Raw genomic sequence first — 60461 nt, 5'->3', positions numbered from 1 at the left:
TTTTGTTCTCTTCAAACGTATGCTAACTGTGTATGTTGCAGAGGCACGACATTTTTATCTTCTGCTCCATCCATGGCGCAGCAACTTGAACGAGTGCGTTCAGTGTGTCTGTTCGTGCCGCTTTGGTTTGACCTTCCTGAGTGCTCCGCCGCTCTGATAGGAGGGACTTTCCTTAATAAGGTTAACTGTGATTGGATGTTTATATGGGCAAGATGGCGCCTGTGTTTGGCTTCGCCGCCTGTGCCGCTAATTATTATGTCTATTTTTATGCTTAAGGACAACAGATGGAAATTAGCCCTTGGCTATAATCTGGTATGTTTACATTCATGTAATTTTTTCTTTACATTTATGTTCATTAACATGCACTGTCCTAAATAAATAAATAAATAGTACGGCTCGCTGGTATAGTTTTATACTGGCCGCTATTGTCGCTTGCAATATTATTTTTACCGTTTTGTGTCTTGATTTTATCTCTGCCACCAATATTTATAATCGGGGCACGCTGTTGTATATTAAAGACTCAATGGAGAGCTACTTTGACAGCTGGGACAGATACAGGAAGTTTTTCTCTCCACCTTTTGTGTGTTCTTCACCTGAGTGCATGTTACCGTACATATTGGTGGGATTCAACACGAAGACAAAAAGGAGGGGAACCAGGGCCGGTGTCCAAGTGCGACTGAGGTACCGAAGATTAGCTTCTTGGATGTGGGAAGATTCCCGGTGCCTACGACTAATTCAGCTACTGTCACCTGGTGCTGATGCTACACTTCAGTTCCAAGCCCGGAATCAATGGTCTGATGGCTGCATGCTCACCTTGCGTCTGTCGTCCGACCACCGTTTTAATGGCAGAGGTGATGTACTACCAGTGTTGGGAAGGTTACTTTTAAAATGTATTCCATTACAGATTACAGATTACATGCCCCAAAATGTATTCTGTAACGTATTCCGTTACTCAATGAGAGTAACGTATTCTGAATACTTTGGATTACTTAATATATTATCATGCTGTTTACAACTACCTGAATGTACTATTGCTGTGATTTATTATTGTTACTGAAGGTCCGCGGCTCCGAACCGTAGTAAAGGGACCTCTGGCTAATACGTTGGGTTCGTGTAGGGCTCGTAGCTGAAAACTAGCTTTACTTTGTTGTCTGGGTCAACTCTGTTAGCGAGAGACAGAGAGAGGCGTTAAAAGGCTGCTCCAACGGAACTTATTGTTTCGGAGGAAAACACGAACACGGCGTACAGTCAAGTCATAACAGCTTACTTACCCCGCCGAGCAGACACTGGATGATCTAGATCGCACTAAGCAGACGGATTTAAACGCAAAGGTGAGTAGGGTTGCCAATTCTCTGAAAAATAAATAAGGGACACCTCGTGGCCAGGGCCGGGCGACCCAGTTGTCTTCACCCTTCCCAGTGTGGTAGCTCTTTTTTTTTGTGTGTGAAATTATTTTTTAACCATTTGACTTGAATTTGATTTAAGCAGATGCATATTCTTTGTGATATGACCATATGGGAAACAAATGATCATTTAGCCATTTATTTTTAGCTCAAAATGACAACATTAACACAGTAAAACACGTCTCTTTCTTAAACACAAGCCTGTCATGCTTAACTTTTGAGAATATAAGTAAATCTTTCTTTAAAAGAACTCTGTCCTGCTTAACTTAAAATTATATAAAATAATAGAAAGCAATAGAACAAAAAATATTCTTGTAACTGTGCACATAGAGTGCATTTAGTACAATTGGCTTCAGTTGAGTATTTCAGCTTTTCTAATGCTAATCAGCTGCTCCTGTTTGTAAACCCGCTTGTTCCCATGATTACGCATCTTAACTCATCATCATTATTCATCTATGTATTACTTTTATGTATTAGTGATCTATTTGTTGTAATCATCTATCCTTGCAGTTGTTTATTACACAAAATAAATTATATTATCACACTTCTGGCCACATAGCGCTGATATTCACTGCACATGCCCATATTAACCTTAACCAGAGGGTTTAAAAAAACAAACCAGTGTTTAGAATAGAATAGAATAGAATTCAACTTTATTGTCATTGCACATGCACAGGTACAGGGCAACGAAATGCAGTTTGCATCCATCCAGAAGTGCTTTAGTGATATAGATATATTACAATAAATATTAGCAATTCTGTAAATATATTACAGAAATGGGTCTATTATGGTATGTTATAATGTACACGGTATGAAGTATGTTGTGAATATTCTATAACTATAGGTATGTACAGGCTGTAGTGAGTACAAGCTATGTACAGGCTATGAACAGGATATAAATATGAAAAACTATACAGAATATGAAATAAATAACTTTACAGAATCTGAGATATACAGCTATACAGAAATGGGAACTATGCAAGTTGTAAACAGTTGTAGGATTAAAAATTATCGAATGTACAGAATGATTATTTACACAGAGCTATACAGTAGTGCGGTTAAGATAAGTGAGGGTGTGGATAATTCTACAGAGGCTATATAAAGTGCTAGTGGTTGTGAGTGGTGGTTCAGTCCATGTTTTTTTTTTTTTTTTTTTTTTTTTTTTTTTTTTTTTTTTAAATGACATCAGAAACAGCAGTATGCGACATTACGTGATGGCAGAGCTTCAGTTCATCCTTTGTCATTTTTTTTTTTTTTTTTTTTTTTTTTAAATAAATAGGACAGGGGGAATGAATGAGAGAAAGAGGGGGAGAGAAAGACGCCAAGGGTGAGGTATACACCCTGATGGTAATTTGGACTCCGTGTATCGTGCCCACCCCCAAGATCCTATATGTATGTGTAATGAGAGTGTGAGTAATGTGAGTGTCTAAGTTGTGGGATAAAATTGAGGCACAGGCAGCCAGATAGGGAACAGAGGGGGGGTAGCCTCCCCTGCACCCTGGTGACATACCCCTACTCCAAGGCCCTGCATGTGTGGGTGGTTGTGGTGGAGCGGGAAGAGGGAGGCAACTGGAGATGGGGAGGGAAGGAAGGGAGGGGCAGTTGACCCCTCCCTGGGGCCAGCTCCCCCGCTGACCCCAGTAGGCACTCCCATACTCCGCGACCCGCCAGGGAAAGGGGGCCCAGGCCCATCCAGACCGGGACCCAGCGCAGCAGCGCCCCCCGGCCCCACAGAGCCCGGGACAGTCCACCCAACCCCACCACAGAGAAAACTGCACCCACCCCACCATCCACTCATCTTCCAGACTACATGAGACAATAGACGCCCAAACACGTAAACGTCGGTGAAAAAGACGGAGCAGCACGGCTGTGCAGCGTGTGATCTGGACACAAGCGATGGAGGCACAACTTGTAGAACTTTGGAAAGCTCATCCGAGCCTTTTCGATGTGGCCTCACAAAATTATCACGACCACAACAACCGTGAAAATAGTTGGATTTACACTGCTGCTCAATCACAGCTGCCTGATCAATGTTTTTCATTAGCAATTTAGCAAAGTTGATGGTGGTGGTGTGTCTGTGTGAGTGAAAGACAGAGAGAGAGCGACAGATTTTCTGTTATAACCTTCATTTTATGGAGGCACAGTGTGAGCACTCAGGTCGCATCAGAGCATCGGGCGGTATAGTGTGAGACCTGCATCGTGATCTACCAACTTCTAACCCCTATGAGTCAATCGCGCAGTTTGAGCAGGAGCTGAATAACGTGACTGAAAAAATTGCACAGTGTCTGCCCAGCTTTAGGTTTACTGTCGTCCGAGACTTGCACCGCAGTGTCGGCGTTTGTTTCCCTGTTGGCCATGCTTCTTGTTGTGGTCATCTGTTGTGTGCTGTCAGCTCATTGGTCACAAAGCAGGAGAGGGGCTGGGAATTATGTTTTCAAACAAAGCGTTAATTCCATAAACATTTATAGACTACTTTTGATTCTCACTGTATTACGGGACAAAGTGCGTCCCTTATTGGCTCAATACAGGACGTGTATTTTGTTTCTAAATACAGGACGATTCCGTTTTTTAAGGGACGGTTGGCAACCCTAACGGTGAGTAATGCTATAATGCTAGCTACCAAGCTACCGAGTTATTTGGCTGCTAGCTACAGTGGCTTCCTAACATCAGGGAACACGTGAATGGCTCTAATACTATTGAATATTCCAAATATTGGATATAACTTAGTTTTATATTTTTAGTTTTTATCTTTTATGTGCATCATTAAATTTATATTAAGCAGCCCAGTAAGGCAGTACACACAAGGATTATTTGCCTTGTTTTAGAAATGTCAGAACCACCATAAGTGTACGTATCTGAACTTTTTTACAAAGTGGCTTTTTATGAATTCAGGTTTTCACCGTTTCTAATCAATAGTTTATTTAAGTTTCCCAAGTTTAGCTTAGAAATGATTTATTATTGTAATTTAATAATTGTTTGTTTTTAGGATTCTTCTTCTAATCTTGCCCGTACTGCAACTGCCCTTCTTAACAAGGAGCGACAGGAACTGACTTTTCTTAAGGAGAAATAGGAGTGGGAAAAGGTGAGAATTGAAGAACTGGAAGGAGAGAGATTTCCTCCAAAGTCAGCTGCCATCCCTTAGATATATGAAACTAGACTTGTTCCATGAGCATTATTTTTATTTTACAGTCTACAGATAAACATCAGATAATTTATAAATCCCAGTGAAGTTCCCTTATTGTCCCCAAAAGGCTGATTCTGTTCACCTGGACGTCGCGTTTTCAGTGGGAGAAACGTTTCGTCATCATCCAAGTGACTTCTTCAGTCTCAGCTGACTGCAGGTTTCCGACCTTATAAACAATGACTAAAACTAACACCACTGAATGAACAATGGCCTGTGAGCTCAGTTCATTATTCATTAATATGCAAATTCTCATGACCATTGATCAACAACCACTGATCGATGGCCATGAGCACCATTCAGGGAGAGTTGGGGAATGGCTGCAATCATAGCATTGTTCAATTCAATTCAATTCAATTTTATTTATATAGCGCTAAATCACAAAAAAAGTCGCCTCAAGGCGCTTCATAGATACAGAGAAAAACCCAACAATCATATGAGCCCCTATGAGCAGCACTTTGGTGACAGTGGGAAGGAAAAACTCCCTTTTAACAGGAAGAAACCTCCAACAGAACCAGGCTCAGGGAGGGGCGGGGCCATCTGCTGCGACTGGTTGGGGTGAGAGAAGGAAGACAGGATAAAGACATGCTGTGGAAGAGAGACAGAGGTTAATAACAGATATGATTCAATGCAGAGAGGTCTGTTAACACATACTGAGTGAGAAAGGTGACTGGAAAAGAAAAACTCAATGCATCATGGGAATCCCCGGCAGCCTACGTCTATTGCAGCATAACTAAGGGAAGATTCAGGGTCACCTGGTCCAGCCCTAACTATATGCTTTAGCAAAAAGGAAAGTTTGAAGCCTAATCTTAAAAGTAGAGATAGTGTCTGTCTCCTGAATCCAAACTGGAAGCTGGTTCCACAGAAGAGGGGCCTGAAAACTGAAGGCTCTGCCTCCCATTCTACTTTTAGAATAGAACAGAATAAACCTTTATTATGCCATGGATGAGAAATTTTGGTGTTACAGAGCTCTTACAGCAAGGGAAAATAAAATATAAAAGGAAGACACAGAGTGGTAAGCAACCAAAGTTAGTATATACTAGAGATGGCACAATACCACTTTTTAATGTCCGATTCATAAATTTGGATATCTGCGATACCGATATGAATCCAATATAGCGTATTTTGTAATCAATAAAACTGTTTTTTATAAATATCTTGCTGCATTTTGTAGAAGTTCACACTTAAGTTTAAAAAAACAAGAGACTGAAGCTATTCTGTTGTACCTGTATGCAAAAAATACACTGCACCCAAAACATCTTATAGTTCAGCAACACTGATCAATCTAATAAATTTAACTGATCATTGATCAGTTTCATGTTTGAAGTAATAAGAGGAGAGGGAGGGGGAGAGAATGAGAGAAGTAGATGCAACTGCCAGCAAAGACAGAATAACTCCAGCTTTGTGTCTATTTTTTAATTCTAGCTGAAGTCCAGGACAGTCCACAGTCCACCTCAGTATGGAGCTCCGATGGCCAGTCCAGCTGTGGCTCAATATCTCAGTTTTTAAGCTTAACGTGGAAATACTCTGCAAACATTCAGGGATGAACTTACACACTTGCTTTACTTCTCTGGGATAGTTTTCGCCGAGATGAAATGTCGCGAGGCTCCAAATGCTCCGACAGACGCCGACAGGTCTCGCAGACAACAGCCGCTCTATCACGTGACACATACTGCGCCGATGCGCCGAGCTGGGTTACGCCAAGTAGAGCGTTTTGTGAGGTGATTTTGTGATACTTCGGATCGGATTACATTTTTTATTTCTCTCTGATATCCGATCCAGTAATTTAGGTCAGTATCGGACCGATGACGATAAGTAATATCGGATCGGTCCATCTCTAGTTTCTAATAACATGATCAGACCGACTCTGTGGAAGAGTTAAAGATCTACGACATCAGTATGTGAAGTAAGTGTGACCTACACACACTTTCAGCAGCGAGCTTCCAGTACAAGTCTACGCTCAGAGGCCTGCTATTACTGTAGGTTAGTACTTGCAGTTACTGCTCTTGCAGTACTGTACACTATACTATAACGTTGCATAAATCTGGAGTGCATATGCTGCAAATACACTACACTCAAAAAAATAATTCATTGGATGAACTTAATTTCATCTTGCCACCTATATTCCATCTAAACAAATCATGTTATATCAATCCATCTTAATTGTGTTGTTTCAACACTAAATATGTTTGTAAGTGTTCAAGGTTCAAGGTTCAAGGTTCTTTATTTGTCACATGCATAGTTATACAAGTATAACACACAGTGAAATGTAGCCTGACACGCTCCTCGACATCTGCAAAAATTGGGGGGGGGGGGGGGGGGGGGTAGAGGAAGAACATTATATATATATATACAGACATATAGTATACACACTGGGTGAATGTGCAGTAGTAGCAGCAAGCAGGTGAATTCTGTACATTAATATGAATAGACATCTGACTATTTTACAGGATAGACAATATAAACATATTTAAAATTAAAGGAATTGAAATGTACATTGTGCCTTGGTTTAGTGTCTGGAAGAGTCCTGACTCAGTCAATTATAGATGATGTGAGAGGGCGGGTGTGTGTGTTTAGGGCACGGATGGCTTGGGGATAGAAGCTCCTCTTGAGTCTCTCTGTCCTTGCCCGGAAGATGCGGAACCTTCTACCAGATTGCAGAAGTTGGAACAGTTTGTTGCTAGGATGGGACGGGTCCTTCAGTATCTGCGCTGCTCTAGTCCGGCATCTCCTGGTGTAGGTGTCCTGAAGCGGGGGGAGAGCAATCCTGCAGCAGCGTTCTGCTGTACGGATCACTCTCTGGAGAGCTTTTTGGTCCTTCACACAGCTGTTCCCAAACCACGATGTCATGTTCTGTGTGAGGATGCTCTCCACAGCGCCTGTATAGAAAATCCTGAGGATCTTTGGAGAGACCCTGAACTTCCTCAGTTGTCGTAGGTGATACAGGCGCTGCCTAGCCTTTTTGGTCTGGACCTGAATGTGGGCAGCCCATGTCAGGTCTGAGGAGATGTGGACACCAAGATACTTGAAGGACTGCACCCTCTCCACTGGAGCTCCATTGATGATGATGGGCTTGTAGTCTCTGTGCTGACCCCTTCTGAAGTCCACCACCAGCTCCTTGGTCTTGCTGACGTTCAGCTGGAGGTGGTTGTCCTGGCACCACGATGCCAGATTCTTCACTTCATCCATGTAGGCCGCCTCATCGTTGTTGGAGATGGCACCCAACACCACTGTGTCGTCAGCAAACTTCACAATGGTGTTGGAGCCATGGGTGGCCACACAGTCTGAAGTGTAGAGGGAGTAGAGCAGTGGCGAGAGGACACATCCCTGAGGTGCTCCTGTGTTGATGGTGATGCTGTTGGAGAAGCACCTGCCCACCCTCACCACCTGAGTTCTGCCAGTGAGGAAGTCCAACACCCTCTCACACAGACGGCTGTTAAGTCCCAGATCCCTCAGCTTTGTGAACAGTCTGCAGGGCACTATTGTGTTAAACGCTGAACTGTAATCAACAAACAGCATTCGCACATAGTTACCCTGTTTCTTGTCCACGTGGCTGAGAGTGGTGTGTAGGACGTGGGCGATGGCATCCTCTGTGGATCTGTTGGATCTGTAGGCGAACTGCAGCGGATCTGTGGTGTCTGGGATGGAGGAGGAGATGATGTTCTTCAGCAGCCTCTCAAACACCTTCATTACTACCGAGGTCAGTGCAACTGGCCGGTAATCGTTCAGGGATGAGGGTTTGCTGTTCTTGGGCACAGGGATGATGGTGGATCTTTTGAAGCATGTGGGGACCACAGACTTCGCCAGGGACTCGTTGAAGATGTAAGTGAACACACCTGCTAGCTGGTCAGCACAGCAGCGCAGCAGAGTGTAACATAATTTAAACATTAACATTAACATTAACAAACATTAACAAACATTAACATTCAGTTAATTTGATTTTTATTCAGTTAACATGTTTGTAGCAAGTTAGTCTAATTAAATTAATTTAAATTCATGTTATATTGTTTAAACACTTTGGCACATCAAAAGTCAGTCTTGTTACATGAACTAGTAAAATATTTGTTTGTTACACCAATGTTAATCTTGTTGAATGAACAAATGTAATTTATGTCTGTAGTACTTACACCAATCATGTTTCAGTTAGTGTTTGTATTGCTTATGTAAACATTTAAATTAAATTAATGAAACATACATAAATGATAACTTGCAAAACCATCTCTTTTATTTTGCTTGAACATTCTTAAAATAGTTGGCAGGATCCCAGTTCAGCCTAGCTTTCTCCCCTTTAACCATCTCATACTAAGACCACAGAACTTCCAGATCAAGACATGCTGACTGAAAGAAAAAAAATACAATAAAATAACCCTAACCCTAATAATAAAAATGAAATAAGTCTGTTGAATAGTTTGCAGACAAAAAAATATTATCCCCAAAGCAACTTTGGTAAAATGTAGTAAAATATACATTGCAAACAACAATATGAATTTTAACACAATTTAAAGCTCAGACATAACATTCAACATTACTATGTTGCTTGCATACATTAGTCCATTTAATCAGGCTGTATCCATTAATAGTGACTTTATGCTATTTAACGTGTGGAGAAAACATTCAATTTTGAGTATAACTGCTCCACTCAAACAATTTGTGAAAACCAGTGTGCATTTGCCTTTGTAACAATTGCCATCTGGCAAAAATCAGTGTTTACACTTCAAGTGTATAAGACTTTAAGTTATGAACGAACAATCTTTGTATAATAGCCACAGAGCAAACCACATAGTTTATATGAACATTTTATAACTTACAATTTTAAACTTTAAAACAGTAAACACATATTTGCATTGCAGAAACCTTGAAAAAAATAAAAATATCTGGCTCATGCTTTTTATTTGTTTTGGTTTCTAATGTCTCTGTAAAGCACTTTGAATCACCTTGTTGTTGAATTGTGCTATACAAATAAATTTGCCTTGCCTTGCCTTGCCTTGCCTGAGTCTGTTTCAAGCTCATTCACCCCATTAGTTTGTTTTTTAGGAACTGTGCCTTGGATGACAACCTCTGTCCATCCAGCTTCATGATAATCTTTTGTAAGACTTCAAAAGTGCATTGGAGCTCCGGTGGGTAGCTTAGGTTCAGACAGTATATCAGTCCAAATAACAGAGCACAAGCAATTGCAATGCTCCTCAAACCAGTGAGAACCTCCACGCCTTCAATCAGGACACCGATGTTCTCTGGGTCATCTCCAGGCTCCGCACCCTCCTGATGTATGACATACACTCCCATCACAGTTTGTTCCATGGCTTCAGTGTTGGCCTCAGTGTTCTGTGACGTAAAATATAATAATACATTTGTTTGAGTCTAGATATGAAAAAAAAGGAATTCAACAAAACAAGGACCAATTGCAATATCTTTTATTCACACGTGGTGTCACATTTTACCATTTCATATATCGAAATTACCCATAACTCCTGGAGCAAATTACATAACACAGAACAACTTGTGAATGTAACTGACCTTATATTCCTTCACAAGTTTCTCATGGTCTTCATTCAGGTAGACACACAAGGACTTCAGGATGCATGCTCGTCTTGTATGTATTGTGTCATCCTAAGAAAAAACGGAATCCATAATGACAATATTTAGCTTTTAGGCAGCAGTTTGAAAAAGGAATACTTAGTTTGGAAGAGTCCAAAAGGCCACATGGTAAATAGACTGGTTCTTATATAGCGTTTTTCTACTCGGAGCACTCAAAGCTGCCTTTATACAACAATTCATTCACCCAATCACTTTTTCTAAACTGTTTAAATAGCCTGTATTTATATAGCACTTTACTGGTCCCTAAGGACCCCAAAGCACTTTACATATCCAGTCATCCACACATTCACACACTGGTGATGCTACATTGTAGCCACAGCCACCCTGGGGCGCACTGACAGAGGCGAGGCTGCCGGACACTGGCGCCACCGGGTTTAGTGCTTACTGTCTAACATTCATACACATTCACACTCCGATGAATGCATCGGTGAGCAACTTGGGGTTAGTATCTTGCCCAAGGATATTTGGCATGCAGACTGGAGGAGCTTGGGACCAAACCGCCAAGCTTCTGGTTAGTAGCTGACCTGCTCTACCACCTGAGCTACAGCCACCTCGAAACATCTGTCTAAACCAAATCAGACACAAAATGAAGCAACTAAACACTAATGTTTTTTTTTGTGTGTGTGTGTGTTTTTTTTTTCATTTTGATCAAAATTAACCATACGATTTTATCAATTACTTATTAATATAAGACTGATGCTTATATAATTTGTATAAAATATGAAAACCTCTTAGGACTTTTGCCTACCATATGTATAGATATCTTTGCTCATAAAATTGCCAGATTATGGGCATAAAAAGTTCTTAAGCACAGATCTAACCCACCTTGGAGATGGCCACCATGATGTGTCTCATTTTTCTGCCAGCCACCCCACCTTTGCCTCGAAAGAGCTCCATCATGCGTGGAGTGTACAAGTCTAGCTCATAAAAGAATCTAGATAGCAGCGGTACTGTCGATATGCGCAGGAATTCCTTGTCAATCTGAAAAACATGAACAATGCACTTACAATATGCACCAGAGGAAGGACATACCAGGAATTATTAGCTGTTTTATCACTATGTTATGTCAATATTAGTGAAGCAAGAAATAACTGGTCAACCATAAACACACTCTTGCGACATAAAGCTAGACATATAGGACATGCACCTCTTTCTCGGTGAACAGAGCTGGCCATCTGCTTTTAAAATCTGCAATGAAGGGCTGTCCTTGAATAACTTCTTGCCTTCTGTACGAAAAAGTCTTCTGCATTTTCATTGTCACTATATTGTCATTGTTTCTCTTCTGAACCTCTGAAAGCAGTGCAATTCTCTCTTTTTCCAGGCTGTCAGTGGTTTCTCCTTTTGGATACTGCGGACAGTAATTGACTTCTGCTCTTCTAGGCTTTTTCACATTCAATGCTGCCTGACTTTTGTCTTGGGCCTTGTTCTTTAGTGAATTTACCAACACCTTCGTGATGTATTTCTGGGGAGAGAAATTAATTAAAACAAAGTTATTACTCTGACAAATTTGTGTTAATATCTACATACTGTGAAATGTGAAGACTGTTATGGTGCGTACACACCGAACGCGATAGATGCGACCAGAGCTTCAGGTTTACATGTAAAGTCAATGGAGGAGCACGATGAAGCGCGACTGGGGGTCCAGCTAAACTTCGGAAGCAGATTTGCATTGAGAAAACGCTTTTCTGCCTAATTCACACGACTGACGCCTTTGAAGCGCGAAGTAAAATACGCGCTGCAGTTTGTGTGGTGCATTTTGTGCATTCGCGCTTATCACGTCTACCGCTCGAGCTGGTAAAATCTGCAGGACAGCAGCTCCTCAAACTCGGCAAGGGACAGAAGGTGGTACAGCTGAAAGCGGCCGTCATCCAGACGCAGCTTCTGGAGCAAGTGGTGAAACTCACCAAACTGCTCACGCTTGTGGAAGACCTGATGGACCCAGGTACCGTGAGGACGTCCTTTACGCACTGCTCTGCTCTCCACAGCAAATGGAGAAGGGAGACTCTTTCTTCAAACGCTAGATTGACAGCTGCCATTTTAATAACATACCGTCTGGCACTACTTCCTCCCAGATCTCTTCTTCATACGCGTGAAAATTGCATATCTTAAAGCTCGACCAGTTCATGCTGGACGCGCTTCGAGGTGCAAATGTGCACACGATCAGCTAGGGGCGTCTATCGCGTTCGGTGTGAACGCACCGTTAGTCAGCCTTAATGCAGAGCACCAGAGAAACTATAACCCGAACAATTATCCACCTTCTGAATTCGAAAACTAAGTGAATATATTACAAAAAAAGAAAATGCACATGCAATTCTTGTGACAGATTTTATCTTACTCCTTGTTATTAACTCCCCTAAACGCTGGTTTAGTTGAATTAAACCTTTCATCAATCCAGTTAATGCGGTTGCCCGCGACTAAACTCCACTGACAAAAACAGGAATTTTAGATAGAGCATCATAAAACACTCATAAAATCACCCAAACCATGTCGGTCAGTCTTACCACTACTACCAACAATAACCAACTCCGGTTAAGCAGAAAGTAACCTGTCATTCACGGAGCTATATGCGAAGACGTTACGGCTCTACGCGGCTTTCCCGCTCTTCAAAGTTAGCTAACTCCAGAGAAGAAAAACAGTCCTACCCACGCAGATAACCATGAAACACACCTCATTCAAAATTGACAGAAACAAAAAAAAAAACGAACTTACCAAAATAACCTCATCAGTTTTTGCTCTGTTGCAACAATTAGCGACTCCGGTTAAGTTTTTAAAAAAAAATCAAATTCACCGACTTACATTTGAAAAATGTTTGGGTCTACAACCTCCCTGCTATATATAAAACTCCTCTAAATCTCCACACTACACAGGTAAAAATTTTTAACTACTAGTATTTATCTCTCACACCACTAACCTAAATAAATATATCAAGAAATATTACTTACCTCACTATCAGGTATGCCAAAGAAGTAACTCCACGTGCACTCCTTAACTTCTCAACGGACCTTTCCGCATCCGGTGGGCGTGGAGCATGCGCAATACATGACGCTATCAGAGCCGTTGGTTTGATGGACCTCATTCTCATTGGATTGCCATGAACGAATTTAACTCATCAAAGTTTTCTTTGATTTATATTCAACAAAAAAGAATCATTTAATGAGCATAAAAATGATTTCTTCATGTGATGTAAACATATTACTACTTTGTTAATCAAACACATGCCCTAGTTGATTTTTTTGAGTGTACTGGACATTGTGGACGTCCACAGTCACACTTCAAGCATAATGCACTTTTTATATGTACAGACGTGTGCAGGTATATGTGTGTGTATATGTATAACAATGTATATTTAGTGTGTACGTGTCTGTACTTATAGATACTTAGATATTTGTTACTTACATAGTAATAGTGATGGTAGAATAGTTACATTTACGTCTTGCATATTTCCAAAACCCTCTGTCATAGTCACATGTGTGCTACTGTTGTATAAAGTGTATTAATTATTTGGTATTTGTTTGTATTTGTTTGTATTTTTCTTCTGCTATTGTTACGGGTCCCAGATGTGAAGACCACAATAACAAAAAGAATACAAATCTGTAAAAATAAAGGTAGAGTCTCAGAGAAAGAATCACAGGAGCACTCGTGTCTTTTCCCGAATTGCATCTCTTATTTCAGATCAACAAATATAATTTACATCCAGTGCTTTCACTTGTCAGATATGCTCAATAACTGTAAAAGGTAAATAAAAGGCATTTGGCAAATATATGCATCTATGGTCATTACATTTCTCCAGTTTACACTGTTAATCACACTATTCCTTCACTCATTTACATCAGCAGTGCAGATAGCATATAATGCCTTAAACGTCTTATTGCTCTTTCTCACATATAGGGCAAACTCAAAATAGCTTATCCACAAATCTGATATAAGTGCATAAATCTTACTAGATTAGACAAAACACACCTGGATGTATTACTTTGCAATGTAACAACATAAATGTACATTCATTCTTAGCTTACCGTATTTTCACGACCATAAGGCGCACTGTGCTAAAAGGCGCAGTCTCAGTTATGTGTGCCCTTACTGTATTTAACACACACATAAGGCGCACTGGACCATAGGGCGCATACAAGTACCGTATGCGTATTTAAAAATAAAGCGGGAGCAAACCTGAATTCGGTACCTTACTCACATTTCTATTGCCGGTAATCGTCATCATCAACAACACACAAGCATACAAGTGTGCGTATTTAAAAATAACGCAGGAGCAAAACTGAGTTTGGTACTCACATTTTTATTACCAATAATCGTCATCATCAACAACACACAAGCATACAAGTGTGCATATTTAAAAATAAAGCAGGAGCAAAACTGAGTTTGGTACTCACATTTTTATTACCAATAATCGTCATCATCAACAACACACAAGCATACAAGTGTGCGTATTTAAAAATAAAGCAGGAGCAAAACAAAGTTTGGTACTCACATTTTTATCATCAATCAAACCCATCGAAGTCCTCATCCTGTGTTTGAATTGAACAGCTGCGCTAAATCTCCATCAAACATGCCAGGTTCACTGTCTTCACCGTCAGAGTCACTTTCCGTGCCGTGCGGCTCCTCGGAAACGATGCCGGCTTTTGCGAAAGCTCGAACAACAGTGCCAGCAGACATGTTAGCCCAAGCATCTACAATCCATTGGCAAATTGTGGCGTAACTCGCCCGGCGCTGCCTTCCACTCTTGGTGAAACTGTGATCTCCACCGGTCATACATCGCTCCCAGGCCGCTCGCAGCCTTACTTTGAACGGGCGGTTCACACCGATGCCCAGCGGTTGGAGTTCCTTTGTCAGGCCTCCCGGAATGACAGCAAGCTCACAGTTCATTTGCTTCACAAGTTTTTTCACATCGGCTGTGAGATGGGCACGCATAGAGTCACAGATCAACAGTGATGGTGATGCGTGGAAAAAACCACCTGGTCTCCTTACATACACCTCCCTCAGCCAGTCTTTCATCATTTCCTCATCCATCCAGCCCTTTTCATTTGCCTTAATGATGATTTCTGCTGGAAACTTCTCTTTAGGCAAAGTCTTTCGCTTAAAAATCACCATAGGCGGCAGTTTCTGTCCATTAGCATGGCAGCCAAGCACAACAGTAAAAGAAGACTTTTCATACCCTGTTGTGCGTATCGCTACCGTGCTGGTCCCCTTCTTCTCCACAGTGTGACTCACCGGGATGTCAAAAGTGAGCGGGACCTCGTCCATGTTTGTGATGTGGCTGGGCTGGATGTTTTTGTCGCCGATGTGTTTGCTGCAGTAGGAGCGGAAGATGGCCAGCTTTTCCTTATAATCCGCTGGAAGTTGCTGCGCTACCGTAGTCCTGGTCCGGATGGAAAAATGGCACCGTTTCATAAAACGAAAGCACCAAGACGGACCTCCTTGGAAATGTTCAATGTTCATCTCTTCAGCTAGTGAAACTGCTTTTAGCCGAATGGTGACCGTCGAAACGCTTCTCCCGCTCGCTCTTTGCTCGATGATCCACCGCTCGAGTCTTTCCTCCAACTCGAGCCACCTTGCCTTATGTCCGCGGAAACTCAGCTGCGTTTTCTTGACCTGCCGGAGCTTGTTTTCCAGCTTCCTCCATTTGCGAACCATCGATTCGTTAATCTTAAATTCTCTCGCCGCTGCTCGATTTCCATGTTCCTCCGCGTAGCTGATGGCCTTCAGTTTAAACTGTGCTTCGTAAGCGTGTCTCTTTGCCATTTTCAGGGTTGTTAAAACAACGATGTCCTGCATAATGCACATACCTGTTCTTTAATACCATTATGTGCGATTGTCCCGGTATATACGATCAACGCCCACACTTCACCCTTTAACGTTCTCATGGTGTTCTCTACTACGTCCTCCTTACAACACATAGGGCGCACCGCGTTATAGGGCGCGCCGCACTTTTTGAAGAAAATCTAAGACTTTTAAGTGCGCCTTATGGTCGTGAAAATACGGTATTCTTAACATTTCCACATCACTTGAACCATAAAGTGTATATAAGATATTTTAATCTCGAATAATCTGATGTCAGGGTCTTTACAGTTAAATTGGAGCACCACACACACATATTTGCTTGTTAAATGGAGTTTACCAAGTTTAAATACATCCCGCGGGCTGGCGAACTCTTGCGGTAACTCTCGCGGTAACTCGCGGTAACTCTCGCGATACCTGGGGCTGCGCGGCTCGGCTTTACCACCGCTGCGGTGCCGCGCTTCAGTAATTTTCAACTAAACCCCACTTAAGGTTACATCGGCGGTGTCAACATAACTCTCAGTAAACACCGAAGTAGAACAAGGCACAAAACCCTCATACACTGTATTTTTAAGACGATACTGACCTGTAAAAATAAAGGTAGAGTCTCAGAGAAAGAATCACAGGAGCACTCGTGTCTTTTCCCGAATTGCATCTGAGAGGACAGGAAGTTGGTCCGCTCTAGGCAACCGTGGGCGAACGACTACAGTGTCAACAGTTCCGCTTATTATTTCTCACTTTTACTCTCCTCAATTGTTATGGACTACACGTAATGAATGTAAAATAATAATTGTCTTAATTGCTGACATATGTTTTTCTTAAAAATAATAAAATTTACCAAAATGTGGTAGCACATTTGTGTTCACCACACGCTCCCCAACAGCAAAAGTGGCTCCTGACACTTAACTTGAATTATAAAAAAAACCTTTAAACTAACAAAGTCTCTTTACAGAAGTCCCTGGAATATTCCTCTTGCCCAGGTGTCCTTAGACTTCAGGCATTCTTCTTCCTGAGATTTCTGTTAGATTCAATAGCAAGGAACAACATATGAAACAGGTAAGTAAGGGCTAAGGGTAAGGGGAGAGGGGTAGGGGGGTTGGGAGTAGAGAAGAGGGTAGTAGAGGGAAGGATATGGCGAAGGCTGGATGTTGATGGTGTTCACCGCAGGATGAGCCTGATAGGCTGGTTGACCCAAGGATGGGTAGGTGAAGAATGTGGTGGGACGTCTCTGCCTGCTGGACTGCCTAAGATGAGATGGTGGCTCTGGATGGATGTCATCCCCTGGCTCCACCCTGGGTTCCGGCTCTGGGTCAGGAACCTCTACTGGATCAGGACTGGACTCAGTGACGTCAACTTCTTCTTGAACCTGAGGCATCTCCTGATCGTCACTTAGTTGAGGTAGGTCTGGGTCTCTTAACACAATTAGATCCTCTTCCTGAACCATGGCACTTTTTTTTCTAGGTTGGACACAAGCCCTTAAGACTTGTCCTAGTTCACTTGGACCGGAGCTCCGTTGCGCTCCACTTGGAACTGGTGTGACTGGAGAATGGCCCCCTCGAGGGTATCTGGGTACACCAAGCCAGTACAATGGCTCACCCTCTTCCGAGTCAGTTGTGTCAGGGTTCGGCTCTGGTGTCATTGGTCTTCCGGTGGACTTCTTGTTTCTCTTGTGTGGTCTTGTAGCCTGACTTTGGATAATGTCCACTGGCAAGTCATTTACTTGTAACAACAAGTTCCTGTGCAAGGTGCGAACAGGACGGCCTCCCGCCTCTGGACTCACTTTGTAGACGGGGTTGTCGCCCACTTGCTCCCTCACAATGTAGACCGTTTGCTCCCAGTAGGGTCTCAGTTTGCCAGGGCCCCCCCTTTCACTCAGGTTTCGTACCAGTACTCTGTCTCCTGCCTGTAGCATTACTCCTTTGCATCTTTTGTCATAGTTTGCTTTGCCTTTGGAACTTGACTGTTGACTGTTTGCATTTGCAATGCGGTATGCTTCTGTCATCTTCCCTTTCCATCTTTCTGCATACCCATGTGGTGTCTCAGTGTTGTTTTCTGCCATGAGACCAAAGAGAAGGTCTACTGGAAGACGAGGGTGTCGACCATACAAGAGGTAGTACGGAGAGAAGCCAGTCGATTCATGCTTGGTACAGTTGTAAGCATGGATAACATGGGGTAGATGTTCCTTCCAATTTTGTTTCTCCTTTTCTCCCAGTGTACGCAGCATCTGTAACAGGGTGCGATTCAGTCTTTCAGTAGGGTTGCATTGGGGATGGTAGGGGGATGTCCTTGAGTGACCAACGCCTGCGAGTTCTCTTAGGGACTTGAATAACTGATTCTCGAACTCGCGACCCTGGTCGTGGTGGAGCTTGGAGGAGTAGCCGAATTTGGGAATGTAGTCATTGAAGAGGCGGTCTGCCGCGGTCTTTGCGGCCTTATTCTTGGTGGGATACACTTGTGCGAACCTGGTAAAATGGTCTACAACAACCAGTATATATTCAAACCCACCTTTACAAGACTCTAAGTGCAGGAAGTCAATGCAAACGAGCTCAAGAGGGGAGCTGGATGTTATGCTACCCATGGGTGCTCTCTCGTGTGTCGTTGGCTTCTTCTGCTTGATGCACTGACACTTCCTTGTGACGTACTCTTCAATTTCTCTCTTCATGAAAGGCCAATAGAACCGCTCTCGAGCCAGGTTCAAGACTTTCTCCACGCCGACATGGCCCATGTTGTTGTGGAGGTGTGTGAGAGCTACCTGTCTGTAGAGAGTAGGTAGGACCAGCTGCTTGCGTCCTGTAGTCTTTCTATAGAGAAGGTCATTCTCCATGTGCAGCCGACTCCACTCTCTCAACAGTCTCTTTGTGTTAGTGTCAGCCTTGTCATCTTCTGTTGGTCTTATGTCCTTCTCTACCATGTCAATGACTTTTCCGATTGCTGGATCTGCTCTCTGCGATTGTACAAGTTGGTCATGACTGATTGACTGTAGGGGTTCTTTGACAGGTAGGTTTGGTGCGGTGAGGTTAAGGGCTGCAATCCATGCTACGTCTCCTTGCTTCGCTCTTCTGCTCCCTTCCCAAACTGCACATACGGCTTCCTCCGACAGTTCCTCTGAGCACTCTCCCATGAACCTCTCAATGTCAAGTGGGCAACGTGACAGCACATCTGCATCAATGTTTACTTTTCCCGGCCGGTATTTGATGTCGAAGTGGAAATCTGCCAATTGTCCGACCCAACGGTGTCCAACTGCGTTGAGCTTTGCTGTGCTGAGGACATATGTCAAGGGATTGTTATCTGTAAAAATGGTGAAATGTGGAGCATAGTAGAGGTAATCCTTAAACTTGTCACAAACTGCCCACTTGAGGGCGAGAAACTCTAGTTTTCCGCTGTGCAAGTGGTAGTTTTGTTCAGCAGATGTGAGCGTGCGAGACCCGTACCCAATCACTCTCATCTTGTCTTGTTGGTTCTGATATAGGACGGCACCAAGGCCCCTCTGGGATGCGTCCGTGTGCAATATAAAAGGGCGGGTGAAGTCAGGGTACGCTAACACTGGTGGCTGAGTGAGCATGTCGATCAAGCGCTCGAGGATCTCTTGGTGTTCTTTGTTCCACTGTATCAGGGCTCGAGAAGGCTGCTGAGTGTGTTTTGCTCTGCCTCTAGTTGGCTTTGGTGGCAGTGTGTTGGACGGGACTTGGAGCAAGTCATACAACGGTTTGGCTATGCGGGAGAAGTCCTGCACATACGTCCGATAGTAGCTTAGGAATCCCAAAAGCTGCCTGACTTCTCCGACGGTCTGTGGCCTTTTGTGTTTGAGTGCCTGTACTGCCTCGGTATCTTTGGGGTCCACCTTTACTCCATCTGCAGATACCAATCGGCCGACATAGCGAACCTCTTTACGGAACAGCTCACACTTCTCGGGTTTTAGCTTTACACCATGCCGTTGTAGGGCTTGGAGGACTTTCTGTAGCACTTGGACATGTTCGTCAAACGACTTGGAAAAACAAAGCACGTCGTCAAGGTAAGGGATACAGCACTCGTCTCTGAGGGTGTCAAGCATTTCTTCCATGCTCCGTTGGAAGGCTGCTGGGGCATTAGACAGTCCAAAGGGTATCCTCACCCATTCATAGAGGCCCCACGGGGTAGTGAATGCCGTCAGGTACCTTGAGCCTTCTGCGATGAAACCTTGATGATAAGCTTTACCCTGATCCAGGATCGAGAACCAGCTGTAACCACCTAGCGAGTCTGTGAGATCCTGGATCCGGGGGAGTGGGTGTCTGTCTGGCACAGTCTTGTTGTTTAAGAGACGATAATCGATGCACAAACGTAAAGACCCATCCTTCTTCCTTACGCAAATGACTGGAGCAGCATACGGCGACTGTGACTTCACTACCCATCCCTTGACAATCAGCTCTTGAATATACTCCTTTACTTCCCTGTAGAGGGGTTTAGGGATAGAAGCATAGGCCCTCTGGACTGGTGTATCATCTTTGAGCCTGATTTCCATTTGTAGTGAAGGGATACAGCCTATGTCTGTGCTACTACGAGAGAACGCCTCACACTCTTCCCTTAACACCTTTTCAACTGACTTCTGTTGGTCCGGACCCAGGTGGCTAAGATCAACTGGGGGTAGCCATGACTCAGTGGACAGTTCAGAAACAGAGGTGGCTGCGCTTACCTCAGCTGTGGTGATGGGGCTCTGTGTGGGTTGAGTCAGCTCTGATGTGTTTGTGGGTCGGTCTGCCTCAATAACTTTAGCGACATGTTGAATAGTACCCAGGGCTGTTCTCTTCGGTAGAATTATTTCGTGTTTGGAGTGGTTAGAGATGGGAACCTTAACAAATGGCCTTTGAGGGTTGTTGATCTCAAGGAGCCCTTCCCCAACACTCAGGTGTCTCAAGCCAGTGTTCTCGTCGGGTTCGTACAGCACCAGGGGGTCACAAATGTCAAAACTTTGGGGTACTCTGCACCACACTTGGACTGCTTTTCCAGCAGGAATGGTCACATTGCTCTTCCCAATTCTGGGTCACATTCTGCTCTTTGTGGTACTTGTATGAAGTTTACCATAGCCATCACTTGCTCTTCGTCTGTACCAAAAGCTTTGCGTAGGAGACTATACAATAAAGCACTGGCCTCTCGGTCTGACTCTTGTGTTTGGATAATGGCGCCAAGCACGTTCGCTCCCAGGAGGGGCTGAGGGAGTGATAGCTTACTGACAAGGAAAGGGGCTTGCATAGTAAGATTGGGATCTTCGTGACCAGCGAGAGTGACTGTAAGTTCAACCCACCCATCATAAGGAACTGCTTGTCCGTTAACCGCATAAACTTCAAGTCCATCATTTAACAGCTCTTGGAGGGGTATCACCTGATAGTTAGGAATAAACCGCTGAACCCACTGTCTGTCCACTAAACTCACTTGTGAGCCAGAATCAAATAACACTGTCACTGGATAGCCACCAATCAAACACTTGAGGAGGCTTTTCTTTCCAACTAGGGGGACTTTACAGCTGTTTGGTGTTAAAATTTGGCAAGAGGTTACCTGTTGCTTTCTCTGGTCTCGCTTTGGCTGCTTTCTTTTTAGCTTACTGCGACGTCTTGCACACTCAGTAGTAAGCTGTGCAGAGGAGGACCTTACTGGCTGGGACTGTGACTCTGCGCCGGCCTCTGGCTGTCCCTCGACAGAGACCGATTCCAGTTTCCCTGAGTTTTGGTCCGCTTTAAACATCCCACCGCTCGGTGTCCTGACTCGCAGCATACAAAGCAATGACTACAGTCCTGCAAGTTCTGTTCAGTACACTTTGGACAAAGGAACGCTTTCTTTTGAGGAGGTCTGTTGGGGTTGGCTGGGGTTTGGAAAAGCGGGTTGGGAGGTGGTTGTGGGGACAGCTGGCAAGGTTTTGCCTCCTGTTGTTTAATTAGGCTGGCGACCATGTTAGTTAGAGTCTCTACTTGGGCGGCAAGTTGTTTGATTGTTGGTGAGGATTGTTCTTTGGCTATCTTGTCGTTTGCTTCGATCCCAGCACTTTGGGCTTGTGCACTCTTTTGGCGGGCGACTTGGCCTAACCTTCGCTGGTGTTCATTTTCATCACTGATAATCTTTGTGACCTCACTAAGAATCTCTTCGTCAGTGACATTGTTGTTTGAGGTGAGAGGTCTTAGTCTTTGTCGCAAGTCTGCGTACTTAGCCCCCAGGTCTTGATAGATTGTGTGGAGGAAAACTTCCTGGACGGTTCTTGGGTCATAGGAGATCTCAGTGTTGGCCTGCTTCGACTGAAAAATAAGCTTCTGTTTAAGTCCAATCATGCGATACAGAAACTGCTGGGGCGTCTCTTGTTCACTTTGTCTAGCACACATTAACTCCTGGAGCATTTCAGTTGTCGCTTTTTCTCCGAGATGAGACCTCAGAAAGCCCTGAAGTTCATGGAGAGACAGGCCATCTTTGAGCATTAACATGTCCCGGAAAGTGCCAGGCTTCACAATTCTCAACACACCTCGAACAATTTCAGCCTCCACAAATCCTTCTTTAACTCCTTCATTAATCTGCTTGGTGAGACTGTTGTAGCTGATTTCGGAACTGTTGTCTCCAATCTGTCCTCCAAACACTTTGAATTCTCTGCGTGGCAAGTACGAAAGGTCTCTTACAGTGACTGGCTGCTTAGGGCTAATCTGTATGATTGGTTGTGGTTGCAAATTGCCCTGCTGGCGTGCTACAGCAGGTGACTGGGCCCTTACAGTTCCACATAGTCTTAGCCTCTCACCCAGTGTCTCATACGCTTTCCTCAACTCCTCTAACTGTTGTATTTCTGCGTTTGCATAGGGGTTTGGTGATATATCTGGTGGATCTTCCGGCGGTTGTGGGTCTAGCACGGTATTGGATGGTTGTGGACTGGGCATGGCATGTACTTCATTCTCACCAGCTGTTTGCACGGCAGGATTACTTCCTTGGATGACTAGATTAATCAAATCATTCAGCGTCAACAAATGACTCATGCCCTCATCTTCAAGTTGCAATAGTGTATTTGACTGCATGTAGGAGGTGATATAGTCCATACAACCTTCTTTATCATCCTGACTGAGCTGTGTAGTGTCTTTGTTTTCTGATGCGAGGCTCTTAGCGAGTTCGAAGAGGTCTTGGCCTTGGAGTGAAAACAAGCGTCTCCTGATATTCCAGGCGAGTTCCTTTCTCTCGGTCGACATGTTGTATGTATTTCTGATTATCCTTCAGCTCGATAGTGACTAGGATGCGTCACACTCCCCTCACTGCAGTACGGTTCCACGTCGAGGCAAAGGTCCCCTTTTCATCTCACTACCTGGACACCTACTCGCTGGCTTGGCTGGAGTAACGGCCTTGTCACGATTGTGTCGTGGTTCTAGTATCACTGGATCTGCCCTCGACGACTGTAGAGGAGAGATCCCGGACGAGCCCCCACAGTTTGTTACGGGTCCCAGATGTGAAGACCACAATAACAAAAAGAATACAAATCTGTAAAAATAAAGGTAGAGTCTCAGAGAAAGAATCACAGGAGCACTCGTGCCTTTTCCCGAATTGCATCTCTTATTTCAGATCAACAAATATAATTTACATCCAGTGCTTTCACTTGTCAGATATGCTCAATAACTGTAAAAGGTAAATAAAAGGCATTTGGCAAATATATGCATCTATGGTCATTACATTTCTCCAGTTTACACTGTTAATCACACTATTCCTTCACTCATTTACATCAGCAGTGCAGATAGCATATAATGCCTTAAACGTCTTATTGCTCTTTCTCACATATAGGGCAAACTCAAAATAGCTTATCCACAAATCTGATATAAGTGCATAAATCTTACTAGATTAGACAAAACACACCTGGATGTATTACTTTGCAATGTAACAACATAAATGTACGTTCATTCTTAGCTTATTCTTAACATTTCCACATCACTTGAACCATAAAGTGTATATACGATATTTTAAACTCGAATAATCTGATGTCAGGGTCTTTACAGTTAAATTGGAGCACCACACACACATATTTGCTTGTTAAATGGAGTTTACCAAGTTTAAATACATCCCGCGGGCTGGCGAACTCTCGCGGTAACTCTCGCGGTAACTCGCGGTAACTCTCGCGATACCTGGGGCTGCGCGGCTCGGCTTTACCACCGCTGCGGTGCGGCGCTTCAGTAATTTTCAACTAAACCCCACTTAAGGTTACATCGGCGGTGTCAACATAACTCTCAGTAAACACCGAAGTAGAACAAGGCACAAAACCCTCATACACTGTATTTTTAAGACGATACTGACCTGTAAAAATAAAGGTAGAGTCTCAGAGAAAGAATCACAGGAGCACTCGTGTCTTTTCCCGAATTGCATCTGAGAGGACAGGAAGTTGGTCCGCTCTAGGCAACCGTGGGCGAACGACTACAGTGTCAACAGTTCCGCTTATTATTTCTCACTTTTACTCTCCTCAATTGTTATGGACTACACGTAATGAATGTAAAATAATAATTGTCTTAATTGCTGACATATGTTTTTCTTAAAAATAATAAAATTTACCAAAATGTGGTAGCACATTTGTGTTCACCACACTATCTGTTCCTGAGCTGAGGTAACGCACAGATTTCCCCGCCGTAGGATCAATACAGTCTTATCTTAATCTTACTTCATAAGTCTGTCTTTCTGAAAGACGCTGTGCAAAGTCCTACTGTTCTGTTGTAATGTGTTGTGGGGTCTTTCCCTCACAAAGCGCCTTGAGGCCATTGTTGTGTTTGCTGCTGTATAAATACAATTGAACTGAACAGAACTTCAAATTTCATGCAATGTGTGTTTTGGCAGCTGTGGCTACAACTGCAGCTGCCTCCACCAGTGTGTGAATGTGAGAGTGAATGAATAGTGGCATTGCACAGCGCTTTGAGGGCCCCGAAAAGCGCTGTACAAATGCAATCCATTATCATTATTATTATTTGTACTATCAAACTATGAGTACTGTTAGAGAAGTACCACAGAGTCAATGACCTTGGTGTCCTTAATGATAAAAAGCTCCTCTTCACATCCGACCGTTTCAACAGAGTCACGTCAGAAATTAGTCAGATCCCTGTCACATTTAACTCACACCATCCAGTTGATACGTTTCATTATTTTAATATTGAAGGCAAATTTAAGAGTGAAGCAGGCGTAAGAATACAAGGGAAAAAGAAGAAAACATTTAAGACAATCAGTGTTAAATCAGTTTTACATTTAGAATCATTTATTTTCTGAAACGTCTTAAAGGCCAAGTGTATATGGACACCACAGACCACAACTTAACAGGTCTGGAAAGAATCTGATATAAAATCAGTATCTTCGTATTTTTGACCAGACGTTGCACAGGATGTTGAATGATCTTTTTCTTTTTGATTCATAATTGATTCATCGCACATTTTCTTCAGAGAACATAGACGCTGATGCTATTTGGATGTCAGCGATTTCCTCCATTCAGTGATCTGGAAAACCAACTGAAAGAAAATTTATGTCAGAGAGTTTCATTACTGAACCCCAACGTTTTAGGAAACAGGATCAGTGCTGAACCACCTAAAAGCACAGTGTGTAAGGGCAGATTCACATTTCTCTCTAACTGTTACATGAGCTAAATTTTTTGTTGTTATAAATGCTCTAATTAAAGAGAAGTCTGAGGCACTTACAGTGACAGCTATAAGCCATCTCCAGGTACTTGTAGGTGCCAAAACACGGGTCTCCAAACACAGAGCTGCTCACTTTGACAGTACAGTTGCTTTTCCCGTTACAGCTGCAGATTCAGGTAAAGGTGAGTTGAAATATGTTGTGTGAGAAGACAAAAGGCTGAAGGAAGAGAGTCTGCATCTTTACCTGTCAGCTAAATTGCTTATGGGCTTTGAGCATTGGACATTTTGGAGCTGAGAGGCTGGAAGGTTCAAAGAGCATGTGGTCGAGTCACGGCGCCCGTAATCAGCTCCGTGGATGAGTAAAACCTGTCCTTCACCTGAAGAAGAGCAAACGTTAACCTCATTTGTATTTTTACCGCATGAATCCAAAGACTCACAAAGAAGGAGGAACTGTGCTCTCACCGCACTGAAGGTTTGCCAGCGAATCATCACAAGTTACACTGTGGACTGACAGAGAAATGAAGCACATTAGAAACATGCACATTCACAAATTTGAATACACTGAATATTAGTTTCTAATCACAGTTGTAATGTACTTGCTGGGAAGCAGGTGTAGGTGGTGTCCAAGTATTTGTAAATGCCGGAGCACGGATCAGAAGTACGGAAGGAGTTTGTACTTATTTCACACACCTTCTTGCCATCACACCTGCAGGGAGACAAAGAGGAGCTCTCGTCTTTTCAGGTGAGTTAAAGTGATCGATTCATCCATGATTCCTCAGACTTGTTTACCTGCTCTTGACGTCTTTCAGAGTGTCTATCTGGAAACACTGTGTATTTGCAAGCTGATCTGCAGGAATGCCATCACTGCAGATTTCTGCATCTGTCCGCCCGTACATAGCTGCCTGCACGATGATCACTCCATTATCTGTTACACAGAGAACGATGACGTTCAAACGGAGGGAATCACAAGGAATGCATAAGGTGTGCAGCACAAGAGAAACAAATAGAGGCTTTTTATGTTTTCAATAATCAGAAAATGTCCTCCTGTAGTTCTGTGGTGTTACAGGAAGTCTGAAAGGTCACATCAGTCACAAGCGTAAACTGTAGTTTCACTGAATAAAGCACAAAAAGAACCTAAACCTTAACAGGTTTTTTGCTCCTCGGGTGAGACTGAGCTCAGTTTCTCATAAACACAGCGTCAGACTTCTATTTACACCTGAGGAGTCGCCCCCTGCAGGACATTAGAAAGAATGCACATTACATCAGAACTTCACTTTTGAGTGAGAGCTAGGAGCTATAAAAAAAACATTTTTATGTTACCACAGCTCAGGCGTTGCACATTGTCAAGGCTGTCACAGGTGATCACCCTCGCTGTGGACATGAAGGTCGGCGGGAATGGGCCCATAGGTCCACCTGGGGCCATAGGTCCACTCTGGCCCATAGGTCCACCTGGGCCCATAGGACCACCTGGGCCCGTAGGTCCACCTGGGCCCGTAGGTCCACCTGGGGCCAAAAAGCCTGAAATGAAAAATGTAAAAAGTCCAAAATTAGTGAGTCTTGGATAAATTTATTATGCTACAGCAGGGTCATCATAAACAAATATGAATGGATTTGAAATATAGAAAACACAGGCCAAGTGGGAAATAATCCCAGTCGACTTAATGTCACCTTCATTATATGTATTTGTATTTTGTAACACTCCTCTGAACCGGCTGAGGAATGATTTCCTCCACATCAGTCGCTGATGGTCTGTCACCCAGCAATTTTGTGTTATTTTGTGTTGTAGTTATGCCCGTGCTTTCGTCTCCCCTCTCTGTTCCCACGTGTCTGTCCTTGCGTTCTGTCTCTCCCCAGTCTGGCATGTGTCTCATGTCTGTGTGCACACGTTGTCAAGTCCGTGTTGTCATGTCTACGTTCCATTATGTTTCCTGTTTTACTGTGAAGGGTTCGATGTTTCCATGTTCAGTTTTACTTCCCCTGTGGCGTCATGTTCATTTGTGTCAGCTGTGTCTCTCCAGGTGTTTCCACTTCCTTCATTGCCCTTCGGTCTTCTTCGGTTCAGTGTCGGATCATCTGTTTACCTTGTGTCACGTCGCATCATAGAGTTTTTCTTCAACTGCTCAGGTTCATGTTTGGTTTATTTCATGGGTGCGTTTTGCATGTCCCTGTTCAGCGTTGTGTTCTGGTTTTCTATCATTGTTGTCATAGTTTAGTTTTTCCCAGCTTAGGTTAGTTCCACCCTTGTTTCACTTTGCTTTGTTTTTCTGTCGTGTCTGCTTTTGGGTCCACACCACAAACATACCGGTCTCTCTGCCGCGACAGGTCTGACTGGTTTTCAGTCACTGAAGCCTCCTGCTGGGTGACTCATGCACAATAATGAAGTGATGCTATTCAGATAATGTAAGAATGTTGAACAGTGTCGTTCCTGGGGTCCGATATGTAACCTGACTGGCTGAGCATGATGGAAGCGAATCAGCTTTAAGTTCTGGTAGGGACAACGAAGGCCAGTCCCCATAATTCCGATTATCTAAAAGTGTTCCCACCACTAGTTTAACATCAGTTTCACAGGACACTGTTCTCTGTTACTGAACTGCTTTCAGTCAGTGCTTCAATGAGTCAGAGTTTCCAGTTTACCTGAGGGATTTTTCCTTAGTGGTGGTGGGACTGAAAACTTATCGGAGGCTCTTGTAGTGAGTAGTGTAGTAAAATCAAATAGCACTATAGTGTACAGGCATGAAGCAAAACTGCTATGCAAATCTAGGCTATCTCTTTGAGTATGAAGGCGTGTTAGAGCCAGAAAAATATTATTGTTTATTCTGAGAGAAAAGAAGAAACTGGATAGGCCGACGTAAGGAAGGCGATGGTTACAGGCTCGTGCAGTAAAGAGGACGGATGTCGTATCACAGACACAATCAGAGCCGATCGGGTTTCACTAACTCATCTACGTGCTAGAGTAAGCGGTTAAAAGGACGTTAGCATAAAACGTATCAAACATTCAGTGATTACCTGAAGTCATGAGTACACACGTTGCTGCGAGCACTGAAACATAAAAAGAGAAACCTGGGTGTTAGCCGGCGTGCGACCTACAGCTGATTTACTCGTTTGTCTTCTGTGTTACTGTAAGTTAACAGTGTTCCACATGGACTTTAACACATGAAATGAAAATGAATAACAAACAGGGAAAAACTGGATACACAACTTACTGGTAAAAGACAACAAAGTCATGTAAATGACACATTAAAGGAGCAACTTTTAGTGTGCAAAGCCTTTCCTGTACTCACACAGTGTGCTGCTGAGTCCGGAGCACTGCATGCTGTTAGAGCAGAGCTGATGGTGGAGCACAGGAACCTGGTCTATTTGTACTGTTTCTCTAAGACTCTATCTGCACACCAGGCAAGCAGCCAATCAGAAACTTTCCCTCATGATGTGCAACAAACTGAAACAGACAATAGAATTTGACCTTAGATAAAGCCCGCAGGGCACACACACACAGACACACACTGAGAGAAACATATCTGATGGAAAGGTGTGTATCCTCGAGAGAAACCAGAAGATAAAAACAGACCTGCAACTTGACCTGCTTGGAAGGTTTTGGATGTATGCTCAGCTTGATGTGGGGAATGTGTCACCTTGATGGCTCCATGCAGGCACCAACCACGCTGCAGCTGCAGCTCAGTGCTGGAGGTGCAGAGCATAGTCCAGCCTCTGAGTGGTGAAGCTCTGCTGGAGGTGGGAGATGAAGACCTCACAGACCGAAGCCTCTGTCAGGTCCTCACGCCACATTTAGGTGTGCCAGCTCTGCCTATCATCATCCTCTCTTCACCCTAATGCCGACTGTAGGATAACGTTTTTAGTTTAAAATGATCATTTATTATATGTGAATGTTGCTGTTTTGCACAGTCCAGACAAGATTTGTCTTTGATGCCATGATCTGAAGGAACATCCTTTATTCAGTGATAATAAAACAGATGTTTGACACCAGGACGGAGCTTTAATGTCGTGGTCACATCAGCCAAAGCCAGACACTGGCAGGCAGGTTTATTTCCATTTCACATTACAAATACAGAGACCAATGTTGTTTTTTTAAATAAAAAAGCAAAAACATATAATTATTTGATAGATGTTTATTTTTGTAATTTTTAAAACAGTCAGATAATCTCCATCTAATCCTGGACAGGAAAAAAACAATCACAGGTGTTTGAAACTGACTCAGCTTCACTGATTTACTGCATCATAGGAAAAGTCATCAAAAGCACTGAAGCTACTGAGAGACCCATGAAATGGTTTTGCTGATCAACTCCCAATAAATTGTCATAAAACTGCATTTTAATCCGTTCATGTTAGATCTGCAAAAGAACAGACAACATCTCCACGTCAGATCATGTCAGTCTTTGTAGTGTGAGAACATCAACGTGATCATTTAGGCTGCTTACACTGGCAGATGTAAGCCACCTCGAGGTATTTGTATGTGCCAACACAGGGGTCTCCAAACACCGAGTTACTCGCTCTGATGGTGCAGCTGCTCTTCCCGTCGCAGCTGGAGATGCAGAGCAATGTGAGTGAGCGCAGGCATCGATGTGCACTGAGAAATATGAAAGTAATACCTGCAGCCACAGTTTAAATCAGTAACAGGAGGAAAACAGTACCTCTCAGCGACTTTGCTGGTGGGACGGGAGCAGTAAACATTTTGGACCTGAGAGGCCGGACGTCTGTAGGAGCATGTGGTCTGATCGTGGCGTCCATAGTGAGCCCCGTACACGAGGATAGCCTGCCCTTCATCTGACGAGAGAAGACGAGCAGAAAACAACCCAGCAACGTTTTTTCAGTTTAATCAAATTTAAATTTGATTCAAGTCATATAAATCATTTAACACGGGTCGAATCCATGAACATAACAAAAGAACACATGGATTGACTTAATAAACACTAATAAGAAATTAAAATGTAAATAAAATAAAAACAAAGAACTGCAATAAAAGTAGAAAATCTTCACCTGAAAATGATCAGAGCTGAGACACAACAGAGATAATGACTCTTACCACAGTGCAGGTGTGCAAACGAGTGCTCGCATGTGACCAGGTGACCTGTGGAAGCAGGTCAGATTAGATATGAAAGCATTGAAGAACATTGGCTCTCAGCGACATGTTGAAGCTGCTGTTTGGCAGCCTCAATGTAAATGAAGCTGAAAGTTTAGGGATTCCTTGCTTTCCACCGTCCCTTCTTAACCCTCCGGGGGAAAATATCTTGGTGTCATGTTTGTACCTCTCTTCAGTTTGACTCACAGATCAAAGCAGTTGTTACCCACTTTTCTTCAGAAAGATGAACTCTTTCTTTCTGTTAATAACCTAAACGTTTGCTGCATGAATGAAAGGATCCTGAACGTCTGCGTGCACAGAAGTGCAATCATATTTGTGAGGTACAGGATCAGAAATATTGTTGCTCACATATACGCGCCTACATGAACTTCATGTTCTCTAGCAGATGTTCCACATGCTCTGTCTCCTGCTGCTCACTTGGGTTTGTTAATCAGGGTCTTCTCATGATTCATCTGATTGGTGCGTTCTCACTCACTGGCTCCCTCCTCAGATGACATCATCTACCTCAGGAACAGTGTTCACATCCCAGCTCAAAATGTTTTCATGAGCTTTCACATGAGCTTTAACATAATGTCATCAAAGCAGATTTTATGTTTTACTAAATTATAATGAAAAAGTCATTATTCGTTGTTTTCAACGTATTACTTGGTTTTGATGATTTGTTGAACATCTGCTGTGTTTAAATGTGTTGACTGACTTGACTTAGCGTTAGCATGCTCACATAAATCAGTCACAAACTCTCTGACCTTCTTTCTGAGCTCTGCTTCCTTCATAGTTTCATGGTCATGTGATACTGACTTGCAGGTAAGCAGGTGTAGCTGGTCTCCAGATATTTGTAGGTGTCGACACAAGGGTCAGGACTTTGGACGTCAGTCACGCTCAGTTCACACACTTTCTTCCCATCACACCTGAAGGAAACACATACACAAAAAAGCAGTGCTGGATGTTGGTTATTGTTTAACTGTGCTGCTTTTTCCAAAACATATTTACACATATTTCTTTACTTTCTTTGCTCATGTAGCGGCTGTAATTGAAAGATGAACAGCAAAGGCTCAGTTGGCCCATAGAGAATAATTACTATGCTTATAGCTAGCTGCTAGCTATAATTAGCTCAACCTCATGGACGCTCACATGTAGCTGACTGTAAGCTGCCACATTCACAACAGAAGTTTAGGATCCTTTCTCTTGTACCTCCTCCTGAGGACGTCCACGGTTCCCTGCTGAGAGCACTCAGTGTTGTTAAGCTGTTGTTGAGGTCTGCCCTCACTGCAGGTCTCTCCGTCTGCACGTCCGTACAGAGCTGCTACCACACTGATCACTCCATTTTCTGTCACATCGAGTGGATCAGAAACGAGAGCATTTCATTTAAAAGCAGCGTAAAAATCAGAGTTCACTGCGATTTTTATTCCTGCATCGTTGTCTCAAGGCGCTTTATTTTGTAAGTTAAAGACCCTACAGCAACACATCGCTGCAAGCAGCTGAGAGGTTAGAACTTGAATAACAATAATAACAATAATAATCGTAGGTATTTTATTTTGCACTACATTTTCATTAACTGTAAAAGGTTTACTAAAATAATTACTACACTGTTATTTCATTTATGAGATACATCTAAGTATATTTATTGACTGAGTTGATGATGTAGTTTATACATGATCATATATAAACTAACGAATAAATTAAATTAAAGGAAAATTACAAAACTGTTTCTAACAAATACAGTGACGAACATTAAACCTTTCATGCATGAATTATGACTACCTCAATCCGGAGTTTCTTTCTTAAGTATTTTTATTCGTCTTTGGGCAGTAAAAGATGAATAAAAACACTTATACTCATAATTCATGGATGACAGGATTAAATAACAATAATTACAATGAAACACGTCATAGTAACATTACACGACCTTTGGGTGGCAGGGTGTGGAGTGACACCAATGCAGTGGTTTATGTGCAAGTATACCATCAACACTGACACAAATACAAGAAAACAACCTATGAATAGCTGTAGTGACCACTGTGCATGAAAGAGTTCAAATTCACTGTCAGTTACAGTCACTGTAACCCACTGTAACAGCAGTATGGCGAGGAAGGAGCGGCTAGCAGGTCGAGCGAGCGTGTGGTGTGGGGGTTAAAAACCCAAAGCCAGTCGGTTAAATCCAATAACAGACCTTTATTCACTGTCAGCAACATTACACCTGAGCCAGGTCTCCACGGCTGTACTCGTCCATGCATACATGCGCACAGATTGGTAACGCTGGCGCCAGGCCGTCACAACGGTAAGGTTTTCCTTTCTGAATGGAACACGAGCTAACAACACACACCCACTAGGAGACTCCCACAGCTATTACAATAGTAGGGCAACCCCCCCCTCCCCAGTGGTGCTATAACCCAAAAGGGTTGTTACACCTCTGGGTGTAACAAAAGGGTTGTTACACCCAGAGGTGGGTCGAGTATCCAAAAACTGTACTCAAGTAAGAGTAGCATTACTTTAAAATATTATTACTCAAGTAAAAGTGAAAAGTCATCAAAAAAGTTACTCGAGTAAGAGTAAAAAAGTACTTGGTGAAAAGACTACTCAAGCAGTGAGTAACTGTTTGAAATGTCAGATTTATTTTTTAAATAAATGTTATCAGACAAACAAAAATAAATAAATATACAAGTTTTAGTATTTTCAACAGGAATATATGTAAAAACAACAAAATAAGGCACAACAATTCTAATGTCTAGATTTCATTTTTTCACAACATAAAGCTTTTTTCACCAATACCTGCAGTAAATAATATAAATATATAAACAGTGCAAACAATTTCCAGTGACAAGACATGCTGTAAACTTTATATTCATCTTTGCTCCAAATGGCACAGCAGCCTCAGAGAAAACAGAGCGAGGCATCTTCAACATACAAGGCAGCTCAGTTTACCATAAATTGTATGGGTGTGCATCCATTTCTGCATATTCAGCAAAAATGTGCCATTTCTTCACTCAGTGAGGTGATGGTTCAGCTTCAGCAGCAGTTTGCTCTCAAGGTTCTTTCTGTGAAGCTGTGACTGTTCAGCAGTGAACAGGAGTCCTGCATGACTGAGAAGTCCTTCACAAGCTCCTGATGCAGGAAGAGCTGTATTGACTTTGATCAACAGCTTCTTGATGTGAGGAACGCCATGCAATAGATCCACACCTCCAGTGAATGGACATGAAAGGTACCTCTCCAGCCCTGCGTCTGGCTGTCCTGACCCCATGGATCCATCATCTTCGTCGGTTAGGCTGCTGTTTGTGCTGGCCTCATCCAGCTCTGAGTCTAGGTGATGTCTGATGAAGTGGAGACCTGTGGAAAGATGTAAGGTTTGCAAAAGAATTAGCTCTGGTCATTATAGTGCTGTATACACTGCTAAGCTGCAGATGTTTGGCAAGAAGATTTGATCACACTGGAGATGTTTTTGCTAACTCTTGTAGAAAAACAAAATCTTGTCATTCATATCCCGCACAAACAGTTTGCAATGAATTCCAGATTAAGTTTAAAATAAGAATGCGTGCAAGGCTGAGCAGTGCTCGCCAACAGATCCTCCTGTTTGGCTGTTACTCTGGGGAAAGACGAAAGACGGTGATGGAAGCGTGACTGGAGCTGCGATGTAGCCTCTATAATATTTATATTGTACGAACGTGATAATTCTGTATATTGTAATAACGTGATATTATATAGTTCAAAGGCGAGAGGTATATTGTACCTACAGGAAAAGTATACTTTTCGTGTTATAACGTGATATAGCTCCATTTTTCTTTTGCTTGGGTGGCAGCTCTACGCTTCCGTGGCCTGACAAAATTATTACGACTACAACAACCATGAAAAGAGTTGGATGGACTTTGCTGCTCAATCACAGCTGCCTGCGTTTGTCATTAGTGATTTAGCACAGTTGATGGTGTGTGTGTCTGTGTGAGTGAAAGACAGAGAGAGCGAGAGACAGATTTTGTATGATAAGCTTCATGTTATAAACGCACAATTTGAGCACTCAGGTCACATCAGAGCATCAGGCCGTATAGTGTGAGACTAGGGATGCACCGATACCACTTTTTTGGAAACGAGTACGAGTACTTGCATTTCAGTACTCGCCGATACCGATACTTAATAAAAACATGATTTAAATTTACAGGTAACAGCTTTAGTCCTATAATTTAACAAAATCAATCAATCTTTATTTATAAAGCACTTTTCATACAAAAAAAAATGTAGCACAAAGTGCTTTACATGGTTAAAAGCAGCCCACCCCACCCTCCAACTCACTCCCCACACTCTCATTAACATAAACAATGTGAATACACACATATCCCCCCCCCCACACACACGCACACACACACACCCACACACACACTTAAAGAGTAAAACTTGGGCTGGGTTCACATGAGCCAAGTGAGGAAACACTATAACAGGGAGCCGTCTGTACCAGGAGCCGGTCACAGACCGCAGCCTCCAGGCTGGGCGCACAGCAGGAGGGAGGCCAAGGAGCCCCCCAGCCAGGCTGAGAGGACCCCAGAGACCCAGCAGCCACGGTCGATCACAGCCCCGGTGCAGAGAGCGCCCTCCGAGGAAACACTGGAGATATAACACAATAGGATATATACAGGGTAAAATGATAAAATAAATAAGAACAGGATACAATATAAATATAAATAGAGTAAGAAGATTAAAAAATGAATAAGAATAAAATCAATAAATATTAGGTAAAGTCTAAATTAATAATAGAATAACAGGATAGAATAAATAAGCATAAAATAAATAAACATTAAGTAAAAGCTAAATTAAAAAGGTGGTCTTGAGCCTGTTCTTAAAAACATGTACGTTCTCTGCGGCCCTGAGCTCCTCCGGCAGGCTGTTCCACAGACGAGGACCGTACCACTGAAAAGCTGCCTCTCCGTGAGTATGTGTCCTGACTTTAGGGACAATCAAAAGGCCAGTACCAGAGGACCTCAGGGTCCGCGAGGGTTCATATGGTAAAAGCAGATCTGAGAGATAAGAAGGCCCAAGACCATTAAGACATTTAAAAACCAATAAAAGAACTTTAAAATCGATCCTGAAACACACGGGGAGCCAGTGCAGCGATTCTAAAACCGGTGTAATGTGGGCCCGCCCTCTGGTCTTCGTCAGCACACGAGCTGCCGAGTTTTGTAAAAGTTGTAAAGTTGAAATATTCTTCTTAGGAAGACCAGAGAGCAGGGCATTACAGTAATCAATGCGACTGGTAATAAAAGCATGCATCAGCATCTCCGTGTTGGCCCGAGAGAGAATAGGGCGACTCTGGCTATATTTTTTAGATGATAAAATCCAATTTTGGTTACATGTTTAATATGTGGGATAAAACCAAGCTCAGAGTCAAAAATAACACCCAGGTTTTTCACTTGTAGCGAAGGACATAGTGAAAATGCCTCTAATTTAGACAAGAGTTTCTCTCTCTGAGCCTCGGGACCGACAATTAAAACTTCAGTTTTGTCCTGGTTAAGCTGTAAAAAGTTTTCTGCCATCCAAGATCTTATATCTAAAATACAGTTAAAAAGGGCATCCATTGGTCTGGTGTCATCAGGAGACACGGAGATGTACAGCTGCGTGTCATCAGCGTAACTGTGGAAGTTCACTCCATGCCTCCTGATGACACTGCCGAGAGGCAACATATACAAATTAAAAAGTACAGGGCCTAAAACCGACCCTTGAGGCACACCACATGTCATTCTATGGATCTTAGAGGAGCATGTATCCATACTCACCATAAAAGTTCTGTCAGAGAGACAGGAAGTGAACCAGTTGTGTACAGCACCAGAGAGGCCCACCATGTGTTTCAGTCTGTTTAAAAGAATAGCGTGGTCTACTGTATCAAAGGCTGCGCTTAGATCCAGTAGCACCAGGACTGAGAGCTTTTGGGAGTCCCAGTTACATCTAAGATCATTTAAAACCTTTAGGAGAGCCGTCTCTGTGCTGTGGTTCACCCTAAATCCAGACTGGAATATCTCCAGGATCTGTCTATCATTCAGAAAATCAGTAACCTGAGTAAAAACAAGTTTTTCTAAGATTTTACTTAAAAATGGTGAGTTGGATACAGGTCTGTAGTTATTAAAATCATTACAATCCAAATTGCTCTTCTTCAGAAGGGGCCTCACCACCGCCGTTTTAAAGGCAGCAGGGAAGACACCCAACTGAAGAGAGCAATTCATCATGTATAAAAGCTCAGCCTCAAAAAATCCATAAAGTGTTTTAAAGAGTGAAGAAGGGATTGGATCTAAAAGACATGTGGTGGTTCTCACTGTGGAGAAAACTTTCTGAAGGTTCTCAGCATTAACCAGGACAAAGCTGTCCAGGGTCTCCTCAGGTACAATCGAGCCCTCAGATGTGTTTACAAACATATCGCGATTAGATAAAACATCAGATCTGATGGCGCTGACGTTTCCCCTGAAGTGGTCTGCAAACTGCTCACAGAGCGAGTCTGTGGGCTTCTTTGGGAGCTGTTAAAATCAGGGTTAAATAAATGATCTATGGTGGAAAAGAGGACCTTGGGACTATTTTTGTTATTACTGATTATTTTGGCGAAGTATGAATTTCTTGAGTTCCTTAATGTATTATTGTACATTTTAAGTTGCTCGCAAACTATTTGATGGTTGATAGTATTTTTTATTTTTCCTCCACCTCCTTTCTGCTGCCCTGCAATCTCTTTTGAGTTTTTTGACTTCCTCGTTTCTCCAGGGTGATACGTGTTTTACGTTAATCTTTTTGGTGGTGAGTGGAGCAACGGAGTCAAGGCTTTTCTTCAGTTTGCTGTTGAAATGATTAAAAATCAAATCGCAGGGTGCAGGTAAAATCACAGGGGGCATTCGTCTAAAACCCTGGTAAAATTTGCAGCCACTTCAGAGGTTAGATAGCGCCTCCTCACAGTTCGCACCGAGGTCTCCCGCTGAATAAAACCGGTGATGTTAAAAAACACACAGTAGTGGTCAGAGACAGCCAAGTCAACAACAGAGGACACGCTGGTGGACAGCCCATGGGTGGTGACCAGGTCCAGAGTGTGTCCTCTGTTGTGAGTCGGCTGTGTGACGTGCTGGTAAAATCCAAACAGTGAAGAACGTTTAAGAATTCTTTTGCTGCAGGGTCAGAAGGATTATCTATGTGCAGGTTAAAATCACCGGTTAAAATGATCATATTATATTTTGAATGTATGTTTGTTAAAAATTCTGAGAATTCCTTGATAAAAGCAGCGCTGTCTTTAGGTGGTCTATAAACTGTGACAGATAAAATTGGAGGGCTGCTAAAAACAATAGCATGGAATTCAAAAGTGGTAAAATGATCAAATAAAATGTGTTTGGTGGTGAGTGTGTTGTTGGCCAAAGATGCAGTCCCACCACCTCTCTCACCACTTCTAATAGAAAAAGAGAAATTAGAATTTGGTGGGGAGGCCTCAGTGAGAACAACTGGTGCATCCGAGCCCAGCCATGTTTCAGTTAAAAATAAACAGTCAAGTTTATTATCTAAGATTAAATCATTAATAATAAAAGACTTGTTCGACAGAGAGCGTACATTTAAAAGTGCCATACTGATCGAGACTGGTGGATTTTTGACAATAGATTTGAATGGATGTTGATATTTTTGAAGAGGCCGGAGGTTATTAATGTTTTTGGAGTTACTGGATTTATGATAATTCTGTTGCTCTCTGTTTGTGATTATGACGGGTCCGAGTCCGAGTCCAGAGTTTTGTGTATTACTGTTAAAAGTGGAACAAATATAGCAGCTGGGACCAGGGGAACATCAGTCAGTGGCAGACAGATCAGCAGGTAATGTCGGTTTGGGGTAATGACAGGGCCGTGTGCGGGAGTGCTGTATGCCAAATGCCAAATTGGCGGACAGCAAACGGCGTCCCCAGGCGTTGAGGTGGAGCCCGTCTGCCACAAAAAGATGCCTCCTCTCCCAGAAGGCATCAAAATTGTTAATAAAACCCACGCCGTGGGAGACACAGGTGGAGGAAAGCCAGGTGTTAAGGCTGAGCAGCCGGCTGAAACGGCCTATCCCTCTGCCACAGGTGGGGGTGGGCCCGGAGATAAAAGCACTCACCTGCAACTGACCAAGGAGGCTGAAGAGTTGGAGGAAGTTCAACTTCAGCAGCTCAGATTGCTGTTTGGGGATGTCATTGGTGCCAATGTGGATGATGAGCCGGTTGGCCTGTGGGTGGGATGCCAGGATGTTAGGAATTCTGTCCACTATGTCAACAACGGTGGCTCCTGGGAACGACAGCGTGAGCGCCCCCCTCATCCGCACGTTCCTGACGATGGAATCCCCGAGGACCAGCGTGGAGAGAGGAGGTGCCACCGGGGGCTGCTGGTCATCTGAGACGCCCGCGCCGCGGCACCGGGGGTGTTCAGATGGAGATGCGCCAGCCGGACTGCGTGAGTGACTCCCAGGTAGCCGCGCCGTGGGTCCTCTTCTCCGAGGAGCCGGGGTAAAGCACAGCTCTCCGCGGTGAGTTTGCACCACAGCGTCGGGTTGCCCGCCGCGGCTCCGGGGGCGTAGTGGTGGAGATGGCGCAGACCTCAGCGACACAGCTGGATGGCGAGGGCTAGCGGCCAGAGGAGGAAAGTCCACAGGATCCAGGACATTGAATTTATTCTCCAGTACTACCGCGCCGGAGGGGTGAGGGTGCGAGAGACGGATCCTCCTGCCCCCTCTGCAGCCACCACGCGTCTCAACCATGGTCCATGGCGCTGGTTGGAGTGGAGTGGAGCTGACCAGAGCCTTGGGTCTGGTCCCTAGCTGAAACCAGGAGTTCTCGTCCTTGGCAGAAGCACCAGCGATGCAAGTTGAGAGCCTGTGTTGACTGTTGGCGGGATCTTGGGACATAGCAGCTGGGTGGTGCACTGTGTCGGCTAGCTCAGCGCTAGTAGCGGTGGTTTGAGCTTTGCCAAGGAGGATCGTGTCAAGTTCGTGTTCAGCCCCCTGGATTTGGTATAGCGTGGATATCCTTTGTTCCAGCTTGATCGCTTTTTGGCTCAGGTTGATGCAGCTTTCACAACTTGATGTTGAGGTAAGTGGTGCCATTCCAGAATCTTGTACCGGCAACAGCGTCAAAAACAAAAACAGAAACTGCCACTTTAGCTTATGTTAGCTAGTTGCGGCAGTTGCTAGCCTCCCGTTCTCCTCCAAAATGCTTGATAGCTGTTAGAAAGTTGTCACAGACAGTCACAAAGTGGCGGCTGGTGTGTGAAACATTTTCCGAGATGATTCACAACCAAGTTACATCCCAAAGTTTGTGGTAACTTGGGGGGTGTTAATTGATGCAACGTCCAGACGCAGAGGAACCAAGTGCAGGATGAATTTTCAACAAAAAAAACCAAAAAAAAAAAAACAAGGGACTAGTTTGGAATTAAGAACATTTATTTAAAATGAAAAGCATGTTGTATGCAACATATTACAGAATAAATAATTAGAAAAAGACAAAATGTAATTTTAAATTTGTTCGTCTGTTTCTCTGTTTAGAAGTCTCACTAGCACAGTCACAGCTGGGATGACATCAGAGGTTAGTGCGTCGTAGCTGCTCACTTTTTTAGTTAGTTCCTCAAAGGGGGCGAGGATGGCAACAGTCGTCTCCATAAGAGCCCATTGGTGAGCGGTGAGATAGTCAGGGAGTAAGTGCATATGAGAGCATGAGGGTGGGAATGGATGTTTGTATATGTGTGTGCCTGTATGTCTGTGTCTATATGTCAGGTTGGGTATCAGACGCCACCTCTCTGGGGACATCTCAGGTCCTCCAAGGTTTGGAGGCCTATCTCCACCCACCACCACTTCCCCTGCCAGTGGCGGACTCCCTCAGGTTCTTTGTGTCCGGGGGTGGGCGTCCAGGTACACACCGGCTCACTCCTTGGCGGCCGCTTATCGGGGCCTGGAGCCTGGGGCTCGCTCGGGCCACTTCGGAGGTGGGGTGCCCCCGACCTCTCGGCCTGGGGCTCGGTCACTCAGGCACGGCTGGCTGCCGGCGGAGCTCACGGGCGCGTCACTGCAACTCCCCCTGGCTTCTGCTCCGCGGCTGCTGAGTGAGCCCTCATCTGGGACTCTCCTCAGCTCTTTCTGGGACAGTGGCGCGGCTGCCCCTCTGTTGGTCTTCCTTGGTCTCTTGTGTTCTGGGGGCCTCTGGATGTCTGGAGTTTTGATCTCCTCCATACCTGCTTCATACCCTGGAGGACGGGGCTGTGGCCCCCCCACACCCTCTAGCAGATCATTACATGAAGGAACCTTTTGAAAAAAAAACAAGCGCGTCCATGCTCACAGGTGTACACACGGGTGATCACACACACAAACTACACCCTTTTTGGCTCCTACCTCAAAGCACACTGTGTTATGTTGATCTTATGTGCTGCACAATAATGTTTAATATTTAGCATTTACTGTCATATTCCCATATATCATTGTGATGTTGTTTATTCTATTACTCTTGTTCTCTTCTGCTTGTTTTCTTTTTTCTTTCTCAGCAGGTGATCCAGGTGATTGATATATGCATTTTTTTTCTTTTTTTTTTTTCTGCTCATTCTGTTGGTTTTTGTCTTTTGCCCTTCTCCCCCGTCCCTCTTCTCAGCTGTTTCTCTTTCCCTCTTTCTTTCTCCCCTTCTTTCCCCCAGTCAAGTCTGTCCCGTATTCAGTAAGTGAAAATAAAATAAACAATAAAAGGTGAATCAAATGGACCATTACGGCAAGGCTGAGATGGTCAATTTGGTAAAGTAAATCCGTTGGGCATCTTTCTTTGTCTTTAGACAACAATTCTGATGCAAAAGAGCCAAACGGGACAGGCAAAAAAAAAAAAAAAAAAAAAAAAAAAAAAAAAGAGATAGTCAGGGAGTTCGTGCACTCGCTTTTGCTCAATGAGGGACTGGAGCATGTAATACGTGCTGTTCCAGCGCGTCTGTACGTCCTGCTGCAGTCTCTTTATTGGCTGGTTGAGCTGTCCCTGAATGTCCTCGAGGCGGGAGTAGGCTAAGGCGGAATGTTTAAAATGCCCAACTATTTTCCGTCCCACTGCTATAGCATCAGCTATCCTCCTCTGTGCCAATAAGCATGGGTAAATAAGCGTGGGTAAACTCTTTGTACTCGTTGTCGTGTTGGGATTTTAGGTGCTTGATTAAATTGCTTGTGTTAAATGCACTACCTTTAGAGCCTCCTCTGGACAATTTCGCTGAGCACAATTTGCAGTCCGCCTTTGTTTTCACGTCTTCATTCACTTTGAAATAGTTCCACACGGCTGATATGTCTCGCCTCGCCTACTCCCCGCTCTGAGCTGCAGCCGGGGCCTGGGGGCGGGCACTCGGGGCCTGTGATTAACCCCTTACATGCCGCTCAAACATAGACAGGTATCAGACCATGGTATCGGTCCTCGGTATCGGGGGACTTTTAACGAGTACGAGTACTTTAGAAAATGTGGTATCGAGGCCGATACCCGATACCGGAATCGGTATCGGTGCATCCCTTTGTGAGACCCTGTATCGTGACCTATGAACTTCTAACCTCTGAGATTCAATTGTACAGTTTGAGCAGGAGCTGAATAAACTGGAACTGTTTAAACTAAACAAGCTGCTGCTTCACATAATAAACCCTGTCAGCCGCAGTATTGCCTTCTGTTTTAACAGTTAAAGCAGTAGAGACGAGCTGTTTACATGTGCGTGGAACTCTAGCTTGTTTAACCAGGCTAGCTGTTAGCTTATAGCTGACGCTAGCTAACCAGCGAGCAGTTAACAGGACAGCTGAAGCTGCACAAAACACCCACAAACTTGTCTCTCTACAACGTAGCGCCGAAAATATGACTCGCAGCTCGAGCTTGACACAGCGTCTGTAACATAAGACTGACATCCAGCTAACCACAGCTAAAAGATATTTAGAGAAAACTTACTGTTTCCTCAGGTTACACGAGCTGAGTTGTTGCACGCTGAAAAGTTGTTTTCTTTTGGCTCTCACTGAAGACACCGACACTGAAGACATAGCTGTTCTTTTGTTCTGCTTTTAAGCGAAACACACTACAGCTGAAGAGGCTGTTCATCCTCTTCAGCTGTAGTGTGGACAACTGGCTCTGCCATGTTTTCATGTGTTTCTTCTTTCCGTGTGTCTCTACCAGCTCCTGGGATTGTCCCATGGATAACAGCAGGGTCCTTATGTGATCTAGTGTTGCCAACTCCTCAGTAAGGAAAATCGCTATTGGCTGTCCTAAAAGTCGCTAGAAGTCGCTAAATGATGTCATGGCCTAACTTGCATAATTGGTCATGCTAATGTAATCTTAACCTACGTTATTGGAGAGAGAAATAACATCGTGGAAGAGACATAAAGTGAGTAAAAAAACATTTAAAAAATTAAAGTTTTTTAATGTCACAATTCCAACCCTGCTCCTTTACCTGGGCTTGGACCACCAAAAGTGACCCAAAATTGGCACTCTGGTGGAGGACATCGACGCCCTCACTCACTGCATCATGGACTACATTAATTTCTGTGTTGAGAACACTGTGCCTACCAAGAAGATACAGTGTTTCTCAAACAATAAACCGTGGGTCACCCCAGAACTGAAGGCCCTGCTGAAAAAGAAGAAGAGTGCTTTCTGGTCGGGAGACAAGGAGGAACTTAAGAAAGTCCAAAAGGATCTTAAATACAAGATTCGAGAAGGCAAGGAGTGCTTCAGGAGGAAGATGGAAAACCAACTCCAACAGAAAAACGTCAGAGGTCTGGAGGAACATGAAACAAATCTCTGGACATTTCCAGGACAATGGAGGAGCCACAGTGTCTGCTGGCCGGGGGTGGGCTAACGAGTTGAATCTGTTTTTTAACAGATTTGACAATGGCCCACTGATCACCTCTCCCACCCCCCAGGTTACATTAACCCCCCTCCATTTGCCCCCCCCTCCGGGTGCAATGCCATTGTCACCTGAGCTCTCCTCTCACCACAACTCTGCTTCACCCCTATCCACACATCTATCCACAACAAAGCCAGCCCCATCCCCCACTCCAGCCCAGCCTCACATCTACTTCACAGCTGATCAGGTGAGAAATCAGCTCAAGAGGACGAAGGCAAGGAAGGCAGCAGGTCCGGATGGAATCTGCTCCAGACTGCTCAGGGACTGAAATGGCCAAGAAATCACAGCAGCGTCTCTTCTTTCTCCGCAAACTAAGAAGAGCAGGAGCACCAGCCCCCATCATGTACACTTTCTACAGAGGCACCATCGAGAGCATCCTGTCGAGCTGCATCACTGTGTGGTTTGGAGCCTGCAATGCGTCCTGTCATAGAACCCTCCAACGCATAGTGAGGGCTGCAGAGAGGATCATTGGTGTCTCTCTCCCCTCCCTCCAGGACATTTACAGCACCCGTCTCACTAAAAAAGCCCTTTGCATAGCGGCTGATCCCACGCACCCAATGCAAAGCTTCTTCAAGCTGCTGCCGTCAGGGAGGAGACTGCGGAGTCTCCAGGCCAGGACCAGCAGACTGAAGGACAGCTTCATCCATCAGGCTGTCAGGAAGCTTAACTCCCTCCCGATTCTGCCCCCTCTCCCCTCCTCTCACTGAACTCTGTCACACACACACACACACACACACTCTCTGACTCACTCACTGGCCTGCACCAGTTACCAGTCACTTGTGGAGCATTGGACTGCCATTACCTCATAAGACTTTGTTGTTACACTATCTCTTACCGCATACTACTAAATCTCCATTTGCACTATTTGCCTATTTGCACTACTCTGCCTCCTTACTTGAATATTGTATATTGTATATTGCATAGCTTTTTTTTTTGTTATACGTAAAATTGTATTGTATTTATTTAAATTTTTACTTTTTAATTATTTTATTTGCATTTTTTAATCACTAGGGTTTGAGAGTAACGAAATTTCTATTCTCTGTATGTCCTGTACATGTGGCAGAATTGACAAATAAAGTTGACTTGACTTGACTTGACTGTGCAGACCAGCTCTGTCAGGTGGCCCTGTACATCTTCAACCTGAGCCTGAGCCTGGAGAGGGTTCCTGAACTGTGGAAGACTTCCTGTGTGGTTCTGGCGCCAAAAATCGCACACCCCAGGGAGCCCAACCACTTCAGGCCTGTTGCCTTGACTTCTCATCTGATGAAGACCATGGAAAGGCTCATCCTGCACCACCTTCAGCCACTGGTGGGCTCAGTGTTGGACCCCCTGCAGTTCGCCTACCGTTCTGGAATTGGGGTGGATGACGCTGTCATCTACGTGGTACACCGATCCCTCTCTCACTTAAAGCAGGCGGGGAGCACTGTGAGGATCATGTTTTTTGACTTCTCCAGTGCTTTCAACACCATCCAACCCGCACTACTGAGAGGGAAGCTGGAGGGAGCCAGAGTAGGCAAACAGCTGACTGCATGGACCATCGACTACCTTACCAACAGACCACAGTATGTGAGGCTCCATGACTGTGTGTCCGAGGTGGTAATCTGCAGCACGGGGGCACCACAGGGCACGGTTCTCTCACCTTTCCTGTTCAGCCTTTACACTTCAGACTTCTGTTATAATTCGGACGATTGCCATCTACAGAAGTTCTCAGATGATACAGCCATCATTGGATGCCAGTGTTGGGGAGTAACGGAATACATGTACCGCCGTTATGTATTTAAAATACAAAATATGAGTAACTGTATTCCGTTACAGTTACCGTTTAAAAAGGTGGTATTCAGAATACAGTTACTTTGTTGAAATAAATGGATTACACTGCGGTACTTTCCTGTTTCATTTTGTCGCGGGTCAGGACTGTTTGGGTTTTGTTTGACAGCTACGTTCTGTTGTTCCAGGTGGCAGCGTTACGGTTGCCATGGTTACAGGGCGACGCTCTCTGTCTCTCTGCGACTGTGTGTTTCCTGGGTGAGAGAGCGCATTTTCGTTGTTGTTGTTGTTGTGCTAAGCTAACACGCAGAATGCTACAAGCATAGCTCTAAAGAATGTAGCATCATGGGCAGTGTAGTCCGTGCTGCTGGGAGAATGGACTGGCATACACGTTATGTGTCTGTGAGCGCGAGGAGGGAGAAAAAGGGGAGTGGAAAGGTACGAGTTGTCACCGAGCAGAAACGGGAGCTGGAAGCATGTAAATATAATAATAACCACTTCAGCCAAGAAGAGTGCCTGACGAGCCCAGTTGTAAGTAAGCTATTAAGACTCGACTGTACACCGTGTTCGTGTTTTCCTCCGAAAACAATAAGTTCCGTTGGAGCAGCCTTTCAACGCCTCTCTCTGTCTCTCGCAAGAAAAGTTGACCCACACAACAAAGTAAAGCTATTTTTCGGCTACGAGCCGACAGGGACCCCGCTGTATTAGTCAGAGGTCCCTTTACTACAGTTCGGAGTCGCGGACCTTCAGTAATAGTAATAAATCACACAGCAATAGTACATTCACGTTGTTGTAAAAAGCATGATAATATATTAAGTAATCCAAAGTATTCAGAATACGTTACTGTCATTGAGTAACGTAACGGAATACGTTACAGAATACATTTTGGGGCATGTATTCTGTATTCTGTAATGGAATACATTTTAAAAGTAACCTTCCCAACACTGTTGGATGCGTATCAGACGGGAATGATCAGGAATACAGGGGGGTCATCAGTGATTTTGTTGGCTGGTGTGAGACCAATGTACTCCAAATCAACACCGGCAAGACAAAGGAGATGATCATAGACTTCAGGAGGAAGTCACCCCCTACAACACCAGTGAACATCCAAGGGAAAGACATTGAGATAGTGGACTCTTATAAGTACCTGGGTGTTCACCTCAACAATAAACTGGACTGGACTACAAATACAGACGTCCTGTATAAGAAGGGCCAGAGTCGACTCCACCTGCTGAGGAGACTGAGGTCCTTCGGAGTCTGCAGGACTCTGATAAGGACATTCTATGACACTGTGGTAGCATCTGGCCTTTTCTATGCAGTGGCCTGCTGGGGGAGTGGATGCACGGAAAGGGACAGGAGCAGGACTGACAAACTGGTGCGGAGGTCTAGCTCCGTGCTGGGATGTCCCCTGGAGTCTGTGGAGGTGGTTGGTGAGGGGAGGATGTTAGTAAAGCTGACATCCATCATGAACAACCCACATCACCCACTGCATGAGTATGTGAGTGGGCTGAGCAGCTCCTTTAGTCAGAGACTGAAACACCCTCGCTGCAGGAAGGAGCGCTTTCACAGATCATTCATCCCAACAGCAGTTAGACTCTATAACTCCTCAATCACGATGTCATGAGTCACTGGACACTGTGAACATCCACGGTCACCACTTCATGCATAATGGACCCTCCATGACCTTCCAAGCTATATAGTTTATGTCTTCCATATTTCCAACTATATCCATAATCGCATACTGTGTATGCTACCATTGTCTATAGTGTATCTTACTTTTTTTCATTGATTGTACTTAATTGTATTTTTGTATTTCCTTCATATATCTGTACTTGAGCTGAGGTGACGCAAAAATTTCCCCGTTGTGGGATCAATAAAGTCTTATCTTATTTACTTTGTGTGTGTGTGTGTGTGTTTGGACGCATAGGTATGAAGGAACGTCTCCTGCTCTGATAGCAGCCGGGGGAGGACTATCCTCCGCCTGTGAGCACTTTGGCACGGGTGAGGTGCCCACGGCAGCACCGCTGCTTGTTGAGAGTAAGAGCGACACGCGTTTTCACGTCAAAAAGTCGTCATAAATAAGTCTCCAATAATACCAGAAAAAGTCGCCAGATTTGTCGCTAGTCGCTTTTTAGAAAAAAAGTTGCTAAGGGGGTCAGTTTCAAACTGGTCATGTGACTGCATGGCCATATCTGATTGGTAAAAAAGTCACTGGAAACTCCACTGGCGGCATGTTATCTAATGTGTTAAACTAATTATTTTTTTTAAAGTAACGAGTCTAATTTTGCAAATGTAGCGGAGTAAAAGTACCGTTTTTCTTCACAAATGTACTCAAGCAAAAGTTAAAAGATACTTTAAAAGTATATTTTTTTCATTAAATGTAATGGAGTAAATGTAACTCGTTACTACCCACCTCTGGTTACACCACACACAGATTAGCTGCTCTGTCCTGCCTACTGAGAAACAGTGTTGCCAACTCCTCAGTAAGAAAAATCACTATTGGCTGTCCTAAAAGTAGTGAGAAGTTGCTACTTTTAGAAGTTGTTTTAGATAAAAAGTAGTTAAGGGCGTCGGACAGCTTGCTAAATATAGCAACAAAGTCGCTAAATTGGCAACACTGCTGAGAAACCGGACACCGGATCATTTGCATACTTAAAGTGATTGGATGTTTAGCTGGGGGGAGGGGGAGTGTGTGAGCCTGCACACAAAGAGAACACAGAGGGAAAGCAAACAAGACTTAAACCCTATCATCTCATTTGTACATTTTCCAGCAGATCTTTTCAGCTACTGCAGTAAATCTTGTCCAAAATCAGTTTGTGGAGAATCTGTTTCTTTTTCTCAACTTCCAAAAGTTTGACTTAAGGGGGCAGGAAGTTTGTTTAAGGGGGCATTGCCCCCTCTTGCCCCAGTGTAGAACAGGCCCAATTTATGTATTTGTTTAAAAAATGTCTCCAATTTAGGACGATGAACCTTCAGATGAAAAAATGTAAAAATCAAACCAAAATATTTTTTCTCAATTCATTAATTCCAAGAGTTTCATTGACTGAGTGAAATGTACAAGCTGATTTTTCACATCCCCGCCGAGTCGCTTTGGTTGCGCAGATGTAAACATGCATCGTACCACAGCTCAACCTCTGGACAACGTCCATGTGACAGGTGACGGCTTTCTCCATGGAAGCATCTGAAGAACAGATATGAAAATGTGACATGAGGTGAGCTCTGTAATGATAAACTGGATCTTGCACCAGATGCTGTTTACCTGCTCCGCTGAGCAAACAGGTCGCTGCCAGCACTGAAAACAAACATCAGTGTTTTATTCATTGAGCAAGAGAAAAGATTTAAACGAAAATGATTTGATCATCTTTTTGAAAAAGCAGAACTTCTCAAACATGCGTGGTGTATATTAATATTAAGGCTTTGATGTTTTACCTATTTTCCTGCAACTGTAACTGAAATAAAATTATTTTCACAATAATGTTGCTTCACCCTCACATTGTTATCTACTACCAGCTTTGAACATACTTTTCTGTGAGGTATCTAAGTCACACCTTTAGCAGCGAGTGTCACATGTGTCATAAAATCACAGCCTCATCCAAGTGTCTGTCGCCTTTCATGTTAACCACAAAATGTGCTCAGCATTTACATTCAGCTCAGAGATCGCTGCTTACAGCCTCGCAGAGCTGTCAACAAGTGATACATCTGGACTCATCCAACAGAAAACCCACATACATATAAAATAATATTCAGACGGAAACAAACATTTTAGAATTCAGTCATTAAACATAAACATAGAAAATCATTCGTGTACTCACACAGTGTGCAGCTGAGCCTTACACGGAGCATGGTGCCAGTGCTGGTGAATACTGGTACTGTTGGTACCTGACTCAAACACACCTCTATTTATTCAGTTTGATAAGGAACTTTATTTTAAACAGTAGTTTGACCCTGTTGGATCCTACCCAGACGCATTAACTGGAAACTCAATTTAAAGCAAGAATCTTTGATTAGTGGGTGCAAAAGATGATAAAACAGAACAACGTCCAGTGTGTGCTCCAAGGCTCTCCAAAGGAAGGAGACCAGAATTCATCATACACTTAAAAGTTGTTTTCAAAGAATGTCGGTGTTCATGTGAGTGAGCTTTAAACGTGCTTGTAGACGGACTTTAGGACTTTGAGGACGCGCAGGAACAGACGCTATGCTAGTAAATGTTTACTTGGCAAACCATCACATGCGGCCGCCCGTCCCTGAGCCTGGTTCTGCCAGAGATTTCTTGTTTTTATTTCCAAACGTCTTAGGGCAGGGCTGTCAAACTCAAATACACAGTGGGCCAAAATTCAAAACTGGATCAAAGTCGCGGGCTAACATTAATATTCACTGAAAAAACATCTTCCTCCAAATATAACAAGGAATCTTTTCTTATGGACTCAAACAAGTTTTGCTGAAATTAAATAATTAATTAAATAACACATCAGTGGAATTCATTTCTTAAATAAAAAATGTATTTGCAGCCTTCTGAATTAAATTTTATCATTTTATCATTTATCACATTTCCATCATATTCTCCCACCTGTCCAGAAAGCTCCTGTTTTCTGTCTTTCTTTTTCCCATTTTGGGATAGGTAGCATGGCAGTATTTGCATGGTTGCTATGACTATGGTCAACAGAGGAGAGGGTGCTAATGGTCCTGTCATGACTGACGTGCCAAAACACCAACAGAGCATTCTGGGAATTGTAGTATTAGCAGTACATGCACTGTATGATACTGGCAGGCCAGCTCTAATAGTAATTTTGTATGGCTTCGCGGGCCAAATGTAATTAGGCTGCGGGCCAAATTTGGCCCGTGGGCCAGAGTTTGACACCTGTGTCTTAGGGGGTTAGTGTTGTGAAGTTTAGGATGTGATTAGGTTAGGGGGGGAGTTGGGGGTTAGGGTTTGGTGTGTTGTGTGATGATCAGATCATGCTGGCCTACATCCCTTACATTGTTGCAGGAGAAACCTCCTGCTACACAGCATGCCAACAGCAGTCCAGGCTCCACACGGACAGAACAGGTTTATATAGACCGGTCCTGCATATATTTACCCTCTCTGTGCCTGGATTCACTTCCGCAAATGTAAAAATTTTCAGCTTTTTAGTTTAGAAACATTTTCTTTCATGTGCAGGTTTCCTTCAAACGCCTTCCTACAGTCAGTATGTGTGTTACGTTTCATGTTCATTTGCTTTCCTCACTATCCTCAGGCGGCACCACATCTTTGCTCTCTTTCTTTCTTTGATCGGTGACCTGTTGTTGGAGGCAGGCAATCTTTTACGCATTCTTGTCCTGCTACTGTCATGTTTCGGCTGTGTGCAGGCAGGAAGAGGACCCAAAGTGCAGAACTCACAACACACGGGAATAACTGAAAATGCAGCTTCATTGCTGACACACGGAAATGATACAGAACTAAAGTAAACTGGAAAATATAAACTAACCTTAACAGAGAAACACACAGCATGAGGGACGATGCGACATGGAGCAGAGGGAGACTCTGACATAAATACACAGCAGGTAATGAGGAAGTGGAAGCACACAAGGAACACAGCTGAGGACAATTACACTTGACAGCACGGGGAGGACACACAACTGCAGGAAGTGCAGTGAGACAGCCTGGAGAGAGAGAGGGAGAACATGAAGGGTAAATGAAGGGAAGAGGAAATCATGGAACACAAGGAGTGGGAGCAAAGCACAGTAACTCACATCACTATATAGACAGTCACACAGTGGGAGACACAGAAGGCAACAACACAGGGAGAACATCTAATAAACAACACTGTACAGAACAACCTAGGAAACCTGGAGTCCTCAACATAATGCAAAATATGACAGAAAACACAGGGAACTTAAACCGCTGGGTCAAAATGACCCAGGACCATGACAGTTACCCTTTTTAGGCTTCAATGATAAAACAATATTGGTCATTGTAAAAGTACAATTTCAAAAAACAAAAAACAAAAAATCAGTAAATAAAATGAGGCCACTTGGCTTCAGTTCTCTGACAGAAACAAAGCAGGATAGTCGGCAAACTGTGAACAAGATGTGTGCAACACCACAAAGTGTTGTGTTCTTTTTTTGATCATTTCATCTTAGATTATCAAAATATAAAACAAAAACAAACCCCCTCAATAAACAAAAACAAACAGGCTCAGATGCATTACAGGAAAAACAATTCATTCAAATAAACATTGTCACGGCCCAGCGGCACGAGGGAACAGAGATGGACACAGGTGCAGAAACCAACCCGGAAGCGAGACGATAAGGGAACAAAGGATTTATTTCCGCCCACAGGCAAACACAAGCAAAAAAACAAAACGACGCCACCACACTAGTGGCGCGTAGGATAATCTAAGATAACAGAGGGTGACCTAGACACCTCTAGGAGACGGCTGAACAGCAGAGGCAGCGGGGAGGTGGAAACTAGGTAGGGGCCGGGGCACTGGAATAAGAGGAGATCACGGTCAGTGGGATCCAGCAGACAATCAACGATACTCCACAGTTGATTTGAGTTGCCTTACTGGGTTTCAGGTGGAGGGGACAGGTGGGGCGGAAGGCCCGGAAGCGGTCGAGACGTGGGCCGGCAGGCCACGTCGTATCAGCAGCAAGCGGCCCAGGTCCAGGAAGGCGGGAGTGAGGGAGACAAGACCTCCACTCCAGGTGCTACCTCTGAGAACAAGAAGAACAAGTAAGTCATCACATGGATTCTGGACAGAGTTATGATGCTCCACTTGACTAACATGGGGATAGCAGATACTCAGGCGATGAATGGTTGAGAGCGCAGGTCTGATATACTGCCGGAATAATTGCTCACAGGTGGTCAGCCAGGGAGGAGCAACCGAACTCCGCCTAAGGAGGAGGGGCCGCTGTTGGAGACCTGCAGGTACCCACCCAGACCATGACAAACATGCACTTCACAAAACACCACAGGGTAGAATACCAAATGCTGGAGTCGATGAGAGTTTACAAATCTGGCCTTCGCAAGTTGTTCCAAGAAGAGGTTCCACACATTCAGAGGAGAATCCTTTGAGTCTTTGCTGAACTTTTCCATTTGTATTATGGACATCATATCTGTTACCCTTAACTGAAAAGAAGGAGGAGTGGGCGACTTCCATCCCCTCAGGATTAGCCTGTTGGCGGCAATCAAACCTAATTCTAACGGCCACTGCACTGTAACCGGGAGTAGCTCTGATGTCTGAGAACATCCAAAAATTACAAGTTCAGGTTCACGCTGTAGGGGCTTCATTTATCCCTCAGAAGACCAAAGATCAAATATTTTAGACCAACGTCTGTTAATGAGGGACAAGACCAAAAGGCATGGAACAACGTAGCTTCTGCCAGTCTGCACCTGTCACACATTGGGAAGATAAAGGATAAATCTTGTGCAGTCTGACCTTAGAATAGTGTAACCGGTGGAGGGTTTTAAATTGAATTAACTGCTGTTTATAGAGCAAGAATGGATTTTAGACAAACACTTACTCCACATAGATTCAGGCACCTTCCTCCCCAACTCTTTCTCCCAAGCCTGCCTAATCCCAGCAGTATACACCACCATAGAATCACCAAGAAAGTGTACAGTTTTTACCTGGAATCAGATTGGCTCTTGAGTATTTCATAGAGGCCATGCTCCGACAGAAGAGTTGCAAGTCTTTAAACTGTGATTGGATGTAATGCCTGACCTGCAGATATCGATAAAAATGTGGATGTGCACTCCAAAAACTAAAACTGACATTTACTTAAAATGTTTGAGGCAACACTTTTACACTTAAAAATATTGAGTAGATTGGAAACCAGTCAAATCTGTTCAATATACTTAATCAATTGAATAACTAAAGCTTAAACATATTAAGCTGAAATAAATAATTGTAGTTTTACACAAACGTGAAAAAATTGAGTAAGTAACACTGACATGCTTGGTCATGTAACTGAAATATAGATGGTCATTTAATCCAAAATTTTGTTCCATTTACTTAATATTGTAAACGGAACGCAATCAAAATTGTACTTAACATTATAAATGGCCTGTATTTGTATTTTACTAGTCCCTAAGGACCCCAAAGCTTTACACATCCAGTCATCCACCCATTCACACACACATTCACACACTGGTGATGCTACATTGTAGCCACAGCCACCCTGGGGCGCACTGACAGAGGCGAGGCTGCCGGACACTGGCGCCACCGGGCCCTCTGACCACCACCAGTAGGCAACGGGTGAAGTGTCTTGCCCAAGGACACAACGACCGAGACTGTCCGAGCCGGGGCTCGAACCGGCAACCTTCCGATTACAATACAAACTGCCAACTCTTGAGCCACTGGTAGTCTAAGTCTAAAAAAACAAACAAACTAGTATGTAGTTGTTGCGTATTTCATAATACATGTATGAAAAATGACCACATGTTAAACATTTTTCCAAATGAAAATGTAATTTTTATAAACATGGCAATAACTCAAAATAAACGAGCACTAAAAAGACAAGAGGGGGGGTCAATGCCGGGTCATCCAGGGTGTCCTGGAGCAAACCAGGAACCGCGACTAGAAAATGGCTGGAAACACAGAGGGTGTAAGACAACAACAGACAGAGGAAAACACACCAGGGAGTAACGAGGCATTAGCATGATTAGCATGATGGAAGTATAAAGTTAACAGCAAGGCTGAGAAATATAAGAAGCAGTAAAACAGCATTTACCTGAAGTGATGAGTGAACAGGTTGCTGCCAGCACTGAAAGAGACAGAAAGAAAGCTCAGTGTCAGACTGTGTGTTTGATATCAAGTTGAATTCACCTCAAAACATGAAACAGAAATGAAAACCAAACAGGAGAAAGCTGCTGCTTTCATTCACACCTGGATTCTTTGAAAACTCTTTCTAAACAGCAGATTTCAATGACACATTTATTCTCTTCATCTTTCCAACTTTTGTCAATAAACTTATTTGTGTTCAGTTTGACTTCAACTCTTCAAAGTAAATGATCAGCCATGAATTGCTCTCAGGACTCTGTGAAGCCTAACTGTCCTGCTGAGGTGATGCAAACATGTATTTAGGATGTTAGATGAACTGATCCAATGAAGCAGAAAGAAAAGCATGTCACAGTACAGCACAGTGGAAAGCTAGAAAAGGATTAGACTGAACATGTGCAGCTGATTTCATGTATAAATAAAGGATTATCAGTGTGTTGTACTCACACAGTGTGCTGCTGAGTCCGGAGCAGAGCATCATGTTAGGAGATCTGGATTACAGTGAAGAGCTGAGCTGATGGAGGATCAAACACAGAGCTGCTGGATTCACTCTGTTTCAGTAACACCTGTGATGTACATGTGTCTGTATGCAAAACACGTAAAAACCCTGAAAAGCAGGATCTGTTCCTTGTCAGCTGCAGCAGGAAATAAAACTACTTTACATTAAAAGTTATATAAGCCTGGATCAGCTGACCCAGTGACAGCTGGGAGGGGCTCGGATCATCATTTTAAACATGATTAATGGTAGGTTACATTTATTTTAACATTTAATACAAATGATTGTGTTAACATGATGTAAATGATTGCAAACATGTTGTTCCAAAGTTTAGGAGCTACAGTCTGAAAATGTGATCACGTCTGGATTTAAATGAAGAGCACAGAACAGTTCAAAGAGCCTGATCAGCTCAGAGAGAAAGTGACACTCCCCTGTTCATTAACAGCGTCCTAAAGAGGGAACAAAGAGGACGGAGACCAAGTGGACGACACAGACACACATGCAGCAACAGCTGTGGGTGTTCAACACACCAGTGTTTACAGTGGTTTTAAATGGGGTGGTACAGCAGGTATTTATGACGGCTATTTAATGATTCACTGGATGTTACTATAAAACACACAGGTCCATGATATGAATGTAACAGACAGGCAGGAGCACAGCTGAGAACACATTTGACTGGAAAATATTCTGCTTTGCATGAAACATCTCCACACGCCTCTCTGTTCAGAGACCACAGAGGAAGTGGATTCATGGGAAAACACCAGAAACTAAAAATGAGCTTCAAAAACATTCAGAGTATTTAGAAAGAAGTCTTTCTACTGACTGCTGAATTAGTTCCTGATAAACACAACATGTCATTGTGCAGCAGCGACAGCATCATGCAAAAGGTTTGGAGCACAGACAGAACAGGACCTTCATAAACACCCAAATCATCATCCAGGAAACCTGAAACTGAAAAAGCCATCACACCTGTGTTTGAGTGTGTTGTTCAAGCTCACCATGAAGGACTCTAATATGTCTTCTGAAAAAAGATTTGATAAACAGTTTTTCCAACATCTGAGATGTAAATGGATTTCTGAAAGAGTGGCCTTTCTGCGACAGATGTCTTGACCCCAACCATGTAACTGTTCAGTTTTATTTATAGCGCTCCATGTCACAAAAGCAGGCACCTCGAGGTGCTTTACACTGTGAAGTAAAGAACCTACAATAATACAGAGAAACCCCAACAATCAGACGACCCCCTAAGAACAAGCACTTGGTGACAGTGGGAAGGAAAAACTCCCTTTAAATAGGAAGAAATCTCCAGGCTCAGGGAGGGGCAGACATAAGGACCCGTTGATGCCGAGGGGAGGAACACAGGACAAGGACACGTGTGGAAGAGAGCCAGAGATTAATAATCACAACTAATAATTAAGTGCAGAGAGGCGTATAAACACAGTGAGTGAAGAAGCTGGCAGCAGCCCAACTATACTGTATATGCGATCACTTCTTTTTTCTTTGCACTGCTCCTGTTTCCATGTTGTTAGAATGAGCTTACCTGAAGTGCTTTATTACTGTGCCTTATATTAATCTCATATTACTCAAACCTGCGTAGTGTTACAGGACACAGCCCTGAATAGACTCTCGCCCATGTTTGCCTGTAGATAAGAGGGAACCATCTTGTAGTGGAAACTTACTGAAATGCTGTTGTTGAGACTAGAATAGGGTGCCCAGTAATGGTAAATGGCCTGTATTTGTATTTTACTAGTCCGTAAGGACCCCAAAGCGCCAAAGCCATCACACATTCACACACTGGTGATGCTACAGTGTAGCCTGACAGAGGCGAGGCCGCCGGACACTGGCGCCACCTCTGACCACCACCAGTAGGCAACGGGTGAAGTGTCTCGCCCAAGGACACAACGACCGAGGCTGTCCGAGCCGGGGCTCGAACTGGCAACCTTCCGATTACAAGGCTGACCACGTGAGCGCACAGGGATGGTAGCCTTGAAAGAGAAGATGTACCGTGTGTTAATAAAGTCGTCATTTTCCTTCGAGTTCATTGCTGTTGATGCTGCGCTCCTCAGCAGCTTTCTACCCTTTCTGAAATGTTCCACCTTTTCTGGTGATAAAGTCTCATTGACTTTGAACGGAGAGACAGCCCTCTCTAACCCCTCCCTCACTCACTCACTCATCTCTCCCTTGACAAAGTGATGAGTTCAAGTGCAGCATCTTTTCTGTCTCTCTCAGTATGAACGTCTTTTTCTTATATTAAGATGTCTCAGGATTAAATGTGGAGACACAAGGACGACTTTCAGTGGTCGATCAGCAGGCTGTATGTGGCCCACCATGCAAGATGACTTTGACATCTCTGATCTAGATGGAGACGATTACTAGAAGCTCCACGTTTCTAGTTATCAGCTGTTTGTAGAGCTCTGATTATTGCTGTTTACAGCTAGCGGTCATCACAGCAACATTAATCTGTTTGTGTCATCCATAAATGTATATTTCCTTATTCTGATATTAAATGCTACACTTTTCATCTCATTATTCAGACTGATTAAGATACAATAACATTATTTAATCTCACACTGGAAAATTCACCTGTTACAGCAGCAAAAGAGTCGGAAGGAAAAAGTGAATCAAAAACATGTTAAAGAGTAAAAATGTCAAATATAGAAAATCTTAAATCCAAAGTAATTTATATCATATACAATTTTACTGTTTACACTTAAATACACAAAGAATTGGTCACATGATTTTATTTTAATATCTGCATAAAATTAGGTGGCTATGATAAAAGATTACAATAGAATAAAATAGAGTTTTTTCTGCTCAATCCAAAAAACACAAAGGTAAACCTGTTGGCAGACGTTCAGGTTCAGTCTGATTAATATTTAACTTTCACACAACATAAAAATCTCCTGTTCTGAGGTCATTCACATTTATCTTCTGCAGACTGAGCCACTGCAGCAGCCTCCTCTTTGTTCTACTGTGCACGAAGAGTTGCTCTCTCACCTCCAGCTTTCACTTATCCCTTTAAACTCCTGTCTGAGTCTGTCTGCATCCTGAACAGCAGCGGTGTTTCCCCATATGAGCCAGTTTGCCCCCTCAGGTCCTCATGTGGGTCCTTTTAGCTACAGGTGACCGTGTTTTTGCCTGAACGACCTGCCAGAGGAACTGAAAGAATCAGCGACCTACTAAAAATCGCTCAGCTGTGTCCACCAGCAGAAATTCTGACAGTCACATCTCTCACAACTCCAGTTTAGAAAACTGGATCAGCAGTTAGAGTGGTGAAGTGGAACCTGCTGCACTTTAACAGCACACACACACACACACACACACACACACACACACACACACACACACACACACACACACAGATCTTCAGTCATGTATCCTGTGCTTCACAGTAACTGTAATTTTATTGGTTGTATTTGTGTATATAACCCCCCCACCCCCCACCCCCACCTCTGTCCTGTATTTATTGTTCTTATTTGTCGCATCTGTGATTACAGCAAAAACATAGTTACAGGCTTTTTTTACCTTTTAATTTTTAATGGTTTAATAAAGGTTCCATGAATTTTTCCCCCATCTGGTGGTACAAAGTGGTATTACAGCCCTATTTATGATGACCAGTACAGTACGTATACGTGAGCATGACGTCACATTCTGTTAATGTTTGTTCATTTGGGAAAGTTTAGGTCACTGCTTTTGTAAGATCAAGTGGTTTGTAGCTTAAACCCATTCGCTGCAACGTTCAAGACAATTTACTACACAGCAAAAGCAAGACACAAGTAGGGAAAGTTCTTTGTGTTACTCATGCATGAGGGAGGCCTGCCTGGAAGTGTCGTCCACCCACTTGACCTCCGTCAGACTCTCGTCCGCTCCCCCGTAACACGGCTCTTTTATTGAGGTTACATGAATAGACATAGGTTCATTAACATATCACGTATACATACACACACAGAGTACCTTGCCTGTGCGTTGTGTAAGTATGTGTGTGTGTGTGTGTGTGGGTGTGTGGGGGGGGGGGGGGGGGGGGTACGACTCTCCATGCCCCCAGGGTGTGGGTGTGCATGACCAAACATGACATTGATGATAAAACTCTGAGCATATATGAGAAGATATTTCTAAGCATAAATGACAACTCACTATATAAACCTGACATCAAGCTTCTTTCATCTTGACAGCCAAAATAAAGCCCATCTTACCAAAGCAGCTTTTTGAGACTGTAATCCTGCCTTGTTACATCTAGGCTGGATTACTGTAACGCACTTTTACTGTGGGGTTAGTGATGCATCCTTTAGATGTCTGCAGGTGGTGCAAACTGCTGCAGCGCGTCTTTTAACTGGAACAAAATAATCACATTACACCACTGGCTATGATGTTCACATCCTGGGCCCTGTTTCAGGAAGCCGGTTTAGTGCAAACTCTGAGTAAGTATACCCTGAGTTAACGAAAACTCTGGGTTTTCGGTTTCACAAAGCGAGTTTAGATTAATTCTGAGTGAGTTACTATGACGACACACGCCGTGAAGCTAACCTGCCCCCTAGCAGGTTAGCTTCAACTAACCCTGACTTTCTCCGCCTCTTTGTCAGAAACCTGACTGTAGGAAGTGTCAGACATGGCGTGCCCCTTCCTTGAAGAGCCAGTAGATGTTGAAGCCCAAATTCTCCGCAGAGCTCTCCGCCGGGAGAGAGTGATTAGAGCGCGTTCGGACATTTTATCATTTCCTGATGATTTCTGTGTGAACGTTACCGTTTTTTCAGCACAATCTATAATTTATTTGAATAACATCCTCAGGCCATAATATTCTCATGTGACACATCGCGGACATCCTCTCAGTTCATGTACATATTATTTGTATTGCACTTCGGTTTTTTGCAAACGGGAGCTTTCTGTATAATATTGGTGACGCTGAGCACGTTTCCAAGGCTACCGTCTGTCGGGCAGTCAGGAATGTTACAGTTGCACTGAAACGTCTCCTGTACTCGTCTGTGGTGTTCCCCGGTCATAGACCCACAAGATTTATCAAAGAGGGATTCCACAAAACTGCAGGTATCAGGATGAACCAAAACTTAATACATGATGTGGTGATATTTGAACTACTATTTAAATTTTACATTTATTCTCACGGTTCCCAGGCGTGATTGGCTGTATAGATGCACTCACATTCCAATCATTGCTCCTTCAGTAAATGAAGGATGTGAACAGGAAGTCTTTCCACAGCATTAATGTACAGGTACATAGTTCCCTGTAGCATTTCAAACTAACAGATTATTTCATTATAGTAATGGATGCTAATTTGTGTTCTCTGCACTGTGAAGATCATATGTGATGCTGCCAACATTATCACAAATGTGGAAGCCAACTGCTCAGCCTCTGCGAGTGGTGGTGGTGGAGGACCCCCACCTGTTCTTCGGGCCTCCGCTTTTTTTCTGTTGGCTATAACGGGTCACATTTGAGCACACAGAGTAAGCAAATATGTACTTGTAATGTGCTCAGATAATTTCAATAAGTGCTTACAGAGGGGAAATTAATGTAGCCTCTAACTGCAATTGATTTACATCGGACAAACAGACCAAGCACTATGGCTCATAATACAATTACACCTCACCTGTTTGGACTATATTTTTATATTTCATTTTTACTTGCTGCCAGGAACGTTTGGGGCCTGTTGGGTTGCACCTGCGCTCACATCACATCACAAAATCAAATGTATGAAATAAAAAATAAAATAAAATATAATAAAATAACGTGTTAAATGGGTGGAAATCCCTAGATCAATGTTTAAATTAACACTCACGCATTGACTCTGTCGGCTATGTTTTGCCATGCATGCTCCCTTTGTTTTGCAGCTGGGGCTGTGTTACTTTTTTTCCGCAAAATTTGCACGTTATCGGCATATGCTGCCATCAGAATTTTGGCGTCAAGCGCTGTAAAATACATTGACCG

At 43.6% G+C, this 60461-nt stretch overlaps 2 protein-coding genes and 1 long non-coding RNA gene across 3 annotated transcripts; all 3 read right to left on the bottom strand.

Moving 5' to 3' along the window:
- Positions 1-9544: 9544 nt before the first annotated feature.
- LOC120743554 lies at positions 9545-12851 on the bottom strand. Its single transcript, XM_040047213.1, has 4 exons — positions 11327-12851; positions 11005-11160; positions 10099-10191; positions 9545-9906 (listed from the first exon to the last, which is right to left on the bottom strand). The coding sequence occupies exons 1-4, from the start codon at positions 11432-11434 to the stop codon at positions 9595-9597; spliced, it is 669 nt and encodes a 222-aa protein (XP_039903147.1). The 5' UTR covers positions 11435-12851; the 3' UTR covers positions 9545-9594.
- Positions 12852-25167: 12316 nt separating this feature from the next.
- Positions 25168-49188, bottom strand: LOC120743553. The gene is made up of 18 exons (XM_040047211.1): positions 49085-49188; positions 48532-48564; positions 48394-48453; positions 31849-31984; positions 31456-31565; positions 30601-30645; positions 30209-30341; positions 29996-30099; positions 29901-29908; positions 28844-28940; positions 28569-28601; positions 26883-27080; positions 26352-26487; positions 26159-26268; positions 26025-26069; positions 25807-25939; positions 25623-25726; positions 25168-25436 (listed from the first exon to the last, which is right to left on the bottom strand). The coding sequence occupies exons 1-18, from the start codon at positions 49113-49115 to the stop codon at positions 25417-25419; spliced, it is 1536 nt and encodes a 511-aa protein (XP_039903145.1). The 5' UTR covers positions 49116-49188; the 3' UTR covers positions 25168-25416.
- Positions 49189-51426: 2238 nt separating this feature from the next.
- On the bottom strand, positions 51427-53356 carry LOC120743552. Its single transcript, XR_005698227.1, has 3 exons — positions 52037-53356; positions 51818-51965; positions 51427-51738 (listed from the first exon to the last, which is right to left on the bottom strand). It is a non-coding gene; the product is annotated as an uncharacterized LOC120743552 (long non-coding RNA).
- Between the last annotated feature and the right edge of the window lie 7105 nt (positions 53357-60461).

Source organism: Simochromis diagramma, unplaced genomic scaffold, assembly GCF_900408965.1.
Source record: "Simochromis diagramma unplaced genomic scaffold, fSimDia1.1 OVJJ01000072.1, whole genome shotgun sequence".
NCBI classification, from domain to species: Eukaryota; Metazoa; Chordata; class Actinopteri; order Cichliformes; family Cichlidae; genus Simochromis; species Simochromis diagramma.
Note: the sequence above shows the minus strand (reverse complement) of the source record. Positions and strands in the feature narration are given on the sequence as shown.

Excerpts from the sequence above, each read along its gene's own strand:
- LOC120743554 (XM_040047213.1), bottom strand. The coding sequence starts at position 11,434 with ATGAAAATGCAGAAGACTTTTTCGTACAGAAGGCAAGAAGTTATTCAA. Across the intron at positions 11,161-11,326 it reads CTCTGTTCACCGAGAAAGAG|ATTGACAAGGAATTCCTGCG; the intron begins GTGCATGTCCTA and ends CATGTTTTTCAG. Across the intron at positions 9,907-10,098 it reads AACTTGTGAAGGAATATAAG|AACACTGAGGCCAACACTGA; the intron begins GTCAGTTACATT and ends TTTACGTCACAG.
- LOC120743553 (XM_040047211.1), bottom strand. The coding sequence starts at position 49,115 with ATGCTCCGTGTAAGGCTCAGCTGCACACTGT. Across the intron at positions 30,100-30,208 it reads ACCAGCAAAGTCGCTGAGAG|CTGCGACGGGAAGAGCAGCT; the intron begins GTACTGTTTTCC and ends CTGCATCTCCAG. Across the intron at positions 25,437-25,622 it reads GATGGCTTATAGCTGTCACT|TTGGTTTTCCAGATCACTGA; the intron begins GTAAGTGCCTCA and ends ATTTTCTTTCAG.